The sequence below is a fragment of the Sander lucioperca genome, chromosome 1 (genome assembly GCF_008315115.2).
Source record: "Sander lucioperca isolate FBNREF2018 chromosome 1, SLUC_FBN_1.2, whole genome shotgun sequence".
NCBI lineage: Eukaryota > Metazoa > Chordata > Actinopteri > Perciformes > Percidae > Sander > Sander lucioperca.
In genome coordinates this window covers 14,332,503-14,404,591 of record NC_050173.1, presented here as the reverse complement: position 1 = coordinate 14,404,591, position 72,089 = coordinate 14,332,503, and positions in this window count along the sequence as shown.

The window sequence follows — 72,089 nt, the reverse complement described above, 5'->3', positions numbered from 1 at the left end:
TTATAACTACTGTAGGTAGCTAACTGGCTTTGCTAACTGGCTTTGCATGGCACTACCGCCAGGGCCTCAGCGCTTGCCAGAGAAAGCCCCGAGGAGGGGTATTATTCTGGCCTACATTCTGGCTCAGAGGTGCCTGTCCCTCACAATTATTCAGAGTGTGACTGTGTGCTAGGGTTTGGTATCAGTGAAATGCAGACTCCCTTCTTGTTGCCCTTGTCCCTCTCACATCCACCCAGCCGCTCTCTCTCTCTCTCTCTCTCTCTCTCTCTCTCTCTCTCTCTCTGTCTCTTTTTCCTTCAGCAGTGGCACCACATGGAGAATGGAGGAGCTAGCCAGAAGGTGTTTCAAGGGCTTGAGCCCTTTGAGCCTTTGACAACCGTGGCTGTGCAAATGCAAAGCTGTGACCTCGGCAACAGCTCTTATCCCGCTCCATGCAACCCACAGGAGGAGGGGATGTTGTTCCTGATCAACGCTCGCGCTAACAGTGTGCGCACCTCACTCACACTTTAATAACTCAAATGAAAGCTTCAAATTCTAAGAGATATAAAGATAACAACATCCCATAAGACGTTATTTGTTCTCTGAATGAAGTTAAAGAAAATGAGGTACGAGAGTGATCGTGAGCTGAACAGTGACTTTTGACAGGATACTTACAAAAGATGTGAAGCCTGTCATACATTTCTGCAGACCAGGAACGTCAAATCCCCTGTACAGTTTTATCAAGGTGTGCTGGATGTAAAATGCACTCGTACAACTCAATGGAAGCCTGTGCGAACCACTCTACTCACAGATCTTTGGTATGAATGGTTGTAACATGGAGCTGCTCTCTTACCGGCTAGGTCTGAGGAAAAAAACAAACCAAAAAAAAACGAGCTGACAGTGTCTCTCTGTTACCCCAGTAGAATTGAGTTGCACTGGCATAAGCAGACAAGACTCTCCCTCTCTCACTCTATTGACTCTGTGGATAATCTTGACTCCCCAGAAAAATCCTTAAGCAGCTGGCCACAAACCTTGTGCTTGAGTGCACATGCATACAATATCTTCCTCCAGCCCTGGGGCTGTTTTTTTTTTTCACCCTCTCTCTTTTTTCCCTTCTTCTCCTTCTTCCCCAGTTGCTCACTGAGTTCCTGAGCCAACATGTCTGGAAAAAAGGCAGGATTTGCTGGTAGGGACTGGAAGCGAGTGCCAAAATCAACACCGCTCCTCTCCTTGGGGAGACCTGCAGCAAACTGGACGCAAGCTGGATTTCTGCCTCTCGGACCTGCGTGAGGCTGTCGGCTTCCACTGCTGGGCCCCGCAGTGAAACCAGAGAAGCTTGTGCCCATTTTTGTTTAAAAAAAAAATAACAGCAGCCCACAAGTAAAGTGGTGTAGCAAATTGTACATAGTTCAAATGGATTGATTTCCTGTGTAAACAGGTATGCCATTAGAGAGTTGGTTTTGATTTGTGACCATGCTGTATTAGTGGTTTCCTTCACTCTGGCCCACAGGTATGGCCAGCCAAATACCAATCTGTGAATGCTAAACTATCTAAAGTATTGATTCCCAGTGTTGGGAGTAACGCCTTACAAAAGTAAGTAAGTATTTCTTTTTGCTGTAACGCAGTAATATAACGCATTACTAATTACATTTAGGTAACAGTGCTGTCAGTTAAATATGTTATTAACGGCGTTAACGCAAACCCATTTTAACGGCGTCAATTTTTTTAATCGTGAGATTAACATTCTTTTTGGCATAGCAAACTTTGTAGTTTTTTCACATGCTGTTGCAACAACTAGTAACGTTAGATAAACTACAGCCAGAACCAGAGACGGTATGGACAACATCTGTGTCCCAACAGGTGACGGACAGCTCAGACACAGCAGTGTGTCCGAGCTTGCAACAGATATAAACATGTCGGGAATTCATGTTTAGGCTTGCTACACGTAAATACCATTGCATTTTATCAGCCATGGAAAGTAACTATGCCGTACTTCAATACAACTGTAAGGTAGTATTTTCATTTTCTTCTACTTGCTTATTGTAAGTTTTACTTCTCTAATTTTATAGCTTTAGTTACTTTGCATATTCATATCAGTTATACAAAATATTATGGATAATCAATGATGTATTAAAGTGGATAAAGATGACTTCATTGGTCCCGTGGTGAAATTCACAAGCTACCTGCCAAGTCATACTTCCGCATTGATTTTGGTGAAAGTAACTCAAAATTAACGCAAAAGTAGTGTAAAGCATTACAATTCAGAGACAGTTACATTGTAATATAACTAATTACTCTCAAATGACTAGTAATCTATAGTGTATTACATTTTGGAAGTAACTTGTCCAACACTGTTGATTCATAACTATAGCATTGGCAGGCAATGAATTGTAGCTTTGCGTTGGAATAGAAATACAAATTAGTCATGAATGAAAAGACAGAGCAGGGCGGTGTACACTGTCAGTTTTCATTTTGGTTTTCTACTAGATATTGTACTGAGGGTTAGGGATATCAGAGAAGGTGGCCGGCAAGCGGGTTCAACCTTGTGTAGTTTCAGCACATCCTTTGTATCATTACACCTCCTCACATCAAACCCAACTGGACAGCTGCAGATGACACCTTGTTTGAAGAGTTTGACGTTTGATCGAGGATGTGTTTGATGCAGGAGGAATAAGAAGTAACACCTTTTCAAACTAGGGTTGCTGCTGTTTGAAGTATCAGGGCAGCGCAGCGAATCCCAGGTATGTTCTGATCGATTGCTATTGACTTTTCAGGGTGAAAAATAAAGTGTGACTCAAAAGCATGGTGATGCCAAAATGGAATGTAAATACCATTTTTTACTTGAAGACTGAACTATAACCATGCAAAATATTATCAGGCATAAAATTAACACTGTTTTAATACAATAGCTTGTACCTGCATTGTTTTGTGAAATCGTGACCTAGACATGGTATATACAATATATTATTTTAAAAGGTTTTGAAGCTATGAATATGAATTTCTAATGTGCAATAAAAATCTCTTCTAAATGTCATTACTTTGGGTTTATGTTGAACTTGGCCTCCATAATTAATCATCCCGCAAGCCCGTAGTTATTGTTGCCTGTCAAGTTTTCAATTCTTGCATGAAAACTAGATAGGGGTAGTCAAAAGCAGGCTTAAATTCTAGCAGTATATTTTGCCAGTTGAAATCATATTTTATCAGCTTAAGCTACCTAGCTAATTACAGTAATCTAGAGTAAGCTCCATGAGTTGGCAATAAAAGCATTGTCTTAGAATTTTACTTAATGTATTTATACATGGTATCACCAGAAGAATGAAGCTAACTCCAGGGACACACTGGCCGTGAAACGCTGCAGACACACCAGACGGGCTGGTCAAGAAGGGTGTGTGTGTGTGTGTGTGTGTGTGTGTGTGTGTGTGTGTGTGTGTGTGTGTGTGTGTGACTCTCTGTCCGTCTGTCTGTCTGTCTTTCTCTCTCTCTGTGTGCCTGATCGCTTGTTGCTCTAGATCCAGCTGAGAAGTCAAGACAGCAAAACTCATCATAAACCTAGGTGTTTTATTTTGAAATTTGTTTTATTTTGTAAAGTATCCGGCTGCACTGTGGCCTTCCTGTGTTTGATTAGCTTGACACATTCGCTCGCAGAAGAAATAGAGGAGACGCCAAAACGACCGCTGCAGTGCGCGGGCCGGCGCGGCCGCTCCGCTCCTGATCGCAGCCAGTGTGACCAGACAGATTGGATAGACAGTGTGTTCCTGGTGTAAAGCTACAGGTCTATGGTAAAAAGCCAGCATCCTCACCTGAGTCTGTGCATCTGCGCCTCTCAGCTTACAGCTGAAGATCTGTGCCCGAACCCGACGGGGACCTGACAGGTTCCGTCGGGTTCGGTCTTAATTTCTATCATTTTACACCGGGCCGGGCTCGGGCTTGCACTCGGGGTTTCGCTCCGGGTTGCTCTGCGGGTTGCGCGGTAAATGAGCGGTCAGGTGATGCGTTTCGATTAGCGTGAAAACAGAGGCTGGCCTCTGGAGGACTTATGTTATTTCTTTCTTCCAACTTCCAAGTGGCCTATAGCCTACGTTAGTCATGAATAAATGATGTTAAAAAATGTATAAATGACTCATTCTTGACAAAAGGCAAAAGAGCTGTGTGCGTGGGCACATTTGAATAATGTCGGGCTGTAAACGGGTTCGGGCTTTTAAAAAGCTGTCAATCAAAATGTACTTGTCGGGCTCGGGCCGAATTCTGTCGGGCTCTTTTTAAGGCCCGATTACAGCTCTATCTCAGCTCCCATTTTTGAAAAGTTCACACATAGCACTCGAGCGTCACTTTTGCGAGTGTCGCTTTTGCGAGCGTCGCTTTTGCAAGCGCCAATTAGTGAGTGCCGATTACCAAGCACCAAGTCAACACCGATTTGCCTCTAGTCTGTGCCTTTAGTCAGGGAGCTCCAAACACTTGAAGTGTAGAAAATCAGGATTAGAGTCGTGTAGTGTGAACTAGGCATAACCTTTTGCTCTCTTTTGCCTCATATCTCTCTCCTACAGCAGAGGAGAGAGATATAATCGACTTAAGACTTTCTGGTTGAATGTAAACAGAAAGAACAGAGAAACATGTGTATACTTAAAGTGCAATATCTTAGGTGGATTTAACCACCTTTCTCTATCCACTGCATCGAGCGTGTGAGATGAACAGATGTCAGTGTCTTCAGGTCCCTGTGAGATTACATACAGGCTTTGTCTCAGCATGTAGAGACTGTTAGACATGTTAACTCTGACATTACTGTACTCCCCTTCCCACAGGATGTGCCTTCTGTGTGTCTACTGAAATGGAACAGGAAAAAGAATCTAACCATTTGGAACAACTGACTCTTTGACCTAAATATTAATTTTAACATGCTGTAGCCATTTTGTAAATAACTTACATTTTAGTGCACCTGGAATTAAAAGAGCTGGAGTCTGATTTAAATACATAATATAAACCTCTGAAAATCGATATTTTGATTTTTGTCTCAAAAAATATTATTTGATGAAACAGGGCTACCCAGTCCCTCCGACCAAATAACCTACTGTCAGAGAGGCAACGGCCGTTGCAGGTTTAGGAAGTCAGAACATACAATCAATACAGTTTTTGAGGATGAGTCACACTAGTTTGCAGGTAAGGTAATGTCCTTGTTTTGACTGAAAAGAACCGCGAAGAGACAGTGTGGAAGCTCCTTTTTCCTGGCTGCTGTTGACTTGGCAACATTCCTTCACTTGAAACACTGTACATCTGTAAGTAGTGCAACAGATGCAGCGGCAATATTGGCCTTGTGAAGGGCCACGGAGAGAGCAACATCTAAGCATATACTGTAAGTGTATTGTGCATGCACAAACATGCATGTATGTGTATGAAGGAGTATGTATGGGGAGAGGCGGGGTCTAACATGACAGAAAAAAATAATACAATACATAATACAATTACATCTCGGCTAGTCTATATCCACGACGTTCCACTTTATTTTCAGCTCCAGTGCCACCGGAAATTCTGCCAAATGTCCGTTACCTTCCGCTTTCATTGTGTTGGAATTTTAACCTCCGGTGGATTTCTGAGGACTATGGTTAACTGCTCCTCAGATCTCTGCAGGGTAAATCCAGACAGCTAGCTAGACTATCTGTCCAATCTGAGTTTTCTGTAGCACAACTAAAACAATTTTTCAACGTACACAAGTTCCACTAAAACAAGTTCCTTCCCGAGGCTATTTTGCAGCGGCACCGGGGCTCTGTCCGGCTGCTTAGCTCCGCCCAAGACGATTGTGATTGGTTTAAAGACATGCCAATAAATCACAGCACGTTTTTCTCCCATCCCAGATTGCTGTGTGGACTAGCCAGACCCTCCTCCGCAGGGCTAGGGAGGAAGGTCTGGGAATTGGAGACTACATCTCAGCCAGCTGTGGGTGGGGGTTGCTGCTGCATCCTTAGCACCCCCTGCATTACAACAGCCATGTCTGACAGCGACATGTCTGTGTGGAATCTCTTCACAACCTACTGGGCCTTACATGCATGGCACATCAATCAGTGGTCAGCAAAAACTTTCCTCAATACTCACAATTACTTTTTCACACTGAGGGGGGGGGGCATGGTTGGGCCCGGAGCAGTGCCTTCCTGTAGTAGTAGGCAGATTATATTTGAAGTGTTGTAAATAATTAGTTTGGCAATGTGGGAAACACACGTATTAACTTCAATTAACGTTATATAAAAAAAATAACTATACAAATACAATTATTAATATTACAAATCTCTGATTAGTGCAGTGATAAGGAATATGTTGTATTGTGAATGAATGTATTCAGTTTGACCCAGTTACAGATTTTTGCAAAATGGTCCGTATGATGCATTATGAGTTGCTGTAGGGCAGTGTTAGTTTCCGGCTGGTGAAATGTGATCTGGATGGAGGGGGACTGCTGGCCCTGTCAGACTGGGGTGGCTGCTTATCTACTGTCCTGAAGCTTCCTGATCCCACTAAAAGGAAGGCAGGCTCCAGTACTCAGGAATATCGCCTCTGAGCACATTCCTTCTCCTTATGCAACACATTTCACTGTTTCCATCAGAGAAATCTTGTAGGAATGTAGGAATACCTGCTAACTATAGGAGCTGGTGTAACTAATGCTGTTCCAGACTTGTTATACAGCTGGTTTTCTCTGAGTCAAAAGTAGGATATTTGCTCTTTTACATAATGCACCCTAATACATGCCTTTTTTCAGCCCATGGTCACCTGTTTTCTGTGGAACACATTTTGTTTGGAGGCAGATTTTTCTCACATCCCGACTCTCTGCTCTCTCTCCTTCTATTTACTGAGTGTCTCAAAGAGCAGGTATCCACAACCCCCTGGGGCCCAGTGATTGAAAGCACAGAAGGAAGGACTGAGTGCCAAAGTCTTATAAAGAATGCAACAGAAAATACATATATTATTCACATCACTTTCTAATGCCGCTGGTCTGTCGACACAAATATGATCCAAAAATAAATTGTTATTTAAGGATTTCACAGGTAATGTTGAGGAAGTCACGGTGATGTGAAAAAAAGAATCCTGCATTAAACCATATTTTAAATGTATTAACTTCAGGGGAGATGAAAATCAGAGGGACTGGTCTGGCAAAGGCCTGGCAACTTCTCTTTGAACAAAGATGGCATGACATACTTCTGACAAGCTCACCATGTTAAGGCAGGAGAGAAAAATCTGCCCTCCATCATTTTAATGGTTTTCATCTCTATAGATTAGGCGTGACCACTTCAAATATTCTGGAAATCTCGGCGTAGAAAACTTGTGCGATTTGCCCTACACTGGGAGGCTTCCAGATGTCAGAGCACCAAGCGATTAGCATGGCCCCAACATTAAGAGGAGGGGGAAACTCTGATACAAACATATTAATAAACCTCACTCCCTGCAGGCCTCAGGCCACCCTGCTGCTGCTGCTATTGCAATCCGCTCTTCGCATGGCTGTAAAAATCGGTTTCCTCTGCCTGTCTGCCATCTCAGTGACTGTCTCTCCACATAATCATCTCATATCAAAATGCCTCTCCAGCAAGACGGACTCCCACAGTGCCACAGGCCAAACACTCAAGCAGCGGCTTGGTGACACGGCAGAAGAAGAAAAAAACACTGCTTCTGGCAAAACAGTATAAGTAGAAGAATATATTTACTGTTTATCTAATGAGGGAGAGAAAAAGGGCAAAGCACACAGATGTTTTCTCCAGTTCTGTCTCCAGCGCTCCAGTCAAAGTAAATAACGTACCTCAGATACTCTCCTCCTTGAAATGTCTGCATAATTATTTCTAAAATTTGTTTGCAGAGGTATCATTTACCACCGTTTCTGCGGTGGACTGGGGGTGCAGCTGCGCAAAATGAATTTGTCATCATGTTTAAAGCTTTTTTGGCAGGCTATCCCAGCGCCAGCCAAGGTCCTTGAAGTAGGAAAGGCTTTCCCGCTGCTCGGCTCCTCTGCATCCCAGCAGGTCCGAGGATTAAATTTACGGCTGCCGCCAAAGCCTCTGACAGGCCTTAAAGGGAGAGCAGCGCTTCTCCAGCTCCCCCAGATAGCATCCCCAGAGGACCGGGAGATGAGGCCTTTTCATTGGCAGCTGCAGAGCAAGTGGTGCCACAGTGAGCTGGCATAATGTGACTCCGGGCTTAGACGCCACGCATGCCACTACTCACTATGTCTCTCTGCATCTTCCCTTTTCTTTCTCCCCCAGCCGTGTCATCCACACATGTCGCCACCCTCATGCTTATTCTGCTTGGTTTGTCTACTCCCATCAGTCTCTGTCTCCCTGTATCTGTATCTCACTCTAACGCTCCCTCTCTTTGCACCTCACACTTGTACTCAGAAATTCAGGATCCATCTCAGATATGCAGTTTTAATCTCAGTTTCTTATGCATGGAACAATGTTTTTTGATTCAGCACATTATGCATCTGAAAATGTATGAATCATGTGATTTACATAGTCAACTTTAAGGACATACAGGAGAATGAAGTGAAACATTTTTTTTGTACTAACTTAATTGATGAAACCTCAAGTCTGAAATTCGTATTCTCCTCAGTTTGTGCACAACAGCTGCAGTATCATTATAGTGTTCCTTACATGATTTATCATTTTTCAAAAGAGGATTAAAACTGTTTTTGGACATATTTGTAAGAGATGTCCCGAGCCAATCTGGGCACATTTTAATGAATCGGTATTGGCTAAAATAAAGGCCAATTAAAATCCTCTCTTTCCTTTACTCTACTGTGTTTTGTCCAGCTTAGCCTACTAGTGTTAGAATGTAGCTTCCCTTTACGACAGCTGGGTTTACAGTGCAAGTATTCCACTGTATGTGAGCGACAATGTGTGTGAAAAGTTATTTGGATGCACCACTAATGTGTGCTCACCAGTGCCCAAATCCAATGGTAATTAGCATTAGTTATGATAAGTAATAGTACAAAGCCTTCAGGTAAAAGCTTCTCCCTATTGGCCGGCGCTGACCGACACTTTCACCAGTTGAAGGTCCTATGACATGCTGCTTTTTGGATGCTTTTATATAGGCCTTAGTGGTCCCCTAATACTGTATCTGAAGTCTCTTTTATATAGGCCTTAGTGGTACCCTAATCTGAAGTCTCTTTTATATAGACCTTAGTGGTCCCCTAATACTGTATCTGAAGTCTCTTTTATATAGACCTTAGTGGTCCCCTAATACTGTATCTGAAGTCTCTTTTATATAGACCTTAGTGGTCCCCTAATACTGTATCTGAAGTCTCTTTTATGTAGACCTTAGTGGTCCCCTAATACTGTATCTGAAGTCTCTTTTATATAGACCTTAGTGGTCCCCTAATACTGTATCTGAAGTCTCTTTCCCGAAATTCAGCCTTAGTGCAGAATTACAGCCACTAGTGCCAGTCCCACAATGAGCTTTCCTTAGAACGTGCCATTTCTGTGTCTGTAGCTTTAAGTGCTATTTAGGAGTATAGAGGGGGGGGGCAAGGTGGAGGGTGGGCCTTGACCAGCTTGCAGCCACAGTTGTAGCTCTATTTTCTCATGGGCGGGCCAAATCCTCTGGGCAGCTGTGGGTGGCGGCAAAGCAGAGAAAGGGAAGATTCCAGATCGGCCCATCTGAGCTTTCATTTTCTCAAAGGCAGAGCAGGATACCCAGGGCTCGGTTTACACCTATCACCATTTCTAGCCACTGGGGGACCATAGGCAGGCTGGGGGAACTCATATTAATGTTAAAAAACCTCAAAGTGAAATTTTCATGCCATGGGACCTTTAAAATGACAAAGATTGCTGGCGGTTGGTCATATCAGCTGTTACAACTTCACATTAATTCCATGAGTAACTTGATAACAGGACATAATTAAACTTAGCTTAATTCATATCAGGTTCATAATATACGCTTATAAATTTCACAATTTCCAACTTCAGCATTTGGAATACATAGCTCATTAAAAATAAGGTGTGTCAGCTTTAGTAGGCTACAGCTGATATTGCAATTCACATAGTTAGTTAATTAACATTTAAGTAAACATAAGTATCGGATCGGACTCAGTATTGGCAGATACCCAATAGTAAAAGCGCTCTGATCGGGGCAAGGGCGATGGAAGTAGGGCCGGGTGTGTGGTCGAGCGACAGAGAGAGAGTGGCGGTGGATGCGTTCAGAGCAGACAGCTGTTGGCGATCTGAGTAGGGAAGAAATAATCATTAAAGTTGTGATTATTGTTGTTGTTGTCTTGTGTGATTAAACGTACACTGTCACACACACACACACACACACACACACACACACACACACACACACACACACACACACACACACATACACACACTCTGAATCGGGGCCTAAAATAACTTGTTCAGGACATCCCTAACATTTGTGGAAACAACATCTTTAAGCTTCAGGCCTCTAGGTGGGCGCTTACCCTTTTCAACAAGCCCAAGTTAGCAAGCTGTCTCTCTTTCACAGTTCCAGTTGTTGTGATGACAAATGACCAGACTGTCAAAACTCACAGCAATGGGTAGTCCATTGACCTCAGCACTCTGTACGGTGTCCCTCGTCATGATTCAAATCATATGGTAATGTACAGAGTCACACAGTAACACAGGGAGTGCTCTAATCACAGATGGAGCTAAGCAACAGCTAACGTTGAATTGGCCCCACAGCCAGTTAACTGTCTGTTTGTTGCTGTACACTTTCGCAGCACCAAAATTAATCAAACTAATAATAAAAATAAAAAAACACCAAATATATGTACTGATTTCTTAGCAAACTGTCATTTTCATTTCAGTTCAATTTCAACACTGCCAGGTTCTCTTTCCAAAGTCTTTGTTTGCTGTATATAGACACCAAGCCAATGTAGAGCTGCTGGATCCAAACAGGAACAGCATGGAACACATGAAAGGTCAAACTCTCACCTCGGGTTCATGAAAGTTTTTATAGCTCTTACTTAATCAAGGTGAGCCCTCAAGGACCTCTCAGCTGTACTTCTTGGAGCTATTGATTTACCTGCTCCCCTTCTCCGGCACTGCTCCAATTACGTATAACCACAAGGTTTTCCATGAACTGCTTCCAGACCAGTTGTCTAGCACTCCTTCAGATGCTGCGTCTGGCCCAGAAAACAAACCTTGGCAAAGTATTTGTGGGAGGGTTAATGAATTTAGATCAGTGTTTGCAGCAAACACAGCCTCACTATCCATCGCAGCGGCCTTGAAGTCGGCGGGCCCGAGGTTAGAGTTGGGTCGCCTCTGAGACAATGCAGCTGATTAGGATGGCAAACACCAGACACTGTGGAACAGTGTCTCGCAGCCAGAGACTGGCTAAATGCTAAGCCATGGTCCACATTAACAAAGCCATGAGGCATTGGTAAAACAGATGAAGGCAGATGAAGACTTGAAAACATATTGAAAACCATATGGTTTATTCAGCTATTGAATTAGAATAGATTCAACATTAGCGCTGTACTAGGAAGTTTTATCTGAGCACGGAATAATTGAAAACTTTCAAACTTCTAAATTGCCTCTGTGCTCAATCCAGAAAAGTTGGACTTGTTGCTTTAACTCCACCGCAAGGAGCCATTGAGATGAATACATTTATTGATGTCAAATCACATTATACATTTTCATTTCATTTCATGTTTATTTGAATAGGGACAGATGCTTAGACAGACATTTGTGCAACAAATCTCCAATGTACAGCATCACAGCATTTATAGCTGTTGCTAATTTCCAATGCCCGTCCCTAGGAGGGCTTTTAAACCGTCATGAAAACAAACATTAAACATTGCCACAATTAAAATACATAAAGCACATAAACATACAAGACACCTACATCTGTCATCTAGTCTAGCTAGCTGTCTGGATTTACCCTGCAGAGATCTGAGGTGCAGTTAACCATAGTCCTCATAAATCCACCGAGTTTAAAATGCCACAACAAAGAAAGTGGAAGGGGAGGGACATCCGGCCGAAATTAGGGACATCCGGCAGAACGTCCGGTGGCACCTGAACAATCCCGGATATAAAACGGGGTCGATATACAGTAGACTACAAAAAGGGTAAAATAGGGCGGGCTGTCTGGGGCTCAGCCCTGGCACATACTTTAGGCCTGCACTCTTAAATCAGGGGATGCTTAAATTAACAATGTATAGATTTTTACACTTTTCTGTCTTAATAACTCAGGTTTATTTGTAGCTCGAGAGAACATAGTCCTAAATGAAGTGGTGTAACTTGCGAACATTAGAGCTTTCACAGGGTTTCCTTTTTTTCCTGTCAATGGGTGTTTAAAAGAGAGACAGAATGTAGTAATAAAGTAAAATCCATTTCCCCTCACGTTTTGCCTGTATCTACCATGTGGCTATAGAAAAGTTCCATTAATAATAATTCCAATTCAGCCAGACAATTGTGACACTGCTTGTCGTTTATTGCCAAAACAGGGGTGGGCATGGTTAGTTCAACACTCTCCATCAGGAAGGTTATGCAGATTTACAGGCACAGTGGAGAGGCAGATCTATGTTTTGAATATTTGATTTGTCTAAACATAATTGGAATCAATTATCCCTGGATGCAACATTAAAAAAGTCAGTATCAGTCTGCATTCTTTACTCCAAATAAGGGACTGTTCATTATTTAATTAAGGGGCCACCGGAGGAGTTTTGTGACCGCTATCCTAAAAAGACGTGACCCTCCCCTCATCGGTAATAATTTTCCTATGACTCTCCAAAATGATTTGAAAAAAAGGAATGACCCTCCCCTCGCGTGCAAGCTTGCACTTAGCAAAGAAGTACAGACACCATTTGATTTTTAAAGCCATGATGTACAGGAGTTAACCTCTGCATTCTCATCTTACATATTACACTCCTCTGTTATGGTGTGGTGGCCATTTCAGTAGATTTACTCACTAACATTGTTGTGGAAACACAATAAGCATGGAAACTAAATGCACACTTCCTGCATTACTGCATTACTTCAGATACTAAGTTACTCCTCTAGTTAACTAGTATTCATATGAAATAAAACAATAAAACACTGAGACCATTCAGCAAAGGACGCTGGGATATAACCAATTCAACACTGGTTGCTATGGACTTGTCACTATCGTCATTGTATATTTTAGCCCATAGGTAAAGCTGCCGAAGCTGAACATTATATTCCAAAACACATATGTTTATTTTTAAAGTTTTTAAGTTACATTGTAACAATTTAACAATTCGCCCTTATGAAATCAATCGCGGCACGGCTGTTTTGTTACGCAATAGATAGACGCTTAAATTCAACTAAAATGTAGCAGTGAACAATCAGTGTTGGACCTACAGTCTGTTGAGATGCTTCTCCAAACGCAGAAACCAAGCGCAGTCACACCATATAACGTTAAGACACGTTGAGAAAAAAGATCCGCATTTTGCCGTAATCCAATGACACGAAAAAAAAGTAATCCACAGCGATCAGGAGATCCACAAAAAGGTAAATGACACGGTGTATCCAGCAAGGCCGATACGAGCGTCACATTCACCAGCCAGCTCCACGCCGTTTAAACAAAGTGGAATAAACGTATAAAAGTCCAAATCTACACAAAACCCGCAATCAATTAGTAAGCTGACATCACATGTATATACATGGCATTTAGGAAACCTTTATTGCAAGGTTGGCACGGCAAGATGTCCAGACTAGTGCAACAGTAACTTTCGTTTTTTGCGTCCTGTTGCTCCCATCGTCAGCCAGGTCATATTTTTTTTTTACTAAAGCAGTATATGAAATCAGATGTATTACCTACCATCATTTAGTTGTTTTGTGTTATTTAAGATATTTATAAAATATCTGGTCATGCCAGATCTAATTATTCCACTAATTTTTTAAACAATGCAATTACCCGTTTCAGCCACCAGGGGGGCAGTGCTCCTCCTGCCCCCCCAGCAAACTCCGCGTATGCAGTCAGACCATCTGCTAGGGGGCCGAGACTGAGAGCTACATGGATAAATATGCACCAAACAAGCCACTTTTGAAATTTTGCTCTTTTATGAATAAAAAAGTTGGGTGACCCCCCCGCCCAGACTAAAAAATGTTGGATGACCCTCCCCTCAGTATAAAATAAAAAGACATGACCCTCCTCTATTTTCCTCCGTTGGTCCATTCCATAAATACCGAACGGTCCCTAAGGGTATTGATTATTAGATTATACAAATTCATTTTGGGGGGGGATTTACATAGACCATAAATATTTATACTATAATACTTGCATAGTTGCATGAAAAAGTCTCAGTAAAGTTTAAAATATATTTAAATTTTGGCAGGTATTGTCTTGTTGGAGGGCCATATTTGTCAGAACTGTCAGATTTAAGTAATGGATACAGTATTTTGAAAAACTACAAGTGTACATACTACATAAAAATGTCTAGTTTGAATTTGTGGAGATTATCCCCTCATAAAAAGGTTAAAAATGGGTTCTCTCAGGACTCATTTTCACACACTCACAGACACTGGGGTATTGATGCAAGATATGAGCAAGATAGTGACTGACATCTGAATACCGTGAACTCAGCCAGTTATTCAAAACACATTGCAGTGTGCAAGTCATCTGGGGGGTAAAACCCTGCACTGACAGCTCACATTTCACAGCTGGGAGCCCAGATGGAGATATTAGACAGTGTCCTGGCTAAGAGGGAGGATTTTTTAAATGTATCAGTTTATAAACACGACCAAAGATGATGAATAATAACTGCATACGTGACTGTTTTGGGACCCAAACTCTAACATTCCACTTTCACTCTCAGATTTCTCTCTGTAACTTGAAGAGACTTACTTGTCATGCACAGGGCTTTCCCTGTTGAGCAGATTCACTGCACATTTACATTGGGATAAATAGCATTTCCTGAGGAAAACGCCAGCACTTATTGGAGATACAAGTTTGAGCAGGGATGGCAATTTGTGCCCATCATGCAACACTAATTCATAATGACACCCCTGGAAACGCTGCTTCTCGTTTCATTTGCAATGCTAACTTGCCTCCAGACCACACTAACATGGCTCAACAGTCGGATACGGAGGGGGCTAATTGCGCAGAGGTGGCCAATAGCAACATGAGAGCCTATAATTGGAGGACACGCTCAGTGTGTGTGAAGAACGATTTGCATATCAGTTCCACTGTCTCTGTGAGGTGATGGAACATTATTAGCTGGAACACTCGCAGTGTCCATGCTCGGCACTTCCTTGCATTTATTTATTTATTTTCGCCTTGCATTTTCTGTCTGTTTGCCTGTCGAGATCACTCTGTGAAACTCTTCTTTGTACGCTTTAAACTTGCATTGATTAACCAAAAAGCAGCACAGGAAAACAAACACAGCCCCAAAGATTATCATAATGATGCAGGGCTTGCATTAAACTTTTTTGCTATAACGTCTGTTAATACAAGACCTTATTCCCAGCAGTTTTCTGAAAAAAAGCAAGAATCTGAATTATGAATTATTAAAGAGTAACTACACCCTCACATTCTGCTGGAAAAAACAGATGAGTGCATGGCCTCGCCCCACATCACATGGATTGTGGGGAGACGGAGGACACTGACTGACCGCTGCACAGTGGGCAGGCCCGGACTGGCTATCAGCAGCACCGGCGGAAGGAATTCCCGGTGGCCTGGCCAGCTGATTGGCCTGTAGTGTCAGACCAGTGTCAACCCTTGGAAACCCGCCGGAACGCCGGCGATTTCAGCCGACATTACTGTCTTTACGAGGCTGTAGTAGGGTTAGGGTTAGGGTAACGCTTTCAGTTTGTGTTGATTCTAGCTGCCGCTTTGGATAAAGGCGGTAGTGTTTTTACCACACCTGGTGTCGAAAAGATCTTTCTTTACAGTGCTGTATTACCCACTGTATTACTGAGTTAGTATTACCAGGAATTCATATAGTTGCGATGAATGTTTTGATAAAAAATCATTGATTTACAAAAAGAGAATATGTTACAGATGCATCGTTGCATTTCAAGTGTAGCATACGGTAACTTAGCCTACTTTGGATGTCTCGTGAGCTAAACCAGGTATCACTGTCACTGTGTCACGAGCCAAAGCATTAAGAGTTTGTTGTAGCAACCAACGTAATAATAATAATAACTTTGATTTTACATAGCGCATTTTATACCAGACAGATTGGATAACATGGGCGCCAAAATGAAAATAGTTCCGCTTCACGGTGCTTTGAAATGAACTTTCAAATCCAAACATATTCAAGCTAAATTGGAGCAGATAATAGTATAACTAGTATAGTATTTTTGAAGAAAAAAAAAATCACCTGTGCTAACATCATATGTCAACAAGAACCTGTGATTATGTGTATAGTGAATAATTAATAATTTAGTGTGGAGTTTCTCTGTAACACTGATAGCATGTTGCACTACGGAGGCCAAAAGGAGCAGCCTCATTACTTGGCTTTTAAAGCAGAGGACTAACTTTCCCCACTCTGTTTGAGCACTCCCCTTTTAGACCTTATGGAGCTTGTTAGAGGAGACAATACACCTAGGAGCAGCAGAGTTGTCCAAGCCTCCTCTCTACAGAACAATGAGCCTGTTGTGCTTTCCTCAGTAGTAAGGAGAAGTCCTGGGAGACTAGAGAGGCAGCTGTGGTGGGATCTTGGGACAAGGGCTAGGACTCGGGGAGGAGGAGTCCAGCAGAGGGGTTTTTTTCCAGGGAGGGGTGTGAGGTTATAGAGTGTAGAGGGCCTGTGTGTTGTGGGAACCCCCGATCCCCCCACTCGACGCCCCCCCCCCAATCTTTTCTGACTCCAGAAAAGGCCAATGCGACAGAACTGCCATTTGCAATGCAGATCATGTCCAGGAGGAAGGAAAAAAGAAGCCGGGAATCAATGGTCCCGTATCAATCTGCTGACTGCTAATGTTCTCCACATTCTAATTCTTGACCCCTTCCCTGCCATCCCCAAGACAAACCACCATTGTCCCCCAGGGCCCCACCTTTCTCCATCTACTCTATTGCGTAGCCAAAGATGCCACATTAGGCGAGGAAAATCCACAACTCAAGGTTTCTTTGAAGAGAGACGCAGTAACTGTCATTTAGAAATGTGTTTAGCAGGTTTGGGGCCACGACATAATGGGCTGAAAAGAGAAAAGAGTGAGAATGGGGAGGGTGGAAAAAGTGGGGGAACCAGTCAGTGTTTGGCGAACACAACATTTAACCCTTGTGGTCATTGTCATAATATCCCAATTTGTGTCACAAATCCGGTTAGAGTGATACGGTAAATCAGTGAAAGAATGGAAAACTGTCAGGTGATGCCGATTAGTGACAAAAGTGAGGACGTCATTTGAAATCCCAGGCTGAAAACTTACATATTACATACCTGAGCAATGCTGGTCGGAAAAAACACCTCATTATTTTTACATGAAGCTTCATCAACCTGTTAGATAAACACACCAATTAGCAAATCAGAACATCTCTCGCTTTCATCTCCAACTAGACATAACATCACAAAGAAAAATCTTTTTGATGGAACACCTCAGAAATATTCATTTGAGTGTTGCTCTCATTATACCCTTGGTGTGCTATATTTCAATTTGCAGAGTTGATTACAAACCATTCAAGCGTGATAAGCAAGTAGTAAGACTATTTTATATTTTGATTGCTTCGCAGCATGATACATTTCATTTCATCCCTCTAGATGTAATTTATGATTGCTTCAACTCCCCTAGAAAAACTTAGAGGAAATCAGCCCTGCTTATTCCCTAATGCATCCAGATGCTAACAAGCCCACATGGAATGCAATTCAACTGTGTCACTCTCAGCTGTTCTGGCCAAGCATACGGAAATGCATACAATTAGCAAACCTGCAACTCTTATGGAAAACATCCCAGCTATTTCTAGCCATTAGTGATCTGGTTTGAAGTGGCAAACTGCTCCCAAGCCCTTGACCTCGTGGGGGTGAACAGAGTACCAGCGGGGGAGTAAATTGGCCAAGAAGTTATTCTAAAGCCAAGAATTCAGCATGTGCAGGGCGGTTGGCTTCAGACTATTCATTATGCTGCAAGATTGAGATGGAGGGTCATCCTGTGGCACCTTGGCTCTCATTTGGAGGAGAACAGCTTAGAAAAAAGGACCACATATGGATGCATTGACCCCTACACCCGCTCAGGGACTGACTGACTTAAAATCATAACATCGCCCCAAGGTAATGAGAGAAATAGGAGCATTTTGTTGTTGTGGTTCTGGTTTTCTGTCAACTGCACATGTGGTTGACATTTTATTCACTGGAAAAGGTTGCATGGCACCGTTTTAAGCACACAGACTAATTTATATTCCTTCTATGTTCATAGTTTGGACAAAAATATGTGTGTATTACAAGGGCATGCTCCACTCATCACGAGTGCCTTTTCATCGGCTTTACACATCCTCCCCACCCCAATAGTGCATATGCATGATTTCTGACTAGGCCGCTCCTGAATAAAAATGCTATACAGTGGATTAGCTACCACTGAATGGTATGATTTGGAAGCCAATCTGTCAGTTCTCCCTGTCCATGAGAAGCCTGTTCAGTCCTGTTGCCTGCTGTTTATTTATGAGCAGGTCTAGGCCCAGCGTTTTTAAATCATTCATGAAACTTCGAAGGGCCGCAAAAGAAGTCAACATCATGCTGGATCCTTATCCCAACCAATGGTAGGGGCAAAAAAATATCCAATTTTCTCTGAGATTATGAAATGAAAATAGATGGGAGGAATAGGAAGAAATCCATAAGCGACACCAGGGGATTCACAGCAAACTGTGTCATTGTGTCTCATTGTGTCTGGATTTATTACTTTGCTCTTAAAACCAAATGAGGATTGCTTATGATTGGGGTGGCCATGTAATCTCCTGTGTCTGATAATGTAACCTCCAATTATTTATCTATTCAGCTTGACCTGGTGTTTTTTCCCCTTGGTGATAACCCATCAAATGACACAACCCATTACATGCAGAGCAGGGATTCTGCAGCCCGCTCCAATAGCAATATACTTCCCAACCTCCATTCTCATTAATAAGTGAAAATAAATTACGGAGCAGGCCAAATTAATTGAAATGTTCTATAGAGGTTAGTGGCAGTGCTCACACTGGGCGAAAATCGCCGTTGTAAATCAAGGAGTTGAAAAGTTCAAATTAAATGAATTGACATTATTTACCACTGGGCCCAAAGGAGTCAGATATTAAAAGTGGAAGGGAGAAAATAACTTGATTAACAGGAAATAATGTGGTCGTTTTATAAACTAATGTGCTTGACCTCAGTGCAAGCGTCTGGAACCATGTTTGGAAATTTTCCTTACGAAAGAGGGAAAGACAAAACAGGTCACTGCTGGAAACCTTTTTTGGCAAATGGAGATTTGTTGAGGGATTGGGGGGGGTTGACGACTATGTGTATTTGTGTGAGAGAGAGAGAGAGAGAGAGAGAGAGAGAGAGAGAGAGAGAGAGAGAGAGAGAGAGAGTGTGTATATGGTGGGGTCAGCTAAGCTCTCAGGGTCAGTTTGAACAGTGTGAAGATCATAAACCCACACAATTAGCCTCCGTTAAGACACTAGCAAACACTTAACAAATCAGCTTCTTTACTCGGAGCTCATGTCAATGTTTGGAGTGGAATCGTACCTACAGTAAATAGACTCATGTTGGAGAAGCTTACCTTGTTGCTTTTTAATATTTGGTCATTAAGGTTCCAAGTGCCGAAATACAAGTGAACCTAGGGGAATATGACTAGTTTTGCAGGTATTGAATAGGGAAATATTTAACCTCTGACCTAATGATGGGGCTCAATAAAAAGCCAGTCATGTTGTTGCAATTCATCCTGTGGGGAATGTGTACAATCTTTCGAATCAATGAATCAAGTAGATATTTAGATATTTCACTAGACAAGTAAGAACTCTGACCTGCCGCTGGGGCTTGAAGAGAAGTGAGAGGATCACCAAAATTATTAGAATTTATCCTCTGGGGACCATGAATCTCTGTACAAAATTGTATTGCAATCTATCCAATAGTTGTTGAGATATTTCAGTCTGGACCAAAGTGGTGGACGATGGATGAAATTGCCATCCCTTGATCCACCCTGCTAGCATGGTTAAAAAATACCAAATACAAGCACTCTACACGTACATCTTAGGGTTGTTTCCCGTAGGTGGTTGTAAATGAGCAAACTGCATGTTAGGTCCCTCAAAAGAAGATTCCTTTCTGCATTTTTTTTTCATCTTGGCTGTAATTATTTGCTCAAGAAAACCATTAAAAAATCTTTAGCAACATCCAGGTATTTAGAGTGAGCCACCTAGTAGTTTTGTCTTGTTTTACTTGGCAGCATCGGGGTTGAAATGACTGTTGTGACTGAAGTGATGTGCACTCACCTGCTCAAAAAAAGCCAACTGAAAGGAAAGTGATTAATGAACTAAATTATGCTCCAACTGCGCTCAGTGTGAACATGTCCTAAAATATGTAAGATGAACCATCAATTGCAGTTTGAGCTATCATTCAAATACTCACTCCACAAATACATCATGCTGCATGCGTGCGCTGGTAAGGTTTTGTGCATGTGCGAGGACGTGCACAAGTGTGTCCCTGCTTGTGTGAGATGCAATCACAAGCAAATTCTTCAGCCTCGTTTCCGCCACTTGATGACAAGATTTGACAAATGTTGATGCCTCAACAGCTGCACACAGAAGTGCTGCAGCTCTGTATGGAAATATTTGTGCTGCGGCAGTGCCAGCATCCAAAGATTAGGACCAAGGATGGCTGCATTACTCAGGAGACGGAACATCTGTGTTTCTGAAGGGCAATCCACGAGATACCAACGGTCTTGGAGGAGAGATGAAGTTCAGCATTAGCTATTTCAAAAGGTTAGCCAATTTGCCTTTAACCAAATGGAGCCACAGTCTCATGCTGTACTGTGCATTCACCACAACACTGATGATTGGTTGTGCAAAAACATTTCACTGACTATAATAGAGTAGAGTAGAATTAAGGAGGTTAAAAAAAAAAATTGCATTTAAATTAGCCTTACACTTGGCCTAATAGGGTTGCGTAGCACTGACGAAGATTGATGATCAGCAATAAATTCCTGTACATTAAAGCTTTGGGGAAACCCCGATGTTAAAAGCCCCGAAAATCTACACAAGCATGTAGTCAAAACAAAAGCTGGATGAAATATTACATTTAGAAAAGTTCAATTTACATTTCAAGAGTTGCCCGAAATGAGCGTGCATAACAGCATGAAAACATCAGTTCAATGAAAATGCCTTGATCTTTCTGGGACAACAAGCGCCCAACAGGAGAAAAGATGGATTGGGGACTCAGAGGGTCACCACTGTTTGTGTGTTTGCTTTTGGAGTTTGCAGAGAAGGCCTCTTTTCTTTTTTTTTTTACGATGCCATCTGCGCCACAGCGAGAAAGGCCTGCATTGTCTGTACGTGCAAGCCCCTTGTGAATGATCACTGTGTTGAGGCGTTAATGACAATACCATTTGAACTTCCCACACTGTTTTTCTTTCATGGTTTAAAGTTGTACTCCGTGCGCCAAGGAAAACAAGAGCGTAATGGACATTTTCTGGCTGAGCAATTATGTGAAACGAGACTGCCCTCGTGTTTTGTTTGTGATGGTTTGTGGCGGAGAAAAGTGCTGGCCGGCCTGAGGAAAGTGCAAAAGTTCAGTGCATTGGCCGGTGGATTGTGCTGGACCTCGGTACATTGGCATTTAAATACAGTATAGTATTTTCAGAATTTTGGCAATGACATTGCTCTTGTTACACAACAGGGACTCATTTAACTGTTTAATTGTCAATGCAATGACCCTTGCTTCCATTCGTCACAAACTTGAGAATTCTGAGGGAAGATATTGAATGTAGAACTATCTTAGCTCAGAGATGCTTCTCTTGGGTGAACTAAAATAGAGTTTTAGTCAACTTGTACCTCTGGGTTTAAAGAGCTCTTTTTTATGACAGTAGAAAGTAGGATTTCACATCTTACAATGTCTTCAGGACACAGCATAATCTATATTGCATAGCATTTTCTGGCCGATGAACAATCAACAGAGACTATTAGACTCTGTAATGGATCATTATTCTCACAGAGATTGATTTACAGTACAGGATGCCAGCCAATCTCCTGGGTGCAAGAACCAACCAGCCCTGCTGTCATTTATTCTACAGCTTTATGACTGTGTCACACTGCACTAGAAATATTAGACAACAACCAACAAGGAGGAGTAAGAAGTAAGGAGAGAAAACTTTGTCATTCAGAAGTCAAGCACATCGTATCAACAGCTGACGTCTCACCGTGTAAACTTTTCCACATCGCAAGCCATCTGCAGCTGCACTCTCCGCCTGTGTGCAATCCTAAGCACTCCAGATCTGCTTGCTCTGCATCCAGCCCCTCACACAATAACTGTCATTCCCACTGGTTAATCACATCAATTTGTGTTGCCGTGGCTCTATAGTTGTTGTTGTTGTTGTTTTTGCTGTTTCTGAGCATGCCCAGAGGAGGTGTTCTCTTGAGCAGCTACGAAGAGGGGTCTTTCTTTTTCTGCAGGGTTGATGCAGGCAGCTCATTAGCCGCCTCTCTCCTCATCCCTAAACAGCTTGGTTTGCATATTGAAGCAAATGGAAAGTGAAGGTGTTCTAGGTAGGAAAGGGATGATGGGATTCCGACTTACCTCCTGATTGGCATTTTTCTGCCAGGGCCTCCTCGTTGTAGATGTGGAGAATAACAAGTCTTACCCCCCCCCAAAAAATACATTTGTGTCTACAATGCTTAGGCCCAGGATTCAACTAAAACACACTTGCCACACTTTCTGCTGCTGTTCCTGCTTTGGTTGCAATCGCTGTATGGATCTCTTTTTCATACACTTCTACTTTTTCGGAGTTAAATCAGCAAGCAAGCTGTTTCTTGGCATCATTTACCAACATATTGCAGAAGTGGAGTTAGCAAAGTGATATGTAACTCTTAAGGCTAATGAGATGGTGGTGTAAGTTGGAGGCCACACTAAAGAAGGTGGGTACGCTCTGAAAACAAGCAGCAGATGCTTCTTGGTACTTGGCATAAGTGTAATGAGTGGAGCACTCTCCCGTAAGATTCGTCCCACCTTGTAATCACAACGATTGAGGACAGGTGTCATTTGTTTACTACTAGTTTAGCAGCCCCTTTAAAATGAGCAGAGAGATAAATATTGGACTAAGGTATGCCTTACCTGTGTTCTTGTAAATGTTATCTGTGCATGTTTAAGTATTTCCCTTGCATCTTTGCAGGGGTTGTTTGCAGTCAGGCCGGAGCTAGCGGGAAGTAGCATTAGCTTTCCCCCATTACACAACACACTTACCTAGCACCCTCCCCTGTACTGGTAATGTAGTCATTGGATAATATTTTAAAATTATAGCACTTATTTTTGTAATAAAAGAAATCTATTTTTAACCTTGCCCTATTGCAACTTTTACTAATGGAAATATTTACTATTTTATTTAAACATATTAATTTTCGGACTTGAACTGCTTCTTCCAGAAGGGTTGATTTGTCATCTTTGTCAATGTTATATGTAAAATGAATAAAGATGAAGTTTTATTGAGTTTGTGATAAAAAAAAAAAAAAAAAGAAAAAAGGAAAAGAAAGTCAAGAAGGTAGAAATGCAACTCTGCTCAGGTTGCTGAAACCTCCTAAATTCCAAAAGACATGACCATGACTTCAAGACACTAAATCCTGCCAGCAGTTGATCCTGACCTCTGACCTTCCTGTGGAGAGTGCACACAAATAAAAAACAGCCCTAAATGGATGGGTAAAAAGACATAATTAACATATGTATTAAAGCTATAGTGCGTAGTTTCTGCCTCCCCCATGAGGAATTCTAAGTAATGACAACAACACTGTATGCAAGAATGATACAAGCCTTCCGTGATTGCGCAAAAATCGTAACATGTTCAGTAATAAAGCACAGTAGTTTACAGCTACAACTCAAGAAATCACCTAATGTGGAAATGTTACTGTTTTGCAGGGGAAGAACCAAGTACGCAATGCCTTGAATATTTTGTTACTTTTGCTTTATTTATTCATTCAATGAACTCCCAGGGCCGAGGTTAATTGAAGTAAATGACCATGTAATTAGCTCTAATAGAACTATTAAAAAGTTCTACTTTATACTGCCAAATTGCAAAACCAGTCTGTTCAATGTCAAATCCAATGTAAAGTTGCATTTCGCCTTCAGCCACTTCACTTTCAGATCCCCCCCCTCTGAACATGAGACATTTGACCTGCAGAAATGTACCTTTAACTCATTTTCAGGACTTTGGAGCAGCTCATTGGTAATTTCATGAAGTTTGGGGGGAATGGGGGGGGCAGATGTTGAGTAGCAGTAAATTAACACAAGGCTCCATCAGAGGCAGACAGAGAGCATGGTATGGCTTTCTGACACAGAGGAAATGAGCTGAGAGCATCTCCTGGGCCGCGGTCGGCATTTGGTTGGCAAACGTGAAGAAGATGGAATTCCAGTCCTGGAAAAAGTCATAACTCCAGAATGAATGTAAATGTATGGATCCTTTAGAGCCCTGGCAGAGCTTTCCAAAGCAAACAAGGTCACTGTGGCTGCTTTGTCCAATTTTCCGGGGGGGGGGTTCAAAGACCAGCATCCTGTGCATGTTAAAAGGGCTTTTTTTCTACCCACAGTTAACATGAGAAGTGTTGATTTTACATGAAAGTCCTCTCTACCTGTGTGAGGACACGTTTCGCCAGGTTTTGATGCAAGTCAATATTTGGATTATAAAAAACAGGTTTAAGATTACGTGCTGAACATTTTGTCGCTTACTCGGCGCTCCTCAAACCAGGCCCCCAGTAAATCAACACATTTTATTATATAGCTGCAGCTAATACTTAATTTCATTTAATAACACTTTTCTGTCTATGCAATTGGTACCTTCTCAGTTTCTGATTCCTTTATGTCTCACAGCAACTCAAATCCATGAAAGAAAGTGAAGAAAATAAAAACACTTTTGAAGTTAATCATGCAAGAGGGTTGTCAAAGATGTGTTGCAGCAAGACCCAAGGCGACACCAGAAACATCTTTTAATCTGCACTGGGGACATGTAAACAGTCATTAAGACGGTGGGAACACTATTCATGCTTTTCAGCTGCCTGATAAGATGCAGGACGCCTTGCCAATGTCTACACAAGCAAGCGCGCTAATGCAAAGCCAACACTTTCAAGAAAAAAAAAAAAATGGGAGCCTGTGTGAAGAACTTTGTGCGCACCTTTTGCGATTGACACGCATACACACAACACAACACACACATCTATTCAGGCTGTGCGCAATGTGAAGGGATCCACTCAGGCTGACGATAATGTCGTTTTTCTTCTCCGGAGTTTCTATGGCAGATGTGCTAGCGCTGTAAAAGCGGAAGGGATGCATTGGGGGCTTGTTAATTAGCAGTGTTTTGAAAGGCCTCGCGTCCCGCCTTGGCTGGCAGGTTGGCAGCACCTGATTAGTAGGGAATAGCGAAGCACTGAGACGCCGCTCTAGTTCCCCAAAATAAAGAGAGGGAAAAACTCACTCTCTCTCTCATATTCGCACACATACACACTCAAGGGGCCCATATGCTGGCCTCATTTTTTCTTCGTCTTCACCTGACAAATTGCATTCACCCTGTAAAAAGCGCAGACACTGAGGAGAGAATACACGTGTCTAAAACATCTCTTTGAACTGGAAATGCTAAGAAGATCATTAGACATACAACATTGTTTTTCTGACGTGAAACATGTTCCATGGAAAAGGCTGCAAATTACCTCACATGATGATGATATAAGCAGATGTAAATTTTACAAAGTTTCAGAACTTGTCTGTTTGGTTAAATGTAGTATGATGTTTTGGTTGTTTTTTTGGCTTCCGGTTACCTTCATTTTCACACTTCTTACACATACAATATGTCTTTGCAAATGCCTTTGAAAAAGACCTATACATATCAGTAGACAGCCAAACTGGCAGGTTGTGCTCATGGTGTTCACAGATGTGGGGTGAACCCTTCAATCTCTGCATTTGAATGACAGCGTTTCAGCTAAGGCTGGAATTATAGTTCTGCAAAGGCACACATTAACGTCTCTGTGGATCCACGCACAGAAGGACGGAATGGCTAATCATAAGTTGCACACACTCAACAAACTGATTGGTTGATCCAATTTCCAGTCGGGAGGCGGGTTCCAAACAGGAAACAAAAACTATGTTCACGTTCAGTACAAGTAGAAAAGAAGCAAGGTGAACATCTCAGAGGGATACACAGTCACACAGACTGTCTTGTACTAGAGTGAGAAAGAACAGAATGTTTGAAATGTACACATTTAACAGGTCATGTGTTAGGCAGATGGTAAACACGGTGTGGTGGAGTAGTAGTGGGGTCCTCATGCAGACATTATGCGGTCCCTGAGGGGTCTATGATTTCAGGATATTTACGTTTGTGAGCCATGTTGTTATCCGCCTGTTGCCCTCAGTGTCAGGACCACCTTGGGAAGTCCTTATCCATGGGGGAATACAACCGATCAGAGCCTCGACTGAGAAAGCTCATTTCGTGACTCCCATTCCTTCGGGTCATACAGGACCAAGTGAAAATTTTCTCTCTTTTTAGGCTCACTTAAGGTCTACTTCTTTCTTGGTTTGACATATTAGAATGTTGGGACAGTGAAGTCTAAGGCCAGTTTTATTAAAGAATGAAAGAAAGAAAGAAAGAAAGTGTGCTGCAGCTGACACTGACCTAGAGTAAGAAATAAAGTAGGTAGAGACATTGAGGCCTGTGGGCAGCTGTGACAACAAAAATTGGTTTCTTAGTCAGCCTTGACATCCTGGACAGGAAGCATAGTCTGGAAGAAGGGCCACCCGGTCACCATGCAGCCAGCCAGATGGGGACAACAGATCTGGGGTGGTACAGGGTACCAGGACCTCCCTCCCACTGGTCCCTGGTCCAACTAATGGACATCTGTCATAGTCCCACGACGGCAGACCCAGCCACTGTCAAGGAGTTGTAATGAAATATGTATGAAACAAGGATGTTTAGCAGCGGCGAGCCCAGTGCTAATCAATGATTCGATCCAATGGCGCCCAACACGATATACATTATCTTTTCATGCAGTCAATTTTATGCATTCTGATTCTACCTCCAGCCGTACTGCATTGAAACGAGGCAAAGCAGAAATTGTGTTTAAAATTTAAAGTGGTCCCATTGCCCCAAGCTACATGCCCTCTCAGCGTCATGCACACAAGATTGTTGGAAAGTGAAGCATTATCTTCTCTCGCACTGATCCCCCTCTGAGCATCTGCTGAAACAGTTGCACAGCCAGTGCTTTCTCGAACAACAGCAAACATATTTGTGGCACAAAGTAATGTCAATTAAGCTCTTCTTTCTAATCATGCAGGCAAAAAAAAAAGTCCTGTGTGGTGAGTCAGAGCTAAGTGACCTGAACAGGAGTTAGCAGTGGCAGCCAAGGGCAAAGCTGGCTAATGTAAACCAAATCCTGTACCTGGGGAGCACAGCCTATTCAGGCTAATCCGTTAGCCTGGAGGCTGCTGCTTTAATAGGGGCACTGTGGACCTAGTCATTGTCCTCTCTACTCAAGGAGCCCAATGCAACATGTTAGCCCCACCGAGCTGCAAAAGCCCCTCCACCCACTCCTGCCTGAATACTTATCTCAGGCATGTGGGGCGGGGGTAGCAGTGAAGAGGGAGGAGAAAGGAAGTGAGATTTGTGTGCGAGAAACAAAGTGCATTTTCACATGCGAGCTTGTAAAACAGCCCAAGATGCTTTGACTCAAGGTTAGTGCCGACGACAATGCAAAAACGGATTATAAATAGACTGAAGGGAATGAAGATCTGGTGGATTGTAGTGGCTGTATTATCAAACGCACCTTTCTCTGCAGGCCTGTCATTTGGCACCAGTCAACGAGGGAGCAATAGCAGCTGTCAGCAGCAGCCCTTTGCATATCCATCCTCTCAATGCATCTCATGGATTCAATTCTTTTTACCTGAGGCATTTTTGTCAGTCCTCCCTCTCAGATTATTTCATTGTGTGTGCGTGCGTGCGTGTGTGTATATGTGAGCTACATGCACATACCTACAGTACGTTTTAGGTTTGTATCTGTCCTTTGGGTGTTTGTGCACTGATGCGTTCATGCGTGTGTGCGGAGCGTAAAGCAAAATAATATTTACACTTATGTTTACCCCTGCTGCCATGGGAGCCTGCAGTACGCCAAGGGCTGCTGGGGTTACACAGCAGGGGGGGAAGCCTGTGAAGGGTTGCCTCAGTAAACTCACTGATTATCTGTACCATTGATTCACACCTTCTTGACCTTGCTGCTCAATCTATACTCCAGTTCTCGTCTCAAGTGGCACGGCAGAGAAGGCCGGCTCATACATCCGAATCCAGGGCTGACACAAGCCACAGAACGGATGTTCCTATGGTATTTTTCTTTCTTTTTCTGTCCTCGTCTCATGTTTTCAGCCGCTGGCCTTCTCAACTTGGGCACCAGAATCAGTCATTTCCATACTTTTCAACAACATCCAGTGACATTGATGGCTGCATTGTACCAAAAGTTTTTTCCAGTGATTTATTTTTTTATTTTTTGCACTGTTTAATTTGGAAATAGCATTTCCTGCAGAGGCAAGTGAAGGAGACTTCTTCAAACTGCTTTGAGGGGGGAAAGTAATCACTCTGAATGTAAATTAAGATTTGCTAAATGTAAGCGATGTTCCGTTCTGTGTCCTTTGTGAGGTAAAAAACTCCCCGGGATCTGTGCGTGTGTCCGCAGCTATGGCTGGAATTTAGGGATCAGAATCACAATTAACCCCTTACACTTTTTTCAAGGGAAGTGAAGGGTAGAGAGGGAACGTCAACTAATGTACGTCATTGCAGGCGGGCTATTTTTCTTATTACTTTATTTTCGTATTTGAGCAAAAGTGATTGAAACTGCTTCCAAATCCCACATAACTATTTTTCCCCTCATAATCTCTTTAAATGCGTTTCCTTTCGTCATGATACAGCCACGGTGCGTTTCAAGGGGGTGCAAACAAAGAGTGTATCCACTATTAGTGAGCGCCGACTCCTGTCCCAACGTTTTGCTTCTGTTGTTACCGCTCATCAGCATCAGAGCTATGTCACCCTTTGATGGCTCAGTTTGGGGGTGTGTGGGGGGGGGGGTGCAGGAGTGGGAGCGTCGTGCTGGGTTCAGAGGTTAATTGTCAGTATTTTGGTTTGTTACTCCACGTGTAGCTTCCCTCAACTTTGATTTCCCCCCCCCTCACTTTTTGATTGGCGCGGAAAAGGCTTTGCACTGATCGCATTTGGCGCTCATTAACAGTCGTAATCTAAGGGAGGCCGACGCTGCATCGACAATGCTGATGTGTGTGTGTGTGTGTGTATGTGTGTGTCACTCACTGCTGCCCCACCCCCCCTTCTCCCTCACTCCTCATTCCCCTCCATCCTGCAGCTACGTGCCCCGCAGTGGTGGACGACAGGCTGGCCAGCTGGCTGGCTGGCGAGGCCAGGAGCTCTCGGCGGGTGATGAAAATGTATTCTGTGGGCTTAATTGAAGGTAGAGCTGTCATGTTCCACGCAGACAGGCACATGTAATTATTCCAGTCTGCCAGGCTTCAGTTTGCCTGTCAGCTACCTGCCTGGGCTGCCTGCTGCTGCTAGAGGGTGTATAGAGACAGAGAGCAAGGGAGGGGTAGATAAGGAGATGGATAGAGAAAGAGAGGAAGGAAAAAAGTGTGTCTGTGCATGATCGGCCTGGCTGGGGAGTTTCTCTGGAGGGGTGCATAAAAAGCAGTGATCTTCCAATTTGTCTCTGCTGCTCATCCTTTCTCTCTCTCTCTGTCTTTAACTCTTTCTCTACATACTTTTCTCTTGTGCCGGCACCCTCCAGTCAATCTTCTCTCTCTTCTTCTGTCTCCATATTTCCTCCTTCAGGAAGAGACAGAGAAGGAAGAGGAAGAGAAAAAAAAAAAAAAACAGAAACAGAAGCATAAAGAGGAAGAGTGAGCGACAGTAAATGTAGGCCCTCCACAGATAGCTCAGGCCGCTAAACATAGCCTGCTTGGATCAACATCGACTTCAATTTGGGGAACCTCAGAGTATTTTGTTCCTCCATGTGGCAATTAGGATGTCAAATCAAACTTGGGAAGGCAAACAGCAGAGCAAGCCTCCTCGCTGCTATTTCCAGACACCACGCCTCTCTCTCTCTCTCTCTCTCTCTGTCACACACACACACACACACACACACACACACACACTTCTCAATTCAAATAGCTTTATTGGCATGAACAAAAACGTTGCCAAAGCAGTTTACAGAAGCTTCACATATTACGTATTAAACACACAGGTGTCCCATATGCAGGGTCTATATTATTCAGATGCAGCCCCTTCTTTCCAGCTGCAGCTGAAAGTTACATAGTGTTGCTTTAATGCTGAGCCACAGAGCCATTACTACAAATGTGAGGTGGTATTACAAATGAAATGGTGTTATGTAAATATTGAATAAATGGAGAGAAAAAAGTCACAGCATCAAATTAAAAGACTAATGGTTGACAAGCATTATTTTCTGAAAATAGCTCCCTAGAGCAGAACTCCTTGGCTCACAACAGATTATTTTATACGGTATTGTCAAGTTCAAATAATAAAAGTAATGCACAAATGGTTGAAATAACCCCAACCCATGAAAATGGTTACTATGAGGCAGTGTTGTAGTCAAGACCACCTAAACCAAGACCTTTGGGTGAGAGATGAAGAGATTTCGGAAGCGTTTTGGTACAGAGGCAGATTGATAACTTTAGCTAGCTAGCTTTGCTAGCGTCAGTTACACTTATGGCGTTTTTCCATTACATGGTACCTGCTGGACTTGCCTTTTTTGTTTTTCCGTTATGATAAAAGTACCTGGTACCTGCCAACAGGTACTTTTTTTAGTATCACCTCCGTCGAGGTTCCAAGCAAGCTGATGCCAAAAGGTGACGTGAAAACCTGCAGGCTACTGATTGGTCGGAGAGAATCGTCACTAATCACTGCGTCATCATTGCTAGCGACAGACGGGGGTGTCCTGAACAAACGCGCCATTTTTAAATAGTTTAGCCAGCGGTGGTTTTTTTTAAGCCTCCAGCTTCTTTTGGAACAAAATTTGTCTTCTGGCTGTGGTAACAGCCACATGCCAAGAATCAAAAACAACGCATATTCGACGTTCTGTGTGTGTGTGTCGCATTAGGTCACGGCAGTTTCCTGCGGCGTCACTATGACGACCAGCCACGCTCGCCTCACACATGAGGCGGTACTAAATCAGCAATGGAAAAAGGAGGACAGGGTGCCGCGGCTGAGCCGAGCTTGTACTAGCAGTGGGTAAGCACCATTAGCTTACCTTTCTTTATGCATCCTTTCGAATTGGTGAAAAAAAACATAGGTGGTCCCAGCTGTCTTAGTCAGTCTCCAAGACGAGACCTTCAAAAAGTGGTCTTGAGACCAAGGCCGGTGTCCTAACCCCATCATTTTCTTTGCACACTTCTGATATCAATTGGCTGGTTGTGGAGAAACTTCAAGGGCTTCAAGGTGAGCCGCACTACGTGTTCCTCCCACGCTTTTACCTACATTATGTAGCAGCTGCAGATTTTATGACTGTAGCATGATTGGTTGCTGCGTGCTGAATGAGACACATTCTTTGGCCAATCATGAGTCGACCGCGGGCTATAAAGACCGGGTGGATTGTCCTCTTGGCACTCTCGCACTCTTTTCTCTGGGTGAAATTCCCAGGGTGGCGTTGTTTGTCTCTTCTTTATGTCTAAGGGTTGTTCAGAGCCCACGACCTCCCATCTCGCCACAGGACAGAAGAGGTAGTCTGATGCCACATATTTTAATTAGAAAAACTTCTCTGTAAAGTACACTATATGAGCCAACATTATAAATCTATCATAAAGCATGTCGAGCTCAGTATTTGAATCAGTGCCCTGTGCCATGCAGTTTGCCACACTTGGATACGTGGAATGGAGAATGTCACATGTTAATGACTGTAGTCCCAGGCAAGCAGCCCTAAGCCGGACACCAGGCTCCTAAAAATGAGCTGTACAAATGAATGGCAATGGAGTTGCTAAATTCAGTCACAGACAATTTCAAGGAGTTGCTTGGCAGCCTTTTCAGGAAAGATGAATGTAGGCCCACCAATGCCACCATACAAAAACAGGTGTGTGGCGACACATCAAGGTACCTACTCGACAAGGCCACAATACCTGCCACTTCATGAAGGGGGTGTTCTTCCTGAACCAGTTCCTGGCCAGAAAGATCCAGATAACCTGGATGTTATGGATCTGGTTGACCCAACAGATGTCAGGGCAGTGTCTGTCTACTTTGCCTGTAGGTTTGTGGCAAGAGACCCTGACAGCCATATCTTTATTGCTAGGTATGTATTGCAAGACATGGTGGGTGTCAGGGGAACAATGTTCTCCACCAACACAGCCATCCAGATTTCCTAAGGATAACACAAACTCTGTAGCTGCTCAGAGCTTCTTTCTCCCTCACGTGGACACACACACACACACACACACACACACACACACACACAATGCCCAGTTCCTGACCCAGCAGTCCAAGGAGCCATAAATCGGGGTGTTTCAGCTGTGGCCTGACCCTTGACCCTTCCAACACCAGGCCTGTCCTTACTGTCAGTCAGGGCTTTATCTCCCTCTGACCTCTAAACATTATCCAGACAACGGGGCTAAGTCAGAGCCCTCATCCCCAATCACACGCCTTGTTTTGTCTATAACATTTCACACCATGACATCAGTGTGTGCTCTCTGCTCCAGGACAAATCACTTCCATTCAACTTTGGTACAATCTATGGTGTTATCATGTAAACTGGGTCTGTTTGATTGTGTCTGAAATACTCAACAGTAGCACACATAGAAACCTTAGGAACTTTAGATCATGATTCTCTCTATGGTTTGGATATCAAATTCCATTATTTTTCCATTACTCAGTTTTGGTTTTGCTGAATGTACGCTCATTTTTTAATACAGTGGGTAACATGATCATCCCTGACACAACAGTGGCTTCATCTATCTGGATCTGCTCTTAGTTGAGTTATATTGTATTTATCACATTTTCTGTGGTGATTATGACATGCCTGATGCAGTTTTGAGCTATGGAGTGCCTCAAGGATCTGTTCTTGGCCAGATTTGTTTATTTTCTATTCCTTTGCTACCTTTGGACCTGCTAATTTGCTGTTTTATTGTCCATCAAATGTGATAATCTCAGCAAAATAAATGACCTAAAAGGGATGCCTGGATTTTAAGAAGTTAAATGTTTAACTTAAATGGAGGATAAATGGAGTTTGGTTCAATATAAAATGTTAGTTAATACCAGGTACTACACATTTGCCTCTAAACTTTGGCACAGTTTTTCCTCCTATCAGATCATTTTTAAACTCCCTTGCTTTAAATTCTTTGTTTGTGTATTTTGTTTTCAAATTAAATTGTGTTGCTCTTATATTTACCATCCATATTTACCATGCCAATTGATATATGATTTTAATAAATACTTGTTTTAAAATACTTGTTTTAAAAGTGCAAGTAAATCTTTACACACATGATTTAGCCTTGAGCCTGCCTCTCTTAGTTATGCTATTATAATTCTAGACTGCTGGGGAAGTTCCTTCCTTTCTATGACACAATGAGCTGCTCTCTCGTCTCTCTTTTAATTTGTTTCCTTTTGTGTGCATCCTTGTCCCAGAAATGCTTGTTACTAACCTAGCTCTGGGGAGTTTACTCCCCGGAGTCCTTATGTTTCTTCTTCACCCAGAATATCGCCTTGGATTAGGGTGGCACCAAGACCTGGGTCTTGGGTGCAGCTGTCGCTGTGGACCTGCCACACCCTGCTACGCTCTGCGATTCCCTGCAGTGTCCGGCTGCGTCCTGCCGCGTCCACCCATGCTCTGCTGTGCCACACTACACCCCGTAACGCCCTGCTGTGCCCTACTATGACATGAACTACTACGACTACCATTGTAGTCACTCTTCCATTATCTTTATTACGACTATTATTGCCACTGTTCATCACACCCCCAACCGGCGCCGTCAGACACCGCCTACCAAGAGTCTGGGTCTGTCCGAGGTTTCTCCCTAAAAGGGAGTTTTTCCTCGCCAATGTCGCAATAGCTACTGCTAATGCTTGCTCTTGAGGGAATTACTGTAATTGTTGGGTCTTTGTAAATTACAGAGTGTGGTCTAGACCTACTCTATCTGTAAAGTGTCTCGAGATAACTCTTGTTATGATTTAATACTATAAATAAATTGAATTGAATTTTCCCACCCTAGTTGTAGCACTTCTGTGACCAAAAGGTGTTATTCCTTCTTGGTTAGTCATTGCTGTTTGCCTAAAAAAGGTGAACAGTCTTCACTACAGCTTGACTGAAAGACATCTAATGCAATGAATGTGTACAATTTCTAGCCTGGTTGACACCAGACCCTTCTCAGTTGTAACTGAGAGTGGGTCTGGGAAAGGTTCACTCACAGATAATTTCCAAAGGGGCGTCACCAACGGACGCCGCTCAAATGCCTCTGGGTGCAATTGGATAGTCCTTCAACCAATCAGACCAACGATCCGGGTGACGTAGCAGTGACAGCGGCATCAACGGGTTGCTGCGCTTCGGTGGCCGTCATGTTGAATGTAAACAAAAAGCTGCTTGCCGTCGCTGCGCTATCGTCATCGTGTAAAGCTCGCCTCAACGGTTGTGATTGGTGCCTCGATTTGGAAAAATTAGAAATGGACTTGAATGGGCTCTTGGCCAGACTGACTTGCAGAGCAAATCTCAAATTTGCCGGAAGTCCGTCAGGGTTTTCCCAGGCTATACGATTCCCTGATTCACCCACACAATTTATCAAATGTAATCAAATTCTCTGACATCTCCTGTCTGGCATCCCTAAATTCCATAATATTCCAGAAATGTCATGACCAGTGGGAAAATCGCATGCAAGATAAATATTTAAGCCCTGAAGGTATTGTAGATTCAGCTCAGCACAGAACAAGACACACACCCCTCTGGTTCACAGGGGTTTTCAAAAGCACAAACACATGAAGGCACTGTCTGTTTTATTCCACTGACTGCTTTCTTTTCTCGTCTTTTCCCTTTTACCATCAATCACTGTAAATTATAATTGCTCTGATCTCATTCAAATGCATTTAATGACAGACCAAAAGGGTAAATGACAGCTTTCGTAAAACACTTTGTGAAAGAATCAGTAACCTAAACTTCAATCTGTTAGCATTCGTGCACATATTCGTTTGCGCGTGTGATTGCATGAATGTGCTGGTCCTGTGCCAACATGGGGCAGCGTGCGCTAAACAACATAAAAGAGTTTCCCAAGAAGCTCACTAAATGGGACGCGGACCCTGCTGTTTGTCTGCAGAGGAGGCTGTCCGAAGGTTAGAGACGCTCAGGAATTTGGGGCTGAGTGGGGCAGGGCCCCCGGGGGACATGGGACTCACTCTGGGTCACTGCTTCTGAGGTCACCCCCCCCTCCCCTTTGTGTCCCCATTCAACCTACAATACGGCATGAGCAACAATATTCCTCAACACTGCAAACAAATTCACCTGTGCTGCTTAACAAGTCATTTAATCTGGTGTTAAGCAGTGAAATCTAATTTTATCTGAAAAGAAGCGGGACAAAAACCCAACTGGGGGGTGAGATCATTTCCGTTTCCAATGCAAATCTTGTTTTAAAAATTGTAATGACATTAACTGTCATTTTCATGATTGCTAAGGGAGTGATTGACCCGGTCTGCTTCATCTCAAGCTTTTTGCACCTTGATATAAAACTGAATTGGGGTCAAGTCACGGTCGTGGAATTATGAACGGATTTTAAAACTTTTTGAAATGTGAGTAAGGTTACAAAATGGGATCTTAATGACTCCAATGTGTAGGACAGATTGTGGCATTTTGTATGCATGCGTCAGTGATCAAGCAGTTCATCATACACAGTGGACAGCATCTACCACATGTTGTGGTCTTGCATCTGTCACTTTGCCTCTACACACTCTGATGCACATTGAAGTAAATGTATTCCAAAGGGGAACAGATACGTTTTGGCACTGAAAAATGAGTGGTATGTTGGTAAAATGTTACTGGGACAGAGGTAAAACACAAATTCGAGGAAAGTAAAATGGAATCAGCTGCCAAACAAAACAAAAACCCCACACCCTCACAGCAAACAGCCACCAGCTTTCCCATTACAGAGGAGTGGCTCTGTTACTGATTTAAATTCAACTGGAGCGTACCATCTGCTCAGGTAAGCACAGGGGGGACTTATAAATGTTAAGCATTCAAGCACCAAACAACAAATCGTACTGATACTTCAGTAGCCTAATGGTAATGTTGGCATCTGAGGTTAGGGTTAGTGAGGTCTAAGACCACACATTTCAACACGAGTTCTCAAACTTTAATAGAATGTAATCTACTGCACAACAGGTTTACCTTTTCTTCACTGCTGCCAGGATGCAATGAGGCACACCTGTATTTAATATCCCTAAACGAGCAGAAGGCACACCTGTGTTTGATATCCCTAAATGAGCACATGACCAGTAACAACACCACAAGCACATATACATACAAAATAAAAATTACATAAACATACAATTATCACATTAACTTGGACCCAGATCATAATTTTGTGAAGCACAAATTCAAGTTCACAATTGAAACAAAGTTTTCTTTGTTTAAGATAAATTAAGTAATTAAACCACAAATCACACTGGCCTTAAACTGATGATTTACCAATAAATTAAACCTGAAAATCTTCTGGAAGAGAGACAAGGAAAGAGACTTTTCACACATAAGTTCAGTATTTGTTGCATGTTCAAGTGTTTAAAATGTTACTTATTTTTTTATAATGAAAACAGTTTACCAAAGTTGCCAGTAGGCAAAATGCCACCTCAGTCCCCAGCAAGAGGATTGTGTCTGTCTTTGACACTTGCAGTACTGTCTTTTTAAAATAAATGAAAATAAATGTATCCTTATGCATTTGTGGGATTTTTTCCGCTGTACCAAACTCGTACTGAAACGTGACTCTGAGCTACAAACCGAACCGTGACTTCTGTGTACCGTTACGCCCCTATTTTATATCTAGCATATTTGTTAACTGCAGAGATTTTTCTCTAGTATTGCCTTTAATTGTACACCACATTCACTTGTTAAAACAAAACTAGTCATGAGCTAACAAGTCTGACAAAAAGACAAAATATTTCAGTTTTCAATGCAACACTTTAGTTGTTGCCAATAGGAAACAGTAGGAGCTACTTCTGATTCTGATTCTGATTCTGATTCTACTATCAATCGACACAGTGTGTGCTGGTAGCATTAAGCACTGTGGCAAACAATCTTCTGCAGAATTTGGTGCCTGGTGTTTTCCTTTAAGAATATGGTATCAAAAATGTGGGACTTGATTTCTTTTTTAACTTGATTAAAGTAGATTTACTAAAAAAACAAGTATCTCAATGTTCTAAGTATTTAATGGGTTAAAATTAGAATTAGGGTTAGGCCTACACATAAACAACTGAAGGTGGCTTAGACTCTCTCCACCTCCCTTGTTTTCTCTTTAGTGTAGTGTAGACTGCTCATATTAGCCGCCTCCGTGCAGCCTCCTCCCAATGTGATGACAAGCTCCAGAGGAACCCTTCACACAGCTGGAAGCTCAGGGGGCCCAGTCTTTAGAGGCATGCTCCCGGCCCCTCAACACAAACCACGCCAATGTACAATTTTGTCTCTTTGCTCCTCTCCCTCCCATTCCCTCCCTCTTCCCCTGCTTATCTGCCTTTTTCCCCCCTCCCTTCTCGCTCTGCTTTTTTCCCTGCTTGACTTTGACATGCCCTCTCTCTCAAAGTCTTTAACAGTTCATTGGAAGTCTGTTTTCACAGCAGGAGAAACACAGTCAATTTATGGAATTGGAAATAGAGCAGAAACTCGGTTTATGCGTTGCACTCTTCATTAACAATGACATGTGTGGCTATTTGAACATGATACATTATCCTTTGTTCTGCAAGCGACACTTAGACTTATATCTTGTATATCATCAAATATCTGAAACATTGATAAACATTTAACTGGCCTGAATACTTTACTATGTATTTGATTGACTGACTGGATGTATAAGTAATATTTAGCCATGCTATGATTCTAAGGATGGCAATGTCTATCAGTCGGTCCACCACTTTGGTCCAGTCTGAAATGCATCAACAACTATTGAATGGATTTCAATGACATTTTCTAAAGATAGTCATATTCTCCAGTGGATGAAGCCTACTGACATTGATGATCCTGTCTTTTCCTCTAACGTCACCAGCAAGTCAACATTTTTGTATAGTGAAATATTTCAAATCAATTGTCACAAACTTTTGTACAGATGTGCACACAATTCTTGCTAGCTAATGCTAGTATTTAAAAGGGAACGTCACCGAAATTAAGCATTCCAATATGTTATTTCCGTGGCCTAGGAAAGCAGGGAGCAGTTTCAGACTTTATACTTGATGATATTAAGTTTGAGTTTTTGCACTCTAGTTTTTTTTGTTTTTTTTTTTATTTTGGAGAGAGTTGTTTATTTTTAGTAACATTTTTGGACTGTCGTAAACCATAGGAATAACATGTATGCATTTTGAAAATGGGCGTAGTTTCCCTTTAACTTTTGCAGGGCTTGCTTAGCCTAGCAGGAAGAGGTGAAGTTTGATAACCTTTGATGTTGCTGGTTCAAATATTTGGAAAACTAATGGCATTCCCATCAGCCTTAGCAATGATATGCTAATGCGCTTAACTAAGATGGTGAACGTAGTACACATTAAACCTGCTAAACATAAGCATGTTAGCATTTTCATACTGAGCATGTTAGCATGCTGCTGTTAGCATTTAGTTTAAAACACAGCTGTGCTTTAGGGTTAGGGTTAGAGTTAGGGTTTAGGGTTAGGGTTAGTTTCTAGCAATTAAATGAGATAAAATATCAGCAATGCCAAAATGTATAACTAAACTTTCAGTAATAAAAATCTAGTGCATAACAAAGTGCATTACAATATCAGAAAGTACAACCTCAGAAATTACTGAATAACAGTCTTGACAAAGACTGAACATCGTAGGCTTCAGGAGCTTACTGTTAATTGCAGGGCTGTTTCACAGTGTTCCTGTTATATAGTCCATGCTTTAGCTTTAACTGATGTTGACAAGTGTTGATTAAGACTGTTCACTGACAGAGTTGATGAAGCTCTCAGGTGGCCGTGCAAACTATTAAATATCTTAAATAAACTCTGCAAACAATGGCCCTAGTGTTGATTTTCTTCACATTCAAAACTCAGAAAGTTTCACATATCAGCTATATCATTCTTAATTTATTAAATGTCCAATCAAGGTCCACATGTACCACAACTGTCATCACCCTCCTGAGAGAGTTTCCTCCCATCCAGTGTACTCAGCCATCTTATTTTTCATTTTAATGAATTGGAAACATTAGTCCGGTTCTGAATCCCTTTTAATCAGGGCAACTTGGAGTGTTGAAACTGAGTGTCTATAAGCAGAACAAAAGTCACTTCTTTCCCGCGAATAAGCTGCAAATCTGGGCCAGCCACCGCTGAGACCCACCATGGCCCTTGGGCTCACTTAAGGAAGGCCTGTAAAAACCGTGACTGATTTACATCTCCGCTGCCTGGGCTTCCGCAGAGCAGCGCCGCCCCCCCGTCCCACTGTGGGTGCTTCAGAGAACCCACAGTGAGGGCGCAAGAACCACAGAGGGGGGAGCAGACAGAGAGGCCAAGAGAGAATAGGAATGTAGAAAAGAAAGAGGGAGAACAGAGAGAGAGTGGGGGCGTAAGAGGGTGGAGAGGTCACAAGGGCAGCGCAGGGCGCTCCCAATCAGCACTGTGTAAACAGGCCTCCTCCTGGAGTGGACAGGTTGCAGGGGGGAGTCCTCCACGGGCCACTGGGGCTGTCAGCAGAGCAGATAACTGATGGCAGGAATGTGGCATTTGTTCTTAAAAAGAGGGAGAGCAGGAGGAAGAGAGGGAGGGAGGGAGGGAAAGTGGAGGAGTTCAACTAGTGGCAGAAAGCGGGGCCGCCAATTAACATCTACTTGATGCATTCATACAGCCGGCCTCTGGCTCCTTAAGCCCTGCAGCTGCATTTCTGCTGGCAGGCTGCAGAGATCCCCTTAACTACACAACAGCTTCGGGCTCACGACTGTACAGTACCAACATTGTCAGACAGTTCAGTCATTACCCTGTAGACTGCTGGTCAGGGGCTAAAACATTATGAATTTATAGGAAGGTATCCAGTTTTTATATCCTCTGGAATTACAATAAAAACTATGAACAGGCATAGGTAGTGTTTTGTTGGCACTCATCATACCCTTACTTCTTGGGAAGCCTCTACCTGTAACTGCCAAATCTTTTTGTCTCACATTACAGATCACCACACATTCTGTCATTTTCCTAACCACCACCTCCCTGTCCGTCTGTCTCTTCTCCATGTACATAAAGACTGTGGTTAGGAAGATTGACATCAATTAAGGAGTTAAGCTGCACCGATGGGATTAATGTGATCCACAAGTCAAATCCTGTCTACAGCCTCTGCGTGTGTCCTGTCTGTTTCAAGACGGGCGTTCATCTCCCTCTGATCCCGAAACAGTTATTAGCCTGTCCTCCCATCTGGAGCATATAGAATCGAGATCTGAGTCCGCTGACCTTGCGTCTGCACTCAAAAGAGAGGCAGAGCTCTCCGTCCGCGCCCTCAATCTGCAAATGGAGCCATGATCCCCGTCTTTGACCCTCCCTCTACCACCACCCGTTGTGGTGGCCTTTGAGGCCAAGTGAGGTGTAAACAAATCCAATATACATTGCATTCTATGGCACCCCGAGGGTCCCAATGAAGTTACTCTAGAGGTACAAATCACTTTGGGTCACGGTTTGCTTGCTTTTTCTTGCTCTATTTACCCAAGGCTTGCAGTTCCCCACGCCGAGAATGCTACACAGCCACCCACTGCTGCCATCACACAGGTTTATTTATATTTGGACATCTCAGATTGATTGAATTGGCCCCTTTTTAGGATTGTACCACCACAGGCCTGCTTAGTGTTCTAACAGGAGACCACCGTGCACAGAGGGAATGGTCCACACATTCTGTTCTTTAAATCACAATGCCATCTGACTCTGGCTGTTACACAGAATGAGGATGTTGGTCCTAAAGCTTTGCCATATATCAGTGTTATCATCAGCACTGAAAGAAGTTATGAGAGGTTCATGTCTTTTCAATGTGATTGCCCTGCTTTTTAGAGACTTGTTTATAAATTGGATTTTGCTAATTTTTCATATGAACACTGTAATTATACATTTTCAGCCTGTAGCCAATTCAGGAAAAACTCTCACAGGGGCTTGTAGTATTTTGTTATTTATGTTTTTGATCAGGAATGGCTTTTTTGGAACAAAGAGAACTGGGAAGCTAGGTACCATGACAGCTACTGAAAAGGCTAAAAAGACATCACAAAATATTGTATTGCCAAGTTACCTTTAGAAATATCAGACTAAAAATACAATTTTGAGGAGTGCATTACCATTTCCAACTAGCTAGTGTTTCTTGAAAATGGTCTGATAAGAGTCAGAAATAAAGCCATTTTAATGTACTTAAAGATTAATATCCACCTGCACTGCCTTCCTATCAAGTCATTTTTGTAAATTGCTTCAGATTCCTGGCGCTTTTCCTTCATTGCTTCACTTTTCATTGACGTGCAACTGAGCACAGTGTTGTGTAAATAGGGGTTTGCAAACAGCGGGTCAGCAGGGCAGAGGACAACTATCCATTTCCTGGACAACACCCTCCCCTGACCTGGCAGGCAGTTATCAGGTCATTCTGGGTTCAACCTCTGGGCGTGGCCTGCTGCCTGTCTGCACTTTACCTACAGTATTAGAGCAGTGAAAAAGAATGTAAGACGATCCAGTGCTGTATTGTTAAAAAACCTACTACTGGCTGGCTTCAACTGGACAGCATGGATACAGTTTACTGGTGTTATCTGCTGGTCTCTGACACAGGCTTTAGCAGGTTATCCAGCCTCTAACGTTTCATGTGAGGCCACTGAATGAATGTAAAATACACTGACGCTATTGACAGTAATCTGCCTCAGTATCATGGTGAGTCTAGCATGTATAGAATGAATGACAAAGGCAGTTTCAGTATCACTGGATACCAACAATAGCTGCTTTGTGTCCAGTTATGTCACTATGAGCTGGTGTTCAAAACACAGAAGTGTTTTGGAGGAATCCTCACTTCCACTGAGGAGCAGCAGCAGGTCTATTTGTGTGTTGTGTGTGTGTGTGTGTGTGTGTGTGTGTGTGTGTGTGTGTGTGTGTGTGTGTGTGTGTGTGTGTGTGTGTGTGTGTTTATGCGTGCATGCGTACGTGCATGTGTACGTGCGTGCGTGCATTTGTGTGTGTGCATGTGTGAGACAGAGAGCATCGACGCATCCGCCTGCGTCTGAACATTTGAATAAGAGATTGTGTTACAGGCCAATGAATCCGTTCACAAAATATTATGTAGTGTAGTTGTAAAATGGCGGTTGCTCCAGATGCACATCACTTAAGTTCACTCTTTAGTTAATTGGATGTGACACGCCTGTGAGGCTAGTGACGACCAAACTAATGAGGGCAGCAATGCAGTCTGACTTTTCAGCATGGGCTCATGTTCAGTCAAGTTGCAGCCTGTGAATATTCTCCTTGAACTACAGATTTACAGTGGTTCCCAACCAACAGCTGAACCCTTTGTGGACACAACCTGCCATCTTAATGTTATTTAACACTACTTATATAAAAGTGGATAATCATGATTTCATACAATTGAACTGTCCATGTTTAGGTTGGTAGAGTCAAGTGTGCATTTATACTTCTGCCACACAGCTGAATGTTTCAACCATTTATCCATTACTTTAGGCTATTTTAACTGCATTTATTTACTACTTTTAGCTAATGATTTCAACTGTTTGTCCATTACTTTTAGCTAACAATTTCACCTGTTTATCCATTACTTAGAGCTAACGATTTCAATTGCTTATCCATTACTTTCAGCTAACAATTTCACCCGTTTATCCATTACTTTTAGCTAACAATTTCAACTGTTTATCCATTACTTTTAGCTAACAATTTCACCCGTTTATCCATTACTTTTAGCTAACAATTTCAACTGTTTATCCATTACTTTTAGCTTATAATCTCACTGTTTATCCATTACTTAGCTAACAATTTCAACTGTTCATCCATTACCTGTAGCTTATGATTTTAACAATTTCAACTGTTTATTCATTACTTTTAGCTAACATTTTCAACTGTTTATCCATTACCTGTAGCTTATGATTTTAACTGTTTATCCATTACTTAGCTAACAATTTCAACTGTTTATCCATTACCTGTAGCTTATGATTTTAACAATTTCAACTGTTTATTCATTACTTTTAGCTAACAATTTCAACTGTTTATCCATTATGTTTAGCTAACAATTTCAACTGTTTACGTTTAGCTAACAATTTCAACTGTTTATCCATTACTTTTAGTTAACAATTTCAATTGTTTATGCATTGCTTTTAGCTAACAATTTCAACTATTTATCCATGCACTATTTTAACTATTTTACTACTTACTAATTACTTTTAGATACACATTTCAAACATTTAGCAATTATATTTAGCTTTACCTGTTTAACTATTATTTTTGAGCAAGTTCATTTATCTACTCAAATTGTAAATTTCTATTTTTTCAAATTAGTTGACCTACTCCCGACTTACCCCCTAGCAACTGCAGAAGTATCCCCTGAGGTACAAGTAGGCCTACCCCTAATTGGGAATCATTTATTCCCAACTAGGAGAGACATCAAATAAATATCAATATCAATAGAGAAATAAAAAACCTTTTACCATTTATTCATGGTTGAATTTCACACGTTTTACTTTCACGGATCTGGATCATCAGCTTTTCGGCCTAACCATCAAGTATGAGAGGCAGAGGAGATTTAATTAAGTTAGTCTTGTGAGATGTAATTAAGCAACATTGTGTAGCTGCTCCTTCCAAACCCAGCTGGGTGATCATAGGATAGGTGAGTCTGTGCAGCACGTCCTGAGGCTAGCTAGCTAGCTGGTGCAATTACAGTGCTGTCTCACAGCATCAGGTATTTTAAATATAATAGGGTTTGGCCTGGTTTCTCTTTGCCCCAGTTAAAGTTTCCTTTACGCTCTGCCTAATTAGACAAAAACATCTTCCTCCTGCAAGTCTTATCAGGCTAATATTACTGAGGTTTCACTGAGGCTCTCATCGGACAGACACAGAGCATGTACTGTATTTGGAACATTCACTGTTACTGTATACTCAACATAGATGAAGAAGACAACGCAACATCTGAACCTTTATTGCTGATCAAAGTTGCACGTTCATATTTTAACAAGGAGAGACCATATCCCGCAATGACAAAGGGGACCTCTGCGTACTAACAGATGCAGCTCTGTTCATTATCTATGGAGGAATGTCAGGATTCCGATCTATGAAATGCCAATTGCTGAACGTTGTCACACGCTCCAGCACACTCAACAAACCAATTAAACCAAATTGACAGGATTGTTCAAACCGGTCGGATTTGTTGTCACCCAACCACACACACACATACACACTCTCTGCATGAGATTATTTTACAAACAATACTGACATTGTTTGGATTATTCACAAAGTGTATGTGTTGGCTTTTTGAGTGTAAGCCATTAATACTAACTAAGGCAGGAGAAGGCTGTATTTGTCAAAGCTTTTGTTCACTATCACTAAAACACAGACAACAGAAGGAAGAACACTGTAATATTTCAGACTTTTAATTTTCAACCTTTACAGCATTCTGAATATAGCTGTCATTTAATTTTTAATGGCAGCCTAGCAGTGTCTTCAATCATCTTAGCATGATGGAATTACATAAATTTCAAAACATTACATGAATAAGTTACACGTGAGATATTTAGGAGAGGTTATTTATCCAAGAGCGCAACCTCAGGGTGAGATCTTTATTGGAAATTCTATGAAAAAGACCCGTGCTTTTGGAGTCAAAACAGCCTCCAACACATTACAAATTAAGTAGATACAGATATGAATCTACAGTAACACTATTGGGTTTCATAAAACATGCAATATACAGAGAGTTGAAGATTCACAGAGAATGAAGTTATAATTTTGGCAATACATGTCTGATGTTTTTACAGGATATGGAACTTTTTTTAAATGTCTTTAAATGTCTATCTTCTTCTTTCTCAATGCAAGTCAACTTTTTTCCAGAGTCCCACCAGAGAGATCCCCACATAAAGTAACATCAGCTTCTGCCTCACAGACGCTGGATTTCAGCTGCGGTCAGCTGTGTTTTCCACCACACTTCAAGTCTGCAGCAGCTAATAAGACTATTTCAGCCTTCTACCTGCAACTGATGGCTGAGATGCACTCCTCAATAATGCATTAGACAGGCAGGCAGGCAAGCACCCCTGGGTCCCCCCCCTCTCTGTCTCTCTCTCCCCACTGCACCTACTGTACAACCGAATACAGTGATGATGCTGCCTCTGCTGCCTGACTCAAAGGTGAGTAAGGCCTATTGATTTGTGGACAGAAAGCACCACTTCTCATCTTTTCCAGGCCCAGCTGCAAAATGGATTGGCATGAAGAGGCTGGTGGTAGTGGTGGTGGTGGTGATGGTCGTGGTGGTGGGGGGGGGTAACACACAACAAAAACCAGAGGGAGATGGAGAGGGCAGAGAAGGGGGTAAAGGGTGTTGGGAAGGAGGGGTGGTCGATGGAGACACAGAGAGAGAGAGAGAGAGAGAGAGAAACAAACTGGAAAAACAACAGAGGCACCAGTGCTTTGTTACTCTTTCAGCTGCGGTGACATCACTGTGCATTTTCCCGGAGGACGGAACAGAGAGAGGAGGGTGGAGGGGCGTGGAGAAGAGGAGAGAAAAATAGAAAAGTTGAGGTGCATGAGAGAAGTGGCAGTTGCTCCAAGAAGCTACTTTTGTGGTCTTCTCAACCTCTTGGGCATTCTGAAACAGAAAGTTTTAACTCATGATATCTGGCATATTGTGCTATTTGAGCCCAAAAGTGTGCAGAGACTGTTTTTGCTAATTTGACATGTCCTTATCCAAGAACCTGCGGTGGCCCTGAGAGCTCAGTGCACCACAACTTAAGAAAACACATGTAAATATAAACATGCGGAAACGCACTTCAAATTCAGTTAACGCAACCACGTACAAAAATTCGCTTGACTTTGATTTAGACTGAGATTTGAATTTATTTCAATGTCATCATTCTGATTGTGTGATTCAGATATTATTGCAAATTATTTGCTGTGTAGGTAGTGTATGTTATATATCCTTTAGCAAATAACAATGGTCAAACACTAAGTCATAGAGTGAGCACAAACCATGATAACAACTAAAAACTTATTTTGAAACTTAGTTCGGTATTTTCTATGCAACTGTGCAATCCGTTGTGCATCTGATGATGTTCTTTTTATTTGATTGTGTTTTGTCTATTTGCATGCTTTTTCTATAGTTGCAGTGCATTCAGCTGACAACTGATGTGTTAATGTGTTAAAATCAACTAATTCTAGGTTTAACATAAAATTGGTATGCTCTACTTTTGTCATATTGTCTGATAAACAGTCATGCCAGTAAAGTAAACCAGAGTGGAGCCGAGATAAAGAGCATTGTCTCCTCATTTGTCTCTGGCCACCGGTGGCTCCCTAAGAGGACTCGCCATTGATAACTACACAATGCTTCCCTTCCCGCGCAACAAAGGCTTCCACAACCAGATGGCAAATTAGTGCCAATTGTCCAAAAACAATGAGGACGACTGATGACAGACGCTCAGGGTGCACGGCGGAGACAGCAGCCGACCGTTGTTTGGACAGAAGATTTTTCCATTCAGACTTCTCCTGCGCTGCACTCCAACAACCAAGCGAGCGAGGGGCGACTGGGATCATTATTCAGTACTCCAGGGGCCCGGCCGTTTAACACACATCCGCCAAGTTCAATCTGCTCCAATAGACACATGGACTTGTGATTTCTCTTTCAGCGTGTTAGTGGAAAACAGATGAGGTGCTGCTGATATGCTCGTTCTGGCTCAGTTTTGACAGCAAGCTTTTTTTGTGTGCATATAATCTGTCCACGCCTCAGGTCATTAAAGTAGCACCGACTTCGGAGCAGTACATTATTAGGCTGACAGCTGAAGGTATTAGTTAGCTCTTCACTTCATTGTATCACAGCTTTTCATTGGTGAAGTGAGTTTTTCTATGTGAAGCTGTTCGTGGATCATTCAAGGGTTCCGAGATTTTTCTTCACTGTCTTGCTCCCAACAAGTCCTCCAAACCATATGACGATATTCCTACCCTCTTAATACAACCCACAGGAGCGTTTCATAATTTAGCGCCACTAGCGTTGGCAGGAAATACGACCTTGAATCTAAACCAGAGAACATCGGTTGTGGTTTTGTTGAATTTTAAACACTTCTTTAACGTTGTGAAATGGTCACAGTTTGGTTACGTTTAAGCACAGTTAGGTTTAGAAAAGGAACGTGGTTTAGGTTCAAATCAGACGTTACTTCACTTCCCGAAGGTTATGCACGTGAGGCTGAACGTGACATTAGTAAAAAAAACTCTCAAACCCGGCTCTCCCAGGTGAAAGTCCTGTGTTTGTTTGAACATTCTACTACCTAAACTTTTTTTTTTTCCACCTCAACTTACCACCTTATTCGGCCACTAGATGGCGCTACCACTAGAAATGTAAACAAAAGACCTTTGGGAGTGTTTTTTTTGGAGGACGACAGTCTCCTTGCTCCATCTCACCATGCACTTACAGCACTTCACTGGAACGAAACAACATGTGTTGTTTCTGGCCATTTCTAGAGGTCTCCTCAATGTTAATGACTTCGGCAATGGAGCCAGTGACACATTGCTGACACGCTGGACAATTCCCACATTTGTGAGAAGAAGCTGGCAGAAGTGGATTTCTATGATGAATTGCACCACTTGCTCAGTGGCGTCTGGCTTTAAGAAAATAAAATCAGTCAATTACTAATGTCCTGTAGAAGTTTCCAAGGTCTTTTTCCCCCTAGTAAATTAAAATGTATGTGTTTGGGTTGGTCAGTTATTACAATGGCATAAGGAGAGTGAGATGAGGTAGTGGTGTTCAGGATTATATTTGGAGAAAAAAAACTGGAGCTCTGCTGGAAACCACAAAATGAAGAGGCCACAGCTTCTGTTCAAACAAGCATAACAAACCGAATCTTATTTTAGCCTCGCTGCTGAGCAGTCCAGAGGACACACGCTTCTGAGCGGACAGCTGCGGTATTTACCAGAACCACAATCTATTACCATTAGATAATAAATCAAAAATAAAACATGATGCCAAGAATAACAGCCATAAAATAGAAAAAGATCACCCCATTACAACATAGCTCGCTTTAAGAGTATGCAATTAGTTTTTGTTTTATATGGCGTGCTGTTCATATACCAAAACCGAAGAGAGGAAAAAAATTAAAAAGCAAAATAGGAGAAATAGGCAATCAGGGGAAGCTGATCATAGAGGACTGGTGAGGGTTTTTTCTTTGACAGTTGTTTTATCTTAGAGCCATACATTTATAATTTTTTTGGACATACATCATGCGTAGTCCTTCAATCAGACAAAGTACTTATTGTAGGTGATTTTAATATCCATGTGGACATTGAGAGCAATAGCCTTAGTACTGCTTTCAATTCACTGCTAGATTCTATTGGTTTCAGTCAGAGGGTGCATAAGGCCACGCACTGTTTTAACCACACCCTCGACCTTGTGCTAGAATATGGCATCAAAATTGACGATTTAATAGTATTTCCGCAGAATCCTTTATTATCAGACCATTTTTTAATAACTTTCGAATTCCTACTACCAGACTATACGAAATTAAATAAAAGTTTCTACACTAGATGCTTATCTGACAGTGCTATAGCTAAATTTAAGGAAGCTATTCCAACAGCACTTAACTCAATGTCATGCCTTAATATAACAGAGGACTGTTATGTTAACTCTAGTCCCTCCCAACTTGATAACTTTGTAGACGCTGCTACGGCCTGCCTACGGACTACTTTAGACTCGGTTGCTCCTCTCAAAAAGAAGATGATGAAGGAAAGGAAACTAGCACCTTGGTATAACTCCCAAACTCGCAAATTAAAACAATCTCACGAAAACTTGAAAGTAAATGGCGTTCCACCAAACTGGAAGAATCTCGTGTGGATTGGCAAGATAGTCTAAAAAATTATAGGAGGGCCCTCAGAAATGCCAGATCAGACTATTACTCAACACTAATAGAAGAAAATAAGAACAACCCAAGGTTTCTTTTCAGCACTGTAGCCAGGCTGACAGATAGTCACAGCTCTATTGAGCCATCTATTCCTATAGCTCTGAGCAGTGATGACTTCATGACCTTTTTTAATGATAAAATTATAACAATTAGAGAAAAAATTCATCACCTTCTGCCCACAGCTTCCAACGACTCACCATTGGGCGCAGGAGGGCTAGAGAGAACGATAAGACCTGATACTTATTTAGACGGCTTTTATCCTTTAGACCTCCAACAATTAATGTTAAGGGTCTCTTCAGCTAAGCCAACTACCTGTCTCTTAGACCCCATTCCAACGAAGCTACTTAAGAAGCACTACCCGTGGTCACACCACATTACTAGATACGATCAATATGTCCTTATTAACGGGTCACGTACCGCAGTCTTTTAAAGTAGCTGTGATAAAACCTATTCTGAAAAACCCACCCTCGACCCTGAGGTCTTAGCCAACTATAGACCTATATCTAACCTCCCGTTTCTCTCCAAAATCCTTGAGAAGGTAGTCGCTAATCAATTGTGTGACTTTCTGCATAGAAATAGTCTATTTGAAGACTTTCAGTCAGGATTTAGAATGCATCATAGCACAGAGACGGCACTGGTGAAAATCACTAACGACCTTCTAACTGCTGCTGACAAAGGACTTGTCTCCGTACTTGTCTTATTAGATCTTAGTGCTGCATTCGACACTATTGACCATACCATCCTCTTACAGAGACTGGAACATTTAGTTGGCATTAAAGGAATCGCACTAAGCTGGTTTAAGTCCTATTTTTCTGAGCGATCCCAATTTGTTAATATTAACGATAAACCATCCAAATACGCTAAAGTTAGCCATGGCGTTCCTCAAGGCTCAGTGCTTGGACCAATTCTATTCTCTTTATATATGCTTCCTCTAGGCAATATTATTAGGAAACACTCAATTAACTTTCACTGTTACGCAGACGACACCCAATTATATCTGTCAATCAAGCCAGACGAAAGCGGTCAGTTAGCTAACTTCAAGCGTGCATTAAAGATATAAATCCTGGATGACCCACAATTTTCTGATGTTGAACTCAAACAAACGGAAGTTATTGTGCTGGGACCCAAGCACCACCGAACTTCATTATCTAAATATATAGCTACCCTAGATGGTATTGCCCTGGCCTCCAGCACTACTGTCAGAAATCTAGGAGTCATTTTTGACCAGGATCTATCCTTTAACGCCCACTTAAACAAACCTCAAGAACAGCCTTTTTCCATCTTCGTAACATTGCCAAAATCAGGAACATCCTGTCTCAAAACGATGCTGAAAAACTAGTCCATGCATTCGTAACTTCCCGGCTGGACTACTGTAATTCTTTACTATCAGGCTGCTCAAATAAGTCCCTCAAGACCCTCCAGCTGATCCAGAATGCTGCAGCACGTGTTCTGACAAGAACTAACAAAAGAGATCACATTTCTCCTGTATTAGCTTCTCTGCATTGGCTTCCTGTAAAATCCAGGATTGAATTTAAAATCCTTCTCCTGACCTACAAAGCACTAAATGGTCAAGCACCATCATACATAGAAGAGCTTTTAGTACCTTATTGTCCCACTAGAGCACTGCGCTCCCAGAACTCAGAGCTACTTGTGGTTCCTAGAGTCTCTAAAAGTAGAATCGGAGCCAGAGCCTTCAGCTACCAGGCTCCTCTCCTGTGGAACCAGCTCCCAACTTGGGTTCGGGGGGCTGACACCGTCGCCACATTTAAGAATAAACTGAAAACCATCATCTTTGATAAAGCTTATAGTTAGGGAGTGAGGAGTTGCAGCATAGTAGAGTAGAGTAGAGGGAGGCAGGAAGTACAAGCCCGTTCCGGCAGGGGAGAGTACGAGCCCGGTCCAGGGCCCCTCTCTTTAGCCTGCCTCTCTTAGTTATGCTATTATAACTCTAGACTGCTGTGGGAAGCTCCTTCCAAGGACACAATGAGCCGCTCCCTCTTCTCTCTTTTCACTTGTCTCCTTTTGTGTGCATCTTAGTCCCAGAAATGCCTGTTACTAACCTAGCTCTGGGGAGTTTTCTCCCCGGAGTCCCTTTGCTTCTTCTTCACCCAGAACATCGCCTTGGAATTGGGTGGCACCTACACCGGGGTCCTGGGTGCAGCTGACGCTATGGACTTACTACACCCTGCTACGCTCTGCGTTTCCCCGCAGTGTCCGACTGCGTCCTGCCGCGTCCAACCGCGTCCACCCAGGCTGCTGTGCCACACTACACCCCGTAACGCCCTGCTGTGCCCTACTATGACATGAACTACTATGACTACCATTGTGATCACTGCTTCACTATCTTTATTATGACTATTATTGCCACCATTCACCACTCCCCCAACTGGTGCCGTCAGACACCGCCTACCAAGAGTCTGGGTCTGTCCGAGGTTTCTAACAAAAAAAGGGAGTTTTTCCTTGCCACTGTCGCAATAGCTACTGCTAATGCTTGCTCTTGAGGCAACCACTGTAATAGTTGGGGCTTCGTAAAGTACAGAGTTTGGTCTAGACCTACTCTATCTGTAAAGTGTCTCGAGATATCTCTTGTTATGATTTGATACTATAAATAAAATTGAATTGAATTGAATTGAATACCCTAAGTCCTGTTTTCCTTAGCATATGAGTCATCTTCATCTAAAGGCACGAACGTAGAATGTTGTCATTTTTGATTTTTTGTCTTCATACAGTAACTAGTCAACCCATGAGATGTGTGTTGGAGTCTTCTGTTCACCATCCGTTCCAGGGTCAACAGCCATGCTAGCAGCACTGAGAGGCACATGAGCTTTTGCTGCATTCATGCAATGCTTCCTCACGCACCCATAGATAGCGCTAGGTGAAAAGTCAGAGGATCACCAAAGTCATTAGAATGTATCCTCGAGGGAACCTAAATATCTGTAGCAAATTTCATCATAATCTGTCCAATAGTTCTCAATAGGTGTGCAACGGACCACAAAACTCACGGTTCAGATCGGTTTTGAGTCACGGATCGGATAAATTTTCTGATCAGCACAAAAAAAGGGGAACCAATTTTTTTTGTTAAATGCTTTCCATTTATTACTTTAAGAACTGTCATAAAACACAGCACGTCAAGCAGGGAGCAGAGTTCGCTTTCCCGGGGGAAAAAAAGGACTTTCATACCGGAAATGCGTGTTCCTATGATCCATTCTGAACTTGGATGACTGGACTAAATTGAAGAAGCTGATGGGTTATCTATGCAGTATTGGACTTTATAATAAAATATAAATAATTAAAGACAACGTCGGTAACAAACAACGATCTTTTCCTAAATTTAAATAGTCGTTTTGGTGCCTGAACTTAACTGTTGTCGCCGCATAACGCTAAATTTTTGTCACCTAAACTTAACCGTAATGTCCGCCGAAATGACCGGTAGCTTGCGGTGCCCTGTAACCGATTCAAAGCCCCCTATTCTCAGGTAACTCAATTGCCGCTGATACGATGGAGCTCTGTAGCCGGCGTATGTACCCAGCTAAAAGCCCCCTATTCTCAGGTAACTCAACTACCAACTGCCGCTGATACGATGGAGCTCTGTAGCCGGCATCTGTACCCAGCTAAAAGCCCCCTATTCTCGGGTAACTCAACCACCAACTGCCGCTGATACGATGGAGCTCTGTAGCCGGCATTTGTACCCAGCTAAAAGCCCCCTATTCTCGGGTAACTCAACTACCAACTGCCGCTGATACGATGGAGCTCTGTAACCGCTGTCTGTACCCAGCTAAAAGCCCCCTATTCTCAGGTAACTCAACTACCAACTGCCGCTGATACGATGGAGCTCTGTAACCGCTGTCTGTACCCAGCTAAAAGCCCCCTATTCTCAGGTAACTCAACTACCAACTGCCGCTGATACGATGGAGCTCTGTAGCCGGCATCTGTACCCAGCTAAAAGCCCCCTATTCTCAAGTAACTTAACTACCAACTGCCGCTGATACGATGGAGCTCTGTAGCCGGCATCTGTACCCAGCCAAAAGCCCCCTATTCTCAAGTAACTTAACTACCAACTGCTGCTGATATGAGCTCTGTAGCCAGAGTCACAGCTTTTCGAGTTCTTCCACTCCTTCAGTAGCCATTTATCAACTGCTTTTAACATGCTCCGTTAACATGAACACAATACAATACAATACAACGAATTTTAACATGCCCAATTCACGTGAATAGAAAATTGTGTTGCCTGTATCTTTTAACGGCAACCCTCCTTAGAGACAGTAAACATTTATTTCACACTATTATTATGGTTAAACTTTGCAATTAATCCGCGGTTCACATGCATTCCGAATCGTGAGTGTTGATCCATATGGACCACAGATCGACTATGGTCCGTTACAACATAGTTCTCAAGATCAACCTCATGGTTGAGCTATAATGGAAAAGTCAGGAGATCTCATAGTCACTAGGATTCATCCTGTAGGGAACATGAATGTCTGTACCAAATTTCATGGCAATCCATCCCATATTTATCAAGTCACTCTAAACCAAAAATGTCAGGCCCTAGAGGAAAAGTCAGGCAAGTCATCAGGATTCATCTTCTGGGAACCATGAATGACTATTCCAAGTTTGTGCCAATCCATTTAGCAGATGTCAAGCTATTTGAGTGAATAAGTAAAAACTTTAGCCTGCTGGTGGCGCTAGAGGTAAAGAACAGGGGATCATAAAACTCATTCCAATTTATTATTTAGGGACCTTGAATATCTGTATCAAATTTCAATCCCTACAATCGTCGAGATATTTCACTCTGAACCCAAATGTTAAAGTAATGGTAGTGCTTAATGGAAAAGTCAGTCAAGTCTAATCAAGTTATTAGGATTCATCTTATGGGGACCATGAATGTTGGTACAAGATGACAGTCTGCTGCTAGTGTGGTTAAAAATTCTAACACACCTGAAAGACACCTGAACAAGGACAAAAAGAACCCCCTACGTAACTTGCTAATTCTTCCCTAAGACTTTATAATGCCACATCTTCGATGATCTCCTGAAATACCACAAGGGAACGTTGACCATGTTTTCTCCCAGGTCCACGGTGGGAGGTGGGGGGATGCATCTTTCAGAGGAAAACATCGACTGTGTCTTCTCATTGCCCAAACTGAGCCACTCTCAGCCTGTAAAATATCAATTCACCTTCCCTTTTATGTGAATCTAAGAAATGCCCCAATTAAACACAAACACAATAAATCAAAACACCTGTTAGTAACGATGCAAGATTTTCAAAGACGCTCTGAACTTCTTTGAATATCTCCCCTCTGCTCTCCATCTCCTTCTTTTTGAACATTGATTTACAGCCTGGGACTTCATATAAAACTTGATGAATAGTGGGGTTGTGGGTTCAGGGAGATAGATTGCATCCTGTCTGCATCAACAGTGGAAAAAGCAAACCTCCGGGGTGACGGAGGAGGCGACGTGTTCAGGCATGTCAACTTAAAAGCAGGTGCAAGGAGCCCCTCAGCACGTCCAGGCACTCCAGTTCCTGCCATTTGTTCTCCGTCTCTGGGATAAAAACCCGGCTGAAAGCACAGGATGTCAGATGTAGACAGCTCCCCTCGTTTTGGACGCGTTTGTCTGCAATTATCGTCTGAGTCCTTGCTGGGAGAACCTGTGAAGGTATACCTGCTTCCTCTCTATTTCCTCTCTCCCCTCTGTTTCTTCAACTTTACCTACCTTCCAACCTCAGTGATTTCACCTGTTGAGAAAATCGAGCAGTCATACGAGACTCCTACCCTGCCCCGGCTTCTTCTTTTCTTTTCATTTTGCCTCGAATGATCATTTGGAAATCTACCCCACAATTAAGTCATTTTCCAGGAATTTGGCTCATGAAATGCAAGATGGAGCCAGTCTGGTTGGACCGTGCAAAAACAGAGCTGGAGTGCATTTACTCTCCTCTTCCTCCAAAGTGTCATTTGTCATGTTCTTGGCAGACAAATGCAGCTCCGGAGGAGACAAGTGAAGGTCTCCTCAATAGAAAAAAAATAAATAAAAAACATCATCACCAGCAGGAGCAGCAGCAGTGTAAATAAATAGCTCACCTGTCCCAACACTTCCATTAAACGAAACGAGGCTAATTCCCCGCTCGAATCAAGCGGCGAAGATCGGTTTACCAACAGCATCAGCCCTCCCCTGTCATCCCGCCTGACATCTGTAATGATAACAGAGTTAATGCTAAAGCCTCCCTGCCTCATCCCCCCCGTTCTCTTTACACACAGATTAATTTCAGCTCCGGCTTGACAGACAGACGCATCGTCGAAACCTGCCCTGCTATACAAGGTTACTGAGTCAAGACTGGCATCAGGAATGTGCGTGTGTGTATACATGTACATTATGTGTGTGTGTGTGTGTGTGTGTGTGTGTGTGTGTGTGTGTGTGTGTCTCAGTGCCTGCCTCTTCTACACCGCCTGCCAAAGCCACTTCCTTAAACATGTCAGACATAATCCTATCATTGCTGGAGGGGAAATAGTCAAGGCTGGCACGCAAGCAAACCGCAGAGACCGAGTGGAGAAGTAGAGAGATGATAAATAGTCCAGGTTATATGTCCAGGTGTGGCTGTCTCCACCACACACCTGTACCAAAGACATATTTGGAAATAAGCAGAATTTTCCTCTGCAAACCCAGTGTCTGCTAGAATTTATGGGATGAGCATAGCTATATTTTTAAAACACAAAGCCACAGTAGCAGTGGATAGTGGATGTGGGTTTGAGGTGTTCCTGTGTTTTGGCAGAGTTTCTCTCTAAGTGGAAAAACAGAGATGTCAACAAGCCTTTTCTTGAATCTTGCACCTCATTCCTTTTTTTTCTCACCAACATTGTTCAAAACCAGACTCAGTCACCATGGCTGGCTAATTCTGATTTACCATAATGTGGGTCTTATTTTGATAGTGTTGGACATAATTCCTATCACTTATGAGAAATAGTACTCAGCCAATAGCTGAGATCTGGTAACACAAGCCCCTTTCACACATGCACTGCAACCCTGAACCTATCTAGACATAGTCTATATCCACGACCTTCCGGGACTGCTCTGTTACCACCGGAAATTCAGCCGGATTTCACTTTTTTTTGGCCAGATGTACGTTACCTTTCGCTTTCTTTGTGTTGGAAGTTTTAACCTCCGGTGGATTTCTGAGGACTATGGTTAACTGCTCCTCAGATCTCTGCAGGGTAAATCCAGACAGCTAGCTAGACTATCTGTCCAACCTGAGTTTTCTGTTGCATGACTAAAAGAACTTTTTAGCGTACACACATTCGACCAAAACAATTTCCTTCCCGAGGCTATTTTGCAGCGGCACGGTGGCTCTGCCCGGTGCTTAGCGCCACACATGACAATTGTGATTGGTTTAAAGAAATGCCAATAAACTACAGCACATTTTTCTCCCATCCCGGAGACTTTTGAGACGTTGTTTATGACCAAAATATGAACCAGCTACGTGACCGCCATGTAATCTGCCTCATGCACGCTATACCCAGGCGCTACCCCTCGGCAAAACAAGAGTAGGAGTATTTCCAGTACTGTAAGTAAGAACGCGACTAACACGGACAATCTCCTCTTGAGGGCTACATGCTTGAAAGGGCAACTTCGGACAATGTCAGCACCTGATTCTTCATTGATAAAACAGCTACAATGACATCGCAACAACAAAGACAAGAGACATAAGCAGCACAATTAGACATGTTGGAAACAAGCCACCAGAGTATTACAAACTTGGGAGGTAAACCTGCAAGTGAGTGCACCTGTAATGTTGGTAATAATCCCTCATTGCTCTGGAAAAGTGTGTGTGCATACAACTAACAAAGAAAAACCTGCATACCTCATAACACTAGGTCCGGTCCCAGCTTTTTTTTTATGTATTCAATTATGAGTCGTTCCATGTTTATTAAACAGAACATTTTCTTTCAGCTTTCACACAAACATTAATTTGATATTTTCTTTAATGTATAGTCAAATGATGTGTCATGAATGAACTAACTTTGATTTTCTAATCACCCATTGGCTGCATTGACAGCACAAAACCACACTAATGTCATTTCGCTGTCTAATGCATTGTACTGCAGTATGTTTATGCTCAAGATTATGATAAATATGGTAAGTCAATGTTGAAGAAGAAAGTTGTCTGTAAACTGTTATGGATGTTCACAACAAATAATATGGGCAATGACTTTACAGTACACCTTTGTTTTCTTAAAAAAAAAAAAAAAGTATGGCTAACCTGTGGGTCACTTTCACACCCGTTTGATGTATTTTTTTGTAACTAATTAACTTGGTGAGTAAAATATTATTACCAAAAGGAATGAAAACCAAAACTACGAAAATGAGACCCAAGTTGTAATTAAGTGGAATGACCCTTTAAGACATTTCCTCTCTGTGCTGAAATTGGTATTGCAACATTGATAAATGAAAAAACTGTTAATGTTTTAATGTTTATATACAGATTACATTCTGTAATTCAGTGGCTTAATTAACATCTGAAAATGCAGTATGAATTAAAAAAAAAACACACAAATATGCATGTCTAGACAAAGTAATTACATAATATGATTCCGAGAATTTTTACAAAGCTATTAAGTCAAGGTATCATTTTTAAATATTCCCTTTTTTCCAGGAAAGTCAACACTACTTATATGTGTCATTCATTGAGTAACTGTGGGATAAACTCTTTACTCAAGTGGAGGATGTTACTCATCCATGTTTCCACCCCCCATTCTTCCCCCAATCTGGCAATTCAGAGCTGCTATGTAAGGTTGCAAACCTGTGCCTGTGATTGTATTTGTGCATATGAAAAACAACATGAATGTATTTTTTTTGTCTGTGTGTGCCTTCTCCTGTCGCTTTGTGTGCTGTAAACATGCATCAGTCTTCCCAGCAACTGCATGAGGTGAAAGATTGTCCCGCCTGAACAACATGGAGACTCTGATAGAAGGTGGGGAACCGCCAGGCTGGCAGGAAGAGATAGAAGATACCGTCCTTAAAATAAAGAAAGTCAGCCTCTCCATCCCATCTGTCACCGACACTCTCCGCCTCAGATTGTCTTGGCACCCTCTGCCTTTCTCTGTTCGTGTGAGCGAGGATTTCTTGGCTGACACACATTAGCCCATTCTAAACGAAAGAGCACATGCAGTAAAGTATTCTTGGTTGTTTTTGGAGCACGAGGTAGCAAATGGGAAATTCTCGAGGTTCTGTTTACAAAAAAAAGTGCCATTACAGAGCAGAGAATAAACTGGAATGAGAAGTGATGGGTGACTTTGTTGAATGTTGAGCTTTTTCCATCACTTGCACATTTTGCAAATGCAGGATTGTGCACATTTACAAACACATCTATGCTTGCATGTCAAGATCAGCAGAGATGCGAGGCAGAGATACAGCTTGAGGTGAAAGGGACAGGTGCACGGCGGTGTTCTGAAAACAACAGGAAGTCAGTAACTGTAGTTTGTTCTGCTAAATTTGGCCCATTCACATATGGTCAGCAACTGGCGCTGCAGCAGTGGCTGACACATGGATATATGGAGGTAATTACGATACTTTAACCCGTTTGTTCATCAATCAAACTTTGTACTCTACGATACAAACTGTTGTTGATCCAATGTAACTAACACTTCTTGTGGATAGTATCGCTAATGTCTATTGCAGATAAATGTGCATAAATCTGCTTCAAGGAGTAGAAAAAAGACACTCCTTCTAACTCCAGAACTTAACTGAGTTTTACCTCATTTTTAAGTCTTCTCCAGTAATGCAGTCATAGTTGTCTGTACATCCAGGGGTTAAAGTGGGCCGCAACAATCCGGAACGGTGTTCCGGCACCTTGGATTAACAAGTAAATGAATCTGTCAGTTTCATATATTAGTGTTTACCTTTCTTTTAAAACAATGCCAAATATCCTTTTCAGTGTTTCCCCTATTCATTTTCAGCAGCGCACTGCCATGAATCCATGAACAATGCAACTGTCTGTGGTGCATTCACATGTCTGTAATAGGCTCGCTTTGCCAGACCTTCCTCCACAGCGCCAATCACAATCGTCATGGGCGGCTCTAAGCACCGGACGGAGCCACGGTGCCGCTGCAAAATAATCGTAAATCGACTGGCAGTTAAAATTCCAACAGAGAACAGACATCCAGCCAAAAAGAGTGAAATCCGGCAGAATTCCCGTCGGCAACGGCGCAACAATCCCGGAAGTGGAACGTCGTGGATATAGACTATGTCTGTAAACCAGCAGGACAGTCACGTACTATCTGGTAAAGTCAGTTGAACAGGTGATAATCAAACGGTTACAAACAGGCTCAGTAGTGAACGACACTAACGTGCTGCAGATCTGGTGATTTTAGCTGAGATGGACCAGAGAATATTTGGAAAAACTCAGATCGGTGATGATGTTTAACCCTCACTGCTCTCCGTGAAGTTAGCTGGAATGTAGTCGTGGTGTGTTTTTATGTGGATTGACTGCGTTGCAATGTGGTAACTTAGGAGGCAATTTGGCCTTGTGTGCTCTGGTTAATTTAGCATGCAGTTATCACACCAGTCATAATTTTGTCTGAAAGAAAACTCAACTCCTGGCTGTTTTGGAAGAAGAAAATAACAAGAGTAACAGGTGAACTAGCTGTAAATATGAGTTTGCTTTAAGTCCTGTGTAGTGGATAGATACTTTATTAAAGCAGTAGTAGTAGTGTTAAGTTCAAATTTGAGAAAGGAATTTCCCCCAGATCTTAGGGTTCCTCCCACATACCAGATCCCACTTTAACCCAAGTGTACTTCCAGGAACTGCTGATTGCTAAGTCAGCAAACTATAAATGGTGCTAATTTTCCAAAAATGTAAATTAAAATAGGCTTTGGGGTTCAACTTGTAACCCACAGCTGAGTCACTGACTCATTGTTACCCTGAAGCTTCACTACAATTGTTCAGACAAGACCTCACATTAAAGTGGTTAAAATGAACCTGCCTATTTACCTAAAGAGCAAGTTTCTAATGAGAATAGACTGGTGCAAAGGTTAATCATCCAGCTATTAACTGTCTTCTTCCTAAAACCTTCCACGCTGCCTTTTCATCCTTATCCTTAGTGGCCTTAACTTTAAAAAATGTGTGAAAATGCTTTAGTTAACGACACCCCTGTTCTAAAATAGTAACAGTTGTTACCTTATTTTAGTCATGCCAAAGCTCACAGCGATAAAACAGTAATATCAATCAGATGTTGTAAATGTAACCAATGCAGAAGTAATCAAACAAAATCAATGCTATCCCTTTCCCTGTACTGTACTACTCATATATTGCCAAAAATCTCCAAAACAGGTAACAGCATCTCTCTCAGAGGATTGACCGCAAATAGGATGATCAGAGCTGAACCCCAATCTCTTTCTGTGCCAGCTTCTTCAAGCCAGAGGAGTAGGACCCCTCAAGGCATCAATGGCTGAGGGGTCGAGAGACTTCTGCATGATCAAAGTGTTGTCTTCTGATGGAAAAACTCTCCAGGATATAATCCCCAGTCAGAGCTATGCAGTGTCAACCAGCAATCAATGGCGACTCCTTACTTCCCTAAAATCTAGGGTTCGTATATCTTTTTTTACTATCCCTATATGGACATCCTCCATTAGATCACCAGTAAGCACGAGGCCGACCGGGTGGCATGATCACTTTTGCATACATGTATGATTTTAGAAATGTTGTTGTTTAATTTGAAAATCAATTGTCTGCGTTGTAAAGGCAAAGCTCACGATTTTATGTGCTTACACTGTACGGCCAATTATTAAGCCACGATCTGAGTGCTCACACTGTACGTGTAAAATAGTTAAAACCGTCCGTAGGCTCTCTCTCTAAACACACACACACACACACACGCACACACACTAACAATAACAACAAACCAAAAAACAAGCTAGCTAGCTAAATCAGAACAAAAAATATTATCAGGCAGCTGAAGATCAACAGCTATTTCCTGCCAACGTGTCTCTTGTTCATTTTGGTCGTAATAGGTGGAGGACGAAACATCATAGAGGCAAGTATGCTGTTGCCAAAGTTTGACCAACCTGGCCTCCATATTTTCCATCCACGTGAGGCATCGTGTCCCCATGGCACTTTAAAAGGCTCTGTTTGCCACTTTGTGCAGGCGCAGTGTAAAAAAACGGCACTGACTTTGGGGAATCGACTCGTGTAGCTCCGCTTCAACCGTTGGACACCCAGACGACGGCTGCCCAAAATGTTTTGACATGACATTGATCCTCAGGTGCCTCAAGTGCCCTCAGTGTCAGACTTCTATACTGTATATTATATTCTATACTGTACATGAGCATTTGCAATAATTATGTCAAGACTTGCAAAACTCTGTTTACTTGACAGTGAATTCGCAATAATAAATACAACCAAATTGAACGATAAACTAATTGAATTTACAATATACATGAGTCATTCTGGTGTCTTTGGAAATGAGACACTACGTTGTAACAGTTTGAAGTTGCAGCAGACTGTTGCATTAGTTTCTATACTGTTTTTCTCTTGGTCCAACTTTTGAGGTTTCTCCCGCTTGACAAAACGGAGGAAATCATTCCAGCACTTCTACCATGCAGTTGTAGTCCAACATTAACAAAGCCTTCCGAAGCATATATCACCCTGCCATGGAATTCAATCTTTCCCAGAGGCTCAAAAAACAAACCGTATTCCCCCAACCAAGGCTGGAAGTAGCATCTGTCAATAAAGTAGAAATGAAGGCCTTGATTATACAGCTGGCTGGCTGGGAGCCATCTCTCCGAAGATAGGAGAGGAGAACTAGTGAAAGAAAAGAAGAAGAAGAAAAGTAAGAATTTGGTTGTTTTACTTTGACCGAGCCCTTCATCGCCCATGCTATGCAGCAGCTGTAAACGCAGCAGTCAAAACAAATCTGGGATGCCAAGGGCTATTCTGCTTTCTGCACACACCCCGGCTCCACCTATACACACAAACACAAACCTGTGCGGTATTTCTTTACTGACTTCTTCACTCCTGTGTATGTGCTTCATGAGATATGCCTCCATAATAGTCTTTCTCAGTGTTGGGTAATTTGCAAGGCCTGTGGCAGAGTATAAGCTTGCTGGCTCAGTGAGCGTTCATCCACTTGTGCGCTGCAGATTGAACTTTCTCATGTGGATTCAAACACAAATAATCCGTTCGTGAACAGTCATGTTTGGTTTAAGAGCCGATGAATACAGCAGAAGGCTCTGGAATTTGAACACCAGTGGGGCCCTTCATTCCTATATATGTGCTGTGCCTTAAAACGTTACCTGTCTTCTGTGTGTATGAAAGCCACTTTGGGTCAGTAGCACACTTAAGACCTGCCTCATGATGAAGTTTGAGGGCAAAACAGCAACTAGAGATGATGCACAAAGCAGAGCCCAGCTGTAAAAATATCTGTAAATACATAAATACACACAAACAACTTTCGAGGAGACAAGACAGGTATGGTTTTATGCTGAAAGGGCTCTTTTTGTCTCTCATGGATGCTACTTGAAGACAGGCCAAGCAGGGCGCTCAAAGCCTGTGTATATGTGTGTGTGTGTGTGTGTGTGTGTGTGTGTGTGTGTGTGTGTGTGTGTGTGTGCGTGATCCACAGCTCCTCATTCGGTGGAGCCAACTGCGCAAGCTGCATGAAGCGCTCCAATATCCCACCAAGCAAAATAAACTGGACGATTAAAAGACAACTAACAGGCCCAGTTCCACTCAGGACCTACACCTAAACTTTTCCAGTGCTGCTCCCCCTTCCCCCTTCACCCCCACCAGCCTCCTTTCTCCCTCCTTCTCTCCCCTCCCATCCACCTCCTTTCTTCGTTTTCACATGCTTTTACAGTGAGGTACGCTGAAAGCTCTCTTTGTTGCCACGGTCTGTGGCGTTTGAATGGTACCAAACAAGCGCCCAAGTGCACCGAGCCCCCAAGACGGCCAGTGAATAGAATTCTTCCCCTGACTTCTCCCTGGCCGAGCGACAATGACTGGGACCACTCCTTTCTAGTCAAGCCCGCACTAATGGCTAAGACAATATTTGCAGGAATGAGGGGGATTTAATTTGCATTCAGGCTGTCTCCATTTCTTTTCACAGGACTTGGGCCTGCTCAGTTCAACTGTGCCGCAGCCTCTGAAAGTTCTGCCGATTTCGCTTTGATTTTTTTTTTCTACCCCCCTCTACCACCACCAAACCCGTCTTTTTTTTTTTTTTTTTTTTTTTTTTGGTCTTTCAAACACCATTTGCTGCCCTGTTCTTGGTTTGTCTAATTCAAAATGGAAAAAAGAAGACTGGGGCAGGGGGTGCTAGGAAAAGGAACAGGTGTGGGTCAGAATAAGGATAGGACTGTGTGGTTTCAGGGGGATTTCGTGAAAAAGAATCGAACATTGTGGCCACTGTTTCCTTATTTTCTGCACGGTCACAATAATTGCATTGGTTTTCAAATTATCCTCAGGTGCAATACAACTATATCAGAGTCCTCATGATCTTGAAGGGTCCACATGAAAGTGTAACTTGAAATGTGTAGATATAACAGCCTCCAGGATTAAATATAAAAGCTTTTTTTCTTTTTTTTATCTTTAACCGATATACCAAAAGCTATTGTTACAGGTTCAAAATTAGCTCCGGGCTACAAAAATAATTCCTCAGCCGGAGCCCGATTAAATAAAGTAATTAGGAGAGTCATTTTAAAAGGACTGGCTTTAGATTACAAAAGAAAATACAACGGGCAAAAACAGCCTGTAATGCTGACTGACAGCAGAGAGAGTGGAGAGATGTCGTAAAACACCAAACTGTGTTTTTCCTCCAGGCTTTTTGAAGTCCTTTAAAGAAGGTTCCACACACACATATTAAGCTACACACAAAGTGCTAATTATCACGGCTACGTTTTCACCCATTTGATGCTGAAAATGAAAATGTTCCTGAGGATTGTTACCATAGAAATCGCCTTACTAAATGCCTGTCGCATCAATTGCTTCCATATAACTGACTTTTGTGTTTTCTTGGCCCGGCAAGCGTGGCACGGTAACAAAAGGATGGCGGAGCGCAACGTCGATTTGGGTATTAAAAAGCCTGGAATGTAGCCATGAGCCGACCATCTACAGACAGACAGACAGATCGTTTGCATACTTAAAGATAACAGTGAAATCTATATTTGCGATGCTGGGCTATGAAGCAATGATCTGCCGTGTGTTTGCTATGCTCACTAGGAGTGAGACCAACAAATGAGTCAAGAATACAGTCACTTTTAACTTTCACCTGCATCCATGAATTTGCAGCATATATTATGCGCAGAGTAGTCTATATCCACGACGTTCCACTTTCGGGATTGCTCCGGTGCCGCCGGATGTCCCCCATTTCGGACGGATGTCCGTTACCTTCCGCTTTCTTTGTGTTGTCAACTTCTCCTCAGATCTCTGCAGGGTAAATCCAGACAGCTAGCTAGACTATCTGTCCAATCTGAGTTTTCTGTTGCACGACTAAAACAACATTTGAACGTACACATGTTCCACCAAAACAAGTTCCTTCCAGAGGCTATTTTGCAGCAGCACCGAAGCTCCATCCGGAGCTTAGCACCGCCCAAGAGGATGCTACCCCACACGCACACACACACACACACACACACACACACACACACACACACACACACTCTTGTTTAATTTGATCTAATACGATTAGTTTGACAATTTGGCAAATGCTCTTATTCGCTTTCTTGCTAAGAGATGGATCAAAGATCAATACCACTCTCATCTGTCCATTCAATATGGAGCTAGAGCCAGTAGACGGTTAGCTTAGCTTAGCATTAAGACTGAGAACAGCTATCCTGTCTCTGTCCACATAGGCTATAAACAAGACCACAGGTGCTGACACATCATGGAGACGGCAAAGAACTAGTGGGGACAAAGCCCGACTCTGGCGTCGGCTATCTAACTTTTGGCAAAAAAATGGAAATGATTACAGTGTATTCCCCAAAATGTCAGACTATGCTGAAGAAATGTAGAAACATTTAAATCTAAACTCTTTCACTCTTCTGTAAGATGTGGGGTTTTGTTTAGCAGAAAAACACATACACAATCTCTTACAAGGAGATGTTACTTTGACTCTAATTTGTCCTCTGAGGTTGTAACACTGACATCGATCCTGCCTTTAAAGCAGAAACTGCAAAACGCTATTGTTTTAAAGACATCTTACTGCAGGAAAAATAGATGTAGCCTCCGTCGAGATGTTTGGGCCTCTGGGAACGTGAGATGGTAAACAGACGTTTGACGCAGTTTGTGTTCGCGTATTCTCTTTGAGACGTGTAAGCAGGGCTCGACGTGTGGAGCTTTTGCATATACACAGTTTTGTCTGAAACGTGTGTTTTAGTCATAAATATTCAGTTGAAGAAATGAATAATAATAGGGGTGGATACACAAAACAGGATGGGATTCTGTCCGACCCTCTGGATGACCTCCATTTAATTATTGACTATTGTCAATAATTGACACTGTTTTTTCTTTCTTTTTTTCAGGTTTTGTTTCATTTAGCTGTTCATTATGTCACCTATGAGTCACCTCCTGGAATTTTCATGCGTTAGACACTGATTGTGTTTTGTCTTGCTTCACCGAGCAAAGAAGAAGGTGTGTGTGTGTGTGTGTTTGCATAATGCATGGTAGACGATAAGCTGAAAACCAAGGTGCTTCCTCTCTGACTCCGCAATTTACTCCTAATCATTATTCCTCACCAAATTACCACGATTGAACTTTGATCAGAAAAAGACAGGTAGAGAATGTTGGGTAAACTTTCGAGTCAAGAAGCAGCGAGGCACATAACAACTACCAGACTCCAGTAAATAAAAAGGTACTTTTAGCCCAAATCCACCCCTTTCCACATTCTGGTCTGCAGGGTCAGCAGAGAGGGGAACAAAAGAGGCATCAGCTGTCAAATCAAATCTGGTTGTCAGAATGTTGTGCCACACACACACACACACACACACACATACCATCACCACTCGCCTTCACAAAATAATGGGAAAAGAAATCATGTACTGTACATCTTACAATAAAAACAAGAAAAGGTTGAGTGAGAGCCAGAGAGTTGGGGTTGGTGAAGTGGGAGAGAGGAGCCGAAAAGAGTGTGTGTGTGTGTGTGTGTGTGTGTGTGTGTGTGTGTGTGTGTGTGTGTGTGTGTGTGTGGGGGGGGGGACACAAGCTGAGTGAGAGCAAGTTTTGAAATGTGCATTGGTTTGTGTGAGGGGGAGGAGGGGAGAGAAGCTCGCTCATATTGAATGAGCACCTCGCTAGCTGTTTTGCTGCCCAAGATTGAGGGGGGACCCGTTCCACCACAATTTGTTTTCCGCCCGCGGTCATATTGACTCCAGCCAGGCTGTTGGGTCTGATATGACTGCAGGCTATGTATGGGCCTGGCTGCCTTGCTGCTTGGCTGCTTTTTCCCTGGACAGAGACGGGGAAGGCGAGAGAAACCCTGCAAGTGTGTTTAGTTTTCCACAGGGCAAATACTCGCGCTCCCATCTTCCAAATTAACAAGATGAAGTCCCGAGCATAACGATTCTGACAGCTTGTCTGTCTGCTATCTGCCTTGCCGAAGTGAGAAATAGCTGCCTGTGTCTATCCTGCAGGAATTCCAATGAGCCCGGTCCGAGGACTATTTGCATTGGTAATTGCATTCCCAAAAGCCATTTAAATGAATTTAAAAAAACAAATTAAAACCTCTATTCCTGTTCCACTAATCAAGATAGGTTGATTTACTTGCTGGGCACTGGTCCATTGTACTCCTACATTTGTGAAAATTAGAACCCCCAAAAATAACAAGTTTACCCAAAAACAGAGAAGTAAGCAATAACAAAAATCTGTTATAGTAAAACATAACAATAAAAACTTTTCACAGTCCTATCCTCCCTTATATCACTGTGTAGGGGGCTTGCCACAGGTGAAGTACTCCTGTGTTAGAGCTATACTTAGAGAATGACAGGTGTTCACCCTCAGTGTTGTAAACTTCTGCAAGAACTCACTACAACAGCTCTTTTGATTCATGGTTCTGCTATGAGAATGTACTCAACGCTTTTACAGCTTCCTTTTAATTCAAATTCGGAGGTGAATTATGTCGACAGTTCTTTAAACAGCATATTTCTACAAAGATCCTGTGTCTGTCTTTCTCTTTTCTCACATCTCCGTCTTTTCTCTCCACGTCAGGTCTGTTTAAAGCAACAAGCTTAACCACAAGCTTTAGTTCAACTGATTCGACTTGACTGAAAACACCCATGCACGTGCAGTAAATGTATACCGAGATGTTTAGAATTGCAAATGGTGCGGTATTTCAAAGGGAGGCTGGGTGTACTTGCATCACGTTTCAAACCTAGCTAGTGGCCAATCAGATAGGGGAATACCCCCACTCATTTGCTTCTTGATCTCACACACCCGCATACACGCCGGATTCACCTACAGAGGAAACATTAGCAGGCTCAAATGTGCTGCTGGTGTGTGTTTCCCTGGGTACCTGACGCTTTTCTCATACAGAAAGCCACTTTCATCTGCTTTTGTTCCTGCTCCGTATGGATTGGTGGAACCTCTCAGTGTGTCCTTGTGATCTCAGTTGTTTCAGAGTGTCAACAAATGACAACACTTTATCATCTCCGCTGGGGTGAAAGTGATAGCTTAACAGTTTATTAAGACATTTGCGACAAGGACAGGTACAAAATATTTTAGCTTCAGGAATTATATGAGTGCAGATCCACAACACGTGTGTGAATTCTTTTTATAAGATGATTTAATTTGGCATTTTAGGCCTTTATTAGATGGGACAGCTTAAACATGAAAGGGGAGAGGGAGGGGGAATGACATGCAGCAAAGGGCCGCAGGCCGGAACCGAACCCGCGGATGCTGCAGCAAGGACCGGGCCTCTTTATGTGGGCGCACGCTCTACCAGGTGAGCTACCAAGGCGCCCCGCATGTGTGTGAATTCTGTTAGCAATACGATTAATTAAAAAAGGATATACATACAGCCATCCTTTCAATTCTTTCCATTGTTTGGGGTATTCTTTCAGGCATGTTTGCCTTCTTATTTGATAGTGACAGTAGAGAGGTGACAGGAAATGAAGGGAGGGGGGGAAAAGGCATGACTCCGGCTGGATTTGACACCAGGGGACATTGGGTACATTGGGTGAACAGGGAAACAAACAGTTAGAAGGGGTCCTTTCCCCTTTCAACTGCTATAAATCAGCTAAAAGAAATGCTATAAAGAGGTTGATACAACATTACGAACAGCTGTGAAACAATGCTGTCCATTCAACAGAAATAAATCACAGATTTAATCCGTGTCATAGAGGAGTTGATTCAACCAGGTTTACGAGCTCATTTTACTTGAGTTGAAGAATTTGACATTTTAATAGCAGCCCAGAGCTCCAGGAGCCCTGCTTAAAAGCAACACAATGTGTGTTTGTTCCCCAGTCAAAACCATAGGAGTCAGCTCTTGATATGGTGTACATTACAGTAGTTATTTGTGATTTTTCTTACCTGTGGCAGCTTGTTAACAAGTTAACATGTGAGTCATTTAGAACAACAGTGTGTTGCTGCAGCACTTAACTGTTAGCAAGTGGTTTTTAAAAGTTCAAAGTGGTTTACACCCTCACAAAGACGCATGCAGAGTACCTGAAACGCACTAATAGGTGAGCAGACATCATTATATTGGAGAGGCTTGTTCAGTGAAATGTTGAAAATAATTTGCATGTGAAGAGTGTTATAGGAAAATTATACCTTTACTTTATATGTTGATAATAATGTGTGTGCAATGAACCTTCACACATTATGATGGATTCAAATAGTAACAGTAAACATGTGAAGAGACTGAAGAAGCAGAAACACCGAAGCTCCACCTATGTTATTTTGAAAACGTGTTTAACACCTTCTATTTTGTGAATTTATTTCTTGTATAGGTCATGTTTCTAAAGCTTGGACCAACAGGCCACCAGTATCCATTATGTGTGAGTGAGTGAAGGTTTGCTGGGGTGGTCTGGGCCCTGAGACAACAGCTCTATAACCCGGGACATTGTCCCGGTCTTTGTGAGAAGGCCTCGCTGAATTAGCCTCTGTCACCTCTCACAGCCCCCCCCCCCCCCCGATCCGCCACATCACCATGAATAGATGTCCATTGTCGCGCCGCATGATGTAAAAATTGTATTATTACGCGATTGCAGAAGTTTGACTCGGGCGGCGATGTTCATGCAGGGAGGATGGAGGCGTCCAGGGGTGTGAGGATGCAGCGGTGGCCGGAGTCAGCGCAGGTTACCTCTGAAGGCTGTTCTATCAGCCTCCAATTAGACCTAATTGGATTGCTACTCCGCCTTTAAATTAGCTTGGCTAATAGGGTTTCTTGCTGTCAGACAACTGTGTGCAAAATAATGAATAAATACTGTATTTGAGGTGTGAGGCTCTGTTGTTTCACACTCGGGAAAAGCTTAACAGAAAATACCAATTAAGCGGCAGCCTGGGCATCAGAGACAACAGGAGAGAAAGAGAATGAGAGAGAAAGAATTAAAGAAAGAAAGAAAAGAGGGAAGCCAGGAAGCAACAAGCAAAAGACACAACTAAAGGTAAAGGAATGTAATATTTGCCTTCCTGAGATTGAATATTTAACAAAGTGCGTGGTTAAAAGGTAACAATGCTCAGGCATTGACACTCCTATTAATTTTTAACCAGCTGAGCAGGGTATTCAGTGGTGTGTTCTCTGGAATCAGTTTTGCATATAGAATTAGGATTCAACATGAAAGCAAGGAATTTAAAAATTAACCACACGTCCAAATGGACATGTTGCAACGTTGAACTAATGTGTGTGTTATGCTTCAGTTACATTACAGCATTTATTAATAAACAGAGTCAGTTGTTGTTTTGAGGGATGTCAGCTCCTGGCGTATGTGTGTGTGTGTGTGTGTGTGTGTGTGTGTGTGTGTGTGTGTGTGTGTGTGTGTGTGTGTGTGTGTGTGTGTGTGTGACCCAGCGACCAATGACCCAGAAGACAATCCAGTGACCTCGCTCCCTGGTCCCTCCCTGGTTAGATGTTTTGTTGTTTTTACACACGTTTGTGTTCTGACGTGGCGAAGGGAAATGCCTCAGGCAGATGCAATGAGATACCTCAGTATGCTGTCACAGAGGACAGAGCAACTGACAAGTAGGTAACCCAGAGATGATTCAACTGGCTGGAGAGAAATGGAAAGAGTTATTCCTTCTTATAATTCAATTCAAATTTTATTTTATTGGCTATGTTTCAGGACATTTCTGCAGCAATTGTGTGAAACTTTCTCTCCACTACTCCTCAGAATTCTATGCAGCAATGATTCAGAGAAAGAGAAAATAGTCATGCATTTAACAACTATTGTATGTGGACATGGAGGCTTACTGCACGAGGTGCTGAAGCCCTGGAGCCCGCGAGGACCATGCAGTACAGCCTTTTCAATCAAATCAAATCTCCACGCATCATGGCAGGAAACTTTGGCCTTCACCACCAAGGGAGAATGTCTTTCCTGATAATTACATTGGGATATGAAGATTGCGTTGCCACAGGGCTGAAATACTACCATCGCTAAAACTTCTCAGCGCAGCTATTGTCAGACTGTTTGATCCTCGTAAAATTGGAGAAAATCAAGCACATCCATGAAGTGCTGAAATCCTATTCAAGCTTGCATCACTCGAGAACATGTGAGCTATGTGTACACACCAACGCGTAACAATGCATAGGAAGACACTGCTTTGATTTAACTTAGCCTAATGCTAATATAAAGCTACTGAGAATGAAGGAGGTTTAGGGCTTCTGTAAATGTAAAAGAAATTGCTGATCAACATTTTTTAACAACATTGAAATAAACTATTTCCCACCTTTAATTGGGAGGCTAGAATACACTGTAGCTGGAATAGTGTTTGTACTCTGGAATCAACACTTATTTTTTGCAGCAACCTTCTGAACAGAGCGGAGCAGGAGGTGTAAATTTGACAGCTACATAGTTGACTAGTAATACAAAATCTGCTCCCTGTGTTAATTGAGCGTTAGTTCTCTATGGAGATGTGAAATGTGTGATGTGTTCACACTGGCAGCAACATTAGCAAGACAATGCACCACCTACAGGCTGTAGGTGGTGCCAGAGGAGCCTGATTTTTTTTTTTTACTTACCTGCTTCATGTAGTTCTACTCTAAGATAGGGTCAGTTTCAGCAAATATGACAGAAAGTTAGTTTTATAAGGCTTACCTACTGCACCTTTAACAGGACAGAAACCATTCAGAACATATATATTTTTCCCATGAGCCTTTGCACTGCTTCAGCATGGAACAGTTCAAATGACCCCGCCCCTCCCATACAGAAACTTACCTAACATCCTTAATTATCTCTGCTTAATATGATCTGTGCACTGCATACTTAAGCTGATTATTACAAACAGCTAATGTGATTTATAAAAAAAAAAACAGTCAAAATAATGCTGACAGGACTGGTTGCTTAAGGTCCATTTTTTGACTTAAGAGGAAAGAACATGGACATCTGTGCAGGTTTTTACATTCATGGAGAGCTTATTGCATTCTTTAATGGCTTCAAAAAAAGGCAAATTTGATTGAGTGCAAAGGTGGAGCCTCGTTTAGGGACGCTACAATCTCCCCTTGAGGAAAACCTTTAAGCTCTGCTCAGAGCGGAGCTGAACAAAGCTCCCCAACAGTGGAGGAGCAGCAGTATGAATTATGTTAAAGGAAATGACGATGTTGGTCGGTCAGCTGGTCCACCCCTTTGGTCCA